Below are 72089 nucleotides of genomic sequence, written 5' to 3'. Positions count from 1 at the left end.
GTGTATGTGTGTGTTTTCATTCTGCGTTGTACAGACAGAAAGTACAAATGTGCGGCTCTACCTGGCAGTGTGGGCAAAGAACGGTATGCTCTCTGCCAGAGTTAATCACCAAACCGCAGCGAAACTGGGCAGCGAAACCGGTACATAACACCAGTATGACGATATGGAAGCCACAGGCTTTGGGTGCTCTCTGTGAATGTTTGGTCTCAACCTCGAGTAAAACCAATATTTGACTTGGCCTTGTTTTGGCCCTTCGCTCGCCACACTTAAGCTGGTGTTACAAAAGCAAGCTGTGGCGTGACTCATGAATGGAGGTAAGGAAGGATGAAAACACCACTGCTGCAGGGGAGCTCCTTCTTGACCTTGTGACCTCAAACATACTGATGCACTCGCACACGCCTCTACTTGCATGTCATGGTGTTTAGTACTCGGTGGTGAAACTTAGTGTCTCTTGGTGACTTAGCTGACAGTTTCCTTGTGTCTTCCCAGTAACATAGGTAAACCTAAGACTGATGAAAATCATGGAAATGAAAGAGATATAAAACCTGAGCTTGATTAAAATGATGCAAAGGATCTAAACTAAGTAGACAAGTTGATATAAAAGATTTAGGAACCTTTACATAATGAAGATGAAAATGGAAATCGCTTCCTCTGTTGGTTCATTTGTGACATTCAAGATGTTGGAGTTGGAAAAGAAGTCCTGTGAGTATTCACAGCTGATAAAAGGTTTAAAGCTAGAGCAACATTTTGCATTCTGTGATTGCCTATAGATTTCATTTTCATTGGCAAAATACGCCTTTATCCCACAGAATTTAAATTGTACCCAAACAAATGGAATTTGAAGGACTACATTTATGGTGCTTTTTAAGATTTGCCTCATATGGCCATTCACAGACACACTCACACAAATGGCAGCCAGGCCTAACCATTGGGAGCCACTTGGGTACAGTGTCTTGTTAAGGGACACTTCAACAGGAGGTGTCATCCAAATTTCTTTTCAGACAGTTGAACAGGAATTCTTGCTACCATCCTAGTGCTCCGGCCGGACCAAACTGCACCGACCACATTGTGAAAGTGAAACTTACCATTGGGAATTGAAACAGAACAACTCGGTCGATAACAAAGGTCTTCAACGTCGCCTTCTTGTATTTGTTTCGGTCATCAACCATGTGAACAGATTCACATGGTTGTTAGTAGCCTTCTGAACTTACCAGTACCGTAGTTGTAGCAGAGGCCCCTTCTTACCAATGTCTATGAGGCTGATAATGCCCATTCAATCTGCTGATAACATCCAAAGCCAGTGTCGGCTGGTCAATAGAGGGCCATGGGCCATGGGGCATGGCCCCACCATGAGCCACACAAAAAAAAATAAAAATTATAATAATCATAAATTATACAAATTGTCAATATTTGTGTTTTTGAACTGTGGAATGTACCCAGTAATGTGTGTAAAATATGATATCTGCGCAAAATATATGCTTTTCCTGCTCGTCCTCTCCGCCTGTGTGCTCTCTGCTCGTGCTCTCTGTCTGTGTGCTCTCTGCTCGTGCTCTCTGTCTGTGTGCTCTCTGCTCGTCCTCTCCGCCTGTGTGCTCGTCTGCTCATGCTCTCTGCTCGTGCTCTCTGCTCGTCCTCTCCGCCTGTGTGCTCGTCTGCTCGTGCTCTCTGCTCGTGCTCTCTGCTCGTCCTCTCCGCCTGTGTGCTCTCTGCTCGTGCTCTCTGCCTGTGTGCTCTCTGCTCGTGCTCTCTGGTCGTCCTCTCCGCCTGTGTGCTCTCTGCTCGTGCTCTCTGGTCGTCCTCTCCGCCTGTGTGCTCTCTGCTCGTGCTCTCTGCCTGTGTGCTCTCTGCTCGTGCTCTCTGCTCGTCCTCTCCGCCTGTGTGCTCTCTGCTCGTGCTCTCTGGTCGTCCTCTCCGCCTGTGTGCTCTCTGCTCGTGCTCTCTGCCTGTGTGCTCTCTGCTCGTGCTCTCTGCTCGTCCTCTCCGCCTGTGTGCTCTCTGCTCGTGCTCTCTGCCTGTGTGCTCTCTGCTCGTGCTCTCCGCCTGTGTGCTCTCTGCTCGTGCTCTCTGCCCGTGTGCTCGACACTCTGAGAACTCGCAGCTTGGGGGGCCTAAGCGTTTTGGCCCAAAAGAGACGGGTCTATGAAGCAGTTTAGCCAATTGCTGATTCAAGATATAAATGAGTGACATACAATTGAGCCAATCAGCGCCCTCAAATAGATTCAGCTTGGGGACAGAACGATCAGGCCCCCCTCGCTGCACGTTCTCGTCAGGAGAAGTCTCTACAGGCGAGCACTCCTCCTCCAAGACCCGTTTGAGAGGAGAACTTTGACGGAGATTCTGCAGCCAAAGAGCTGATATCAGATCAGCCTGACTTCACAATCAGACAGCAGACTCGCGGGAAAGGGAAGCAGTGCATGCGAAGCTTCACTAGCTGTACACCAGACAGGTTTGGCTAGCTGGATAACGTCATGCTAATCATTTATTTAGCTTTTTAAAACAACGGGGACGGATCCAGCACGGACAGTTACGGGAATGAGGGATGAGGAGGTAAGGAAACATGAGAACACCAGGGTAGGGAGTGAGGGATGAGGAGGTAAGGAAACATGAGAACACCGGGACACACATGAGAACTCTGTCAAGCTACATATTAGACAAAGTGAACATCTTTTCTTCTACATAGCTGTCCTCAGTCTCATCTGCTTAACTTGGTCATGGAGGCATCAACATGTAATAGAGATGTTAAATTAACAGTGAAAACTCATCGTAGCTTAATTTAACATCAGTATTCATAATTACACTTCATGTTTACTTCTCCTGATCTTTACCTCCTATAACAAGGTCCATCGGGGCATCTCAATAAATAAACATGTTATATTATATTATATAAGTGTTATTTACTGATTGTTTTCGTGTTGGAATACATGTTAAATATTTAACTGCCAAGTAATAATGCGTGTTTGATACTTACATTTTTTTGCATTAAATCATACTGGGATGTTTGCTGAAATTGATAGGATGGCCCTACCTAGAACATTTTCCACCAGCCGCCACTGGCCAAAGCAGTTGAGACCACCTTTTCAAGAAGGTCTGTGTTCACACCTGGCCAAATGAACCGCACCATGGTGGAAAATGCTCAAGTATTCAAATTAATCGAACTAAATGAGGCAGGTGTGAAAACACTATAAGACTTTAGTACCATGACTTTCAACCTCTTCTCAGGCTGAAAAAGATCATCTCTTCCTTGTCCGTCTATAGTTGCCAAGAAAAGATGCGGTGAGACCACTTGGGATTGTAAAGGCTGGGGTATGCTTGAAATGAAGGCGTTTGAAAGAGGCATCATACAAGGGCTTGTTGGTTTCGAAAAGATTCAAAGAAATGTCTGAGACAGCAGCAAAGTCCCGAAGTTGGAAAGGTGGGATTGGAGGGGGAGTCCAGATGTTGTTTTATGATCTGACAAGTGCTTGGCTTGAAGTATAATGATGCCTTAAAGATCCAAAGTTTTATCATTGGTCTGGAAATGTAGTCTTGTATTCTAAGCTGTAGGAGCCAGCCAGAGCTCATGATATATGGTAATATGTGGCTACCAAATGCCTCGGTACACAAGCACTTCTCGTGCATAGGAAGGTGACTATTGCACACACAACCTTTGTGTGATCAGCTTTTTTGTCCTCGTTGGTATTCCTCCGAATTCACAACTTTAACTGCTCGTCCAGGATAGGAAAACACTTTCATTACCTCGTGAAACTGACACAGAACCAGGCATCTGTCACCCGGGAAGCTGGTGGTCCGCCAGCTATTAGAGCGAACCGGCCCAGAGGGAACCTCCTGCTGCCCTAGACTGTCGGAGGGAGCAGCCGCCTGCTGACTCAGAGTGTGAGGGGGAAACCAGATGTATGACAGCAACACTCTTTCCACCCACCACACTCCTCCACTAAATTGAATTAAAGCTGTCAGAGGAGGTAATCTCTGCTGTTACACAACAGTTACATAAGGTTCAGTTTACAGGCAACAAGGGGCAGCATGGAGAAACTTAAGTTTTAAATTTAAACACAACTCTCATGATGACTATTAAAAAACATGTCTGGGTTAGTCATACTGCTATGCTAAACTCTACCTAATGTCCGCACTCACAAGTTAGAAAATGGTAATGAGCCAGGATGTAATGTTTACGGCACATATTTGATTGTCGATGATTACATTTTTGCTTTATTTTTTATTGTTTTTTTGTTGCTTCGGACAGAGACAGGCTAGCTGTTTCCCCCTTTTTCCAGCCTTGATGCTAATCTAGGTTAATTGTGTTTCCAGTTCACTATTTTAATGCTCAAACCAGTCGCTGGAAGAAATGTTGGCATTGTACATTTCTGCAAACCATGGGGTATGTTGAATGTTTTGACATTTCTGAACCAGAAATAGGTTTTGTAAATATTTCATATCAGCCTTGTATCAGGCTAGAAGAAACGCAAAATGCCATGTGGTTAACATTGGTTAGGTTTAGGCAACAAAACTAATTAGTTTATGTTCGAAAAATGACCATGTTTTTGGTTCAAATAATAATGTAACAACCGTAACAAGCATAGATAAATACAAAACATCGTAGCAGACTTTTATTCGTAACATTACGTAATATCAGCATAACAACGTAACTAGCGTAAAGTCAACATCTACTTTGGGTTTCACACGAGACGCAAACAGCAGTTACCTGGGTAAAAAACCTATGTTTGTTTGACCCATCAACCCTCAGTGGACTTTCTATCTTGTTATCTGTGTTATATTACCTTTAACCTTATATAACTTGCATACCATGTGAAGTTGAATACACTATATATATATATATATATATATATATATATATATATATATATATATATATATATATATAAATATATATAAAATGTAACAATTTCAGCCTTTCCTCATCTACTAAACCTCACTACCATGAAAACCCATACACACGACACTACACACCCTCTCATTGTGTCCGTAATATACAGAACTCCTCAGCAGCAGCTTCCCCAATTTAGGCAGTTCACTTCACTGGGGGGGTTGATGAGGCGACCTCCACTCAAGAGCAGCAGAGGTAAAATAATACCCAAGCCGCCGCCGAGCCCCTTGATCCTCCGGGCCAGTCGAACAGGAAGTGCTTTAATCAAGGCTTCCTGTATTGCCTTGTTTTGTCTGAGGGAGAAAGGGAGCGAGGGACGGTTAATGAGTCCAGCAGCTGTTGCAGGAGGCCCGGTGTCTTGGCTTAACAAGACAAGAGAGCTTCAGCAACTTAAGCGAGAGCGCATTCAATCACTACCTCAAGATTTGTCCGAATTGCAAAAATCTTTCCCGACAATTAAGAGGACAGACTACACAAACAAACGAGACGCAGAACTCAAGCAATAATTCAGAAAGTTTATATGATTCTCATCATCATTCTTCTTCAACAATATTTGTGTGCAGGAAACAGCATGAATAAGAGACTGTCCACAACTTTGCATTGTTTTCCCAATTTGTATAAATATTAGTGCTGGGCAACGATTAAAATATTTAATCGCGATTAATCGCATGGATTTTTTGCGATTAATCGCGATTAATCGCATTGTTATGGCAAAGTTCAATAATGAATTCAAAAGTAGTGTATTGCGCACTTTTATTTTAAAAGTGCTGCTATATGAACAAAAGGGAAATACCATTTGGTTCACGAGATGCAGGTAGCATGTTTCATACTTAATGTGAATATAATTCATACTTTGTTGGCATCTTATTCTGAAAACCGGATGTTCATCTGAAGAAACCGGATGTTGTCTCACGTTAATGTTTCCGCTAACTTTCAAAGTCCTTTGCTCGCTCCCGATCTGTGCCGTTTAAATGCGTTTACCGTGAATGTCAGCATATAGGTGCACTAACATGTAAGTGTCTGCTGAGTTGACCACGGAGATCTGAGTGTCTGCTGACTTTACCGCAGCGATGTCCAGTCGTCTCCAGGGAGAGCAGCGGAAGTCGCCTTTTCTCTACGTCTACGGCAACCCTGAAGGGACATCATATCTCTAATACAAAGCGATAAACATGAGACAGTCTGACTATAGGATGTTTGCTGACTTTTATCCCACTGTTCTTGTCATCCTCTTGTTGTTATGTATATGTATTGTCTCTTGTCTTTCAGTTAAAAAAAAAAAGTTGTATTTAAAAAATGTGCGATGTCGGCGTTAATTAATGAATGCGTTAACGCGAAATTAACTTCCCCAGCACTAATAAATATATATATTGTCGACAAACATCCCTCATGACCCTGCATGTGGGCTTTTAGCTTCCTTGTTTTGACTGTCGTGTCTGCCCTCTGGGTCCTCGTTGTTTTTTCATTCGGTTTGTCTGCAGCTTTGTCTTAAACCTCTTGCCACAGTTAAACAACAAGCACATTATCAGTAATACATATCTGAACTCGTGGCGAGACGAACCGGACAATGGACACATTGTTTAGTGAGACATGAGCTCACCAACAGGCACATTTATCTCTGTGTACCGCTTTTCTGACACATGACACTACAGTGGAATGTTACAGTGAGAGTTTAGGTATGCAGAGAGCCATTGCTTCTACAGCTCACAGACATAAAACAAATGACATCCCTCTCCTTTTAGAACCCACTGAGCTCCAGACACTTCTGCTCTCACACAGCCCACTCCTTTTCACAATGCAGAGCCCAGTTTTACACAAACAGTTAATAAATTATTAACATTTCAAACCATTCTAAACAGCTACATGTCAAAACTATTCACCAAATGCTTTATATTCGTTATAGACCCCAGAGTATGTACTCAAGGACTTCTGGTCAGCCTACATCTTTAAACCAAGTCCCACTTCATCATCATCTGACTGTAGACATTTGTCACCATTGAACATCTAATCAACACAAATGTAAGGAGCAGTTACAGTAACTGTTTAAGCCCCCTATTAAGTAGGCTTGCGGTGGCAAATGTGACACATGGGGGAGCTGAGAAAGAGCATTCTTAAAGTTACAATCTATAACTATCGAAAGTCATAATGAAGTTGTCTTGTTCGGCATTTACATGTTACATGTTTATATGCAATGGGACATTTTTAAAGAAGACATTTCCTGCTCATTTCAGGTTCTTAGTTGTATTTCGGGTTTCTACTTAAAGCGTTTATGTTCAAAACACAGATTATTCTTCTCATAATGTGTGTCTGAATCTACTTGTATTCACCCTCTGTCACAAAGGCTCTTTTTTTAGCGCCTGTCTCTTTAAGGCCCCCCTTCCCGAAACAACCCAGTCTGCTCCGGTTGGTCGGTGTTTGCGGTCTTCCTCCCTGCGCTGTATCTGTGTCTTCTCAATTATAGTCTGAGTAAGGAGACACTGAGGCTTCAAAGAGCCGTTGAGATGTGCAGGGGGCGTATTCATTATTCATTTGATTGACAGATATGGCTATGACACACACTTGTTGTATTCTTGTTAGAATACAACAAGGCTCCACTCTGTTGCCTTGAAATTCATGTTTATTTAAGTTTTAAAGCTCATGAACGAAGATTTGTCGATCTGTTTATCAGCCGAGAACTACTGTAACATTCATTTCTTGAAATTCTCATGTACCGATAAATATAATATCTTTCTTTTTTCAATTCTTATCACCAGTTACAGCAAAGCTTTACCTCTAGGACAAATGTGAGGTTGACATTTTAGTTGGACTGAAAATAAAGACATTCATGATGCACAAACTGACTTTTTAATGGTTAGCTTCAGCATTGTCCCCTACGTGAAATGCAGCACAGATCATCAGTTCAGAAGGAAGGACATTCTGATTGCAACGGACATTAGAGGACAGTTGGCTGGATTTGGGCCAGGCCTGTGACTGTTCTGTGTGAGGAGAATGAAACATGCCGAGAGGTGTTTATCTTATCTCGTGATATGAAGGTTGTGGCCTCTTTATGTCTCGTCCTCCCTCTCTGAGTGTCAGTCTTGTTTTGCTCTCGCTTTCTAAAATTTGAGCTCACGTTAACACGCACGTTAATGAGTGTAAATGACCTGGGATCAAGCATAATCAGGAATTTGTTGTTTATCATGTGTATTCCTTGATGCTGTGCCATCACTTCCCCACATTATGAAAGTTGGAACTCTTATTTGAAGGTATAATGCTGACAGTGTTACGTGGTAAAAGCAGGTCTTCAAAACTAAATATCACAGATTTTGTGTTAGTATAGCACCTGGATGACAATGGCACAGGTTTTGTCAGTATTCTGTTGCATATTGTGTTTGAAATGAAGGTGACAACATCACTTTGCATAAACATTTTTTATTTATTATTTATGCGATATTAGCTCGCTATCCTGCGATTCCATCAGCGGACACTTGGTTTCTTCTTCCCTGGTAATGCTCTTTTAGGCTTGTGTTGCTGCCATCCCCAATCCTTACAGATTTTTTTATAAAACTTGTTTTACTTCAGTTTGGTCTATAAATGGTGAAGACATGTTGAAGTGGATTTAAGTCCGGTGAATGACACAGGCAACCATAATATTTCAGAGTTTGATAAAAAAAAAAGTCCTGGTGGCCCTGTCTGTATTTTTAGGATCATTTTCTTAAAACCTATATTTATATTATGATAAAAAGGACTACAAATCAAATGTGCTGTCAGAGCTAAAATAACTAAAAAGGTGTCACTCTCCTTAACTTATGTTTCTCTTGTAGCTGCAGATGACGCACACCTTCGATTCATAGGTGAGAACTTTCCATTGGTCGGGACGGTGAAGAGTTAAAGTGTGTGATTTCGATGTTTATGTCCAAACAGCTGATGACCTCCTGGTTTCTGAAAAAAGTTCCCACGGCAAACGCTCACAGTTCCCAGAAATCAGCACAGTAAAAATATCAGACCACCAGGACTCTGTTGCCACATCACTGACTGTGCAGGTACCGTCTGGGCGTTGTCTGTCACTGCTTGTAAAGTGTCATCTGAAAAAGCACAAAATAGAAGTTGTATCATGAAAGCCATATGGAAGATGGGAAAATGTTTCTCTACACAAACAGTAATATGTCACAGGTGGTGTTGTTGTTTGTGCAGTCTGTGAATCTGTCTGGATATCAGAGGATATAGTTCTCTATCTGGTTGCAGGGCTGATTCATGTTTCAGACACTTCTGATGACCCGCATCTCGCACCTCCCAGCAAGTGTCACGTGAGCTGGAGAAACCCGAGTGCAGGAAGTAATTGATGCCACTCAGATAGTCGCAACACTTGTCACCATGGCTCAATCGACGGGTCTCAGGGAAGTTCGTGGAAAAGGCACTGTCTACCTCTATATCTTTTATTTTTCAGTTGGATTGTGGCTGAATTTAGGTCCTTAAATACAACAGTCTTTTTCCATCCAAGAGACCAGTAACGGTAGCAAGGGTGCTGCTTATTAGTGCAACAAGTTAAGCAACTAAATTAACTTCTGAAGAATCAAGTTTTGTGCAGCAGAGGACATGTTTTACTAACGAGGCCCATACACTGTGTGATTCAGCAGATGTTGTTAAATAAGCTGCATTAATGGAGCAAGTTGTCCATTTGAATGTCTTTTACTCTGTCCAACAAAATTGGTCAACTTAATTGCATATTCAGTTAGATTTTCGAGGTAAACGTATTTCTCTCGAATTACGGTTGCAGTTTTAAACGTGGTTAATGTTGTAAATCGAAACAAACCAAAAATGCATCAAAACTACTTGGTATGGTTTAGAACAGCATCATGGTTTGGCCTAAACTAAGTATGGAATGAACAGCAGTTTCCTGGGTGAAAGTCCAATGTTTGCTTTGAAACATATGACACATCAAAACAAACGTAATCCGGGAGAATTATGTTTTCCTTGCAGCCTAAATTTCACAGTTTCGATACAGTTTCATTGTATGGGAAGGAGGTTGCATTTATATTATTTAGTTTTTATTTGTAATACATTTCAGTTTTGTTTTCAAAGATGAATTTAAGTCTTGTTTTTGTCTCAGAAAAAGGATTGATGAATATTGATTGTCATAGTTTTTTGTTCAAGAAATTAAAGGACAATTTCTACATTTTGGGACATTAGCACTTTCCTGCTGACAACAACGATCCCACTCTCATTTCTGTACGGTAAATATAAAGCTACAGCCAGCAAACAGTTAGCCTAGCTTAGCATAAAGACTGGAAAGGAGAAAATGCTAGCCTGGCTCGGTTCAAAGGGAAAAAAAACAGCAACCAGCACTATTAAAGCTCATAAGTAACATGTTATGTCTTGTATCTCTCATGAATTACTTGCTTCCCGGATTCTCTGCTCGTAACTATTTCCAAAAATGTCAAACTATTCCTTTAACGATGCCCTTAGGTCGAATCGCAACTGTTCTCATCTTGTGTAAAAGAAGATACCGGGTAGGACTTACACAACACGGAGCGGTGATGAAGCTGAGCCGTAGACACCGTATCTCTGTAGGACTGGTTGGATCTGTGCCACAGCTGAGTCAGATATTGTCACAAGCTGTGCAGGATTGACACAATATCCAACCCCACCTTGCCATCAACATACGAGCAGTGATTCCTTATCAGCTCAACAATAGGCCTACATTCTTCTGACGGGTACGCCGGCAGCCGCTGCAGGGCTGAACCAACGACTGTGGCTCCCGTCGCTGTAGATAAAGCTGAAAGGCAAAGGGAGTTTTCCCATCGCTTTTCTCACGCCGGTCACATCCACACCACAGTGGATTAGTTTACAGACAACTACCACTGTGTGGATCAGCTGCACCGATCAATCATCACTTGATTGCTGGTAGTTAATTCAGAACAAAGGAGAGCACAGTGGCAACTTGTGAATGGAGAATGGAGGTTACAGGAATAAAGTGGAACAGCAGCTGAAGATCGAGAGTATGTGACAGTAAAACAATCTGACACCCAAACTGTGACTCAACCTTTCGCATCTTTTACAACTGAAAATGTGACCATCGATGTAAAATATCGCTGAAAGACAATGTTGAACTTGGACATTCCACAACCATAACATTTTAAAAAAGGCACAGATTTCACTGTCCATAGTGTTCTCAACGGACAACAATGCAATGAAACCTGCTATGAACATTCTCTTCTTCTCCTAACAAGCATTGTAACACAAATTTAAGAGACTTTAACATGAGCTTTTCACTTCTGCAGATGCATTTATTCATTGCGTTTATGCTTCAAAAATCATTAAAGTGAAGATTTGTGAAGATTATCGCATTGAACAAAACCTTAAGGTATCATAACCGTTTGTTTGCCATGAGTTTATATTCTGCAATATGTAACATTGGCTTTTTGTCGAGGGAACCAGTGCGATGCTAACATCCTGGTTGGCCTACAAACATGCGTCATCCCTGCAGCTCTCTATATGTTACAAGAAAGTTCTCTGGTACTTTGAAAGCATTCTGGGAAAGGTAGGAAAACTAGCTAGCTAAAGCAGAAGTACGGTTGAGAGAAATCATTTGCATCTTTTAGTGACTATTCGCGAAATTTCCGCAAAACAGAATGCGTTCCTGTAGCGCTAACTTATCGCTCTCTCAAGCTAATTAGCATCAGTTCATGCTCCTTCATCTTCGGCAAACAGCTGATTGGTAACCTCCGATCATATTCGCAGAGGAGCAGAGAGCAGCCATTATAACGTGACATGTCTCACTATGTCAACACCTCAAGATTTGCACATACTGAAACATATCATACAGGTGGATGCAAATGTACCAACACATTCTTGATGTTTTAAAGGGATTGCAGGTGGACTTCCCCTTTCAGTCTGTATTCAGCTCAATAAAACCACCAGGAATCTTCTGACTGCTGATTAAATCGCAAACTGATGATGTAAATCTGTAAGATTCTTCAGCAATGATGTGTCCTTTTTAAGAGGGGGACCCTTTTCATTTCTCCAACCCTCTCCCCAAAACCCAAATCACGGCAATTCTGCCAATTTCCTTCCCATGCTGCTGGAAAACGAGAGGAAATGAACAATGACTACCTTTTATAACATCCATCAGCCATGACTTCATCTAATGGCCATTTAATGAGAAACAACAGTGTGTATCTAAGCAATCTGCATGCACAAAAATGTTAACTTTCGCTGTTTACCTTTTCCAGTTTTATGAGCATCCTCCAGGCTCCTATGAAAACAGTCCCCCCCCCCCCCCCGCTGGACACTTTATTAATGAGCCCGTATTGTGTTTGGGTCCACGAGAGGTCACCGTCATCAGACTGATGAGGATCGCAGCGCGCTCGTTTTTTTTCTTCTTCTTCAATGTTTCCGTTTGAGTTTTGCCAAGTTGGCTCAGTTACATCAGATCTCCAGACTACCTGCATTGTGTTATGCAAGTAATCGCTTGTGACATTTTGGGCCAAGGGGATGGCTGTTGAGATGTAGAATGTGGAGTGTGCGTGCATGCCTTGTAAACACAGCAGGGATGCTGTTGTTAGAATTCCTCTACCAGGGCTGCAAAATAAATATACTGCAACTTGTTATTGTTTTCCCCATGTTTATTTATTTAGGCATGGAAACCAGAAAAAAAGTCATTAATATGTGTGTGTGTGTATATATATATATATATGTAATATTTCTTAGCAAATCATGGTGTACGGCCTTTTCACAGAAGAGGATAGATTCGTCCATCAAGGGAATATAGACATTTTTTACTGCCTTTTGTATTGGACTTACTGTGATTAAGACTACGACTGAGCTGAAGTTTTTGAAAAAGAGACCTTTAAGTTATTTAGCGATTGCATGGGGAGTTCAGAAAGAAAACTTGTGTCAGTATCATTATTTTTTGTTTTGGCATTATCAGTTGAGTGATATCAAGCTACAATATTGATGAAACATAGCTTTACACTCCCAAGTTCTAAGTTGTTGCATTACACCCATTCTCTATTCTCAGTGCTGTTTTTCAGTCAGGAAAGGGCCTCAAACTCCATTACGACAGCGCAGTGGTGGGCCGTGCATTTTATACCTGGGCCTTCACTGCTGTCCTGCAGCTGAAACACAGCTGTGGTTATTATTTGTTTCGTGTAAAACACCTATAAATACACTATTGAAGCCAACACCTATAGATACACTAACTGCCTGCATTTCTGACTACATTTATTCATGTATTTCTATGTATTATTTATAATCCATCCAGTTAAATTTGAAAAATGAGAATAATATTTGTTAAAATATAATTGGTGTACTTTCTTTATTTGATTTGACAGTTGTTGACTACACAGAGATGTTACTCCTACTAGACTTCTTGAATATAGATATACCCAAATTATACATATATATATATATATAAATTATATATATATATATATATATATATATATATATATATATATATATAAATTATATATATATATATAAATTATATATATATATAATTTGGGTCGTGGGTCCCGCTTGTCATTAAGGGGTGATGGTGGGTCCCGCAGCCAGACCAGTTGAGAACCACTGAGCTAGAAGGCTCTGACACGTCAAAGAATATGCCCAACATGTCAAACTAAAGATCTGATTGGTTGAAGACTATGACAATCAACAATATCGTCCCCATTCACTTGTACTTCTGCAGACCTCTGGCTCTGTTCTTACCTTGAGACACAGACATGAGATCTGATTGGATAAAAGCTCTACTTAAAACAAGCTGCACTGGAAGCAGAGCAACTGAGTACATCTGAGTACAACTGAGTACAGCTACTGAAGACAGTAGCTGTGCAATGAGAAAATAAGATAATGGGAAAAATATTTTTATCAATTATAATACATGTAGTCTGTTTAAGAAGAATTATTAAATTATAAAATAGCTATAACTTTGTGATTCTGTTTAGACCAGCAGAGAAGGCCTTGCAGGCCCACCACTGCAACAGCGTCAGTTTAACCCCACATGGACCACATGACGGATCCATAACAGAAGTTATTAAGTCTGGACTGAAAACAACATAATCAATCTTTGCCTCTAACAGACTTTGGAGCAATGTCTCTGATTAATTTACGTCATCTCGGACTCTATCAGCTGTCAATCATTTCTAAAACCTCAGCTATCACTGTCGGTACAGTATAGCAGTACAATAAAGGTTAAGTTACAGCCTGTAACGTGAGCATAGTGTTAAAATAACACCTATGTGACACCGGACTTCTGAGTTGTGTGGATTGTACTGATTAGGAAACATGTGCAGCACGAAAAAATAATTATAGAATTCTCAGCATGATTTATTTCACCACAGTCTGAGTGGATAATTGCATGAATCCATCCATTAACCATTCACTTCGTCTCTTTAAAGTCCTTTTTTCCCTCCTCCCTTTCAACCCTTCTGCTCTGCATGTTTGATCCATCTGTTGTACCGCGGGACGCCTCGCTTCTTTTCAAGCTAATCTCAGGCTTTTTCCACCTTCCTCCTGCCACTTACCTCATCACCCGCTCTGTCACTTCAGAGAGGCAGGAGGAATAGTTGAGCCTGCCGGGAGACAAAGGAGACATTGTTCGAACCTGTCCCAGAGACATCCAGGGACACAAAAAGAGGCTCGCAGGCTGACACCAAGAGAGACTCTTGGAGACCGGTGAGGTCACCTCACACACGCTTTGAACTTCTCTGTGATGTCAGCAAAGCACACTAAAAACTTTTTTAGTAAATTACCCACCCAGTGAACTCAAGGCATCAAAACCGCAGTCTACAAACCAATGCATGACTATGCCCACTTCTTATACAGTCTACAGAGCTGACATTGTTGTTAGTTTTGCAGGTATTTGGTCATAAAACAAAGTACTGGACAAAAGTCATACATCATATAGATACGTGACATTTAACATACAAGCATGTAATATAAAGTCGATTACCTACTTCCTGACAAAGTACAATCAACAGTGGAACAGGACCCATCCAACAGTTATTCACAAGTAACATTTAAAAGTTTGCATTTATGTCAAACAGTGCAACGTGCATCAAAGATAAGACTCCCATTCTATCTATATATTTGTATCAAACATTTGCAGTGCTTCTCAAAGCTAACTACTCACATTTTAAACGATGTTTTAATTTTAAATTTTTTCTGTGTCTATAAATTATTGGCCCTATGGTCACATTGTGTTTTTTATGCTGGTAATTTCTGCTCTGTTAAGCTCTTTGTGACTTTTGTATGTGAGAAGCGCTTTACAAATACATTTTACTTACATATGGTACAACCTAAAAGGTTAAAAGCGATTCAAAACGTGTGTAACTGTCACTGTTTTTACATGTTTCAGTCACTACTTTTGGTCCAGACTTGACAATTATTGGATGTATAGTCATGGCATGGAAATTTGCACCGACTTCTTCCAAGAGAATGCCAATGACTTTGGTGATCCCCCACCATCACGTCAAAAGTTCACTTTGTCTTTGGTTTATGACCAAAAACCAGCAAAACTAATGAGGTCCTCATTGGCCTTTACATTTAGTGCTAATTAGCCAATTTTACCATGCTAACAGACTAAACCAAGATGGTGAATATGGTCAACAATACTAAACACCAGCATGTTGGCCCCGTCATTGTGAGCATGATAGCATGCTAACGGTAGCCTTTAGCAACTTCGGCCTACACAGAGGTGCTAGCATGGTGAGTAACCACAATGAAATACGGATGTAGCAGGTTCTCTACTACCCGGTGGGTCTGGGGAGCACAATGACGCCAGCACACGGTGGAATGACGGTTTCAATGGTTCTTTATTGTTTTAAACCCTAACGGGCCTGGCCGGGTGCTCTCCTGCCTCGCCTCCGAGCACGCGCCGCAGGAGCTTTCCGTCCTGTCCGTTCCTCGCCTCAGTCTCTACTGTGGGATTAAATACAGCCGTGAGTGAGACAATCAGGATCCCTTCCAGCTGCGCCTAATTAAGTCCCTTACCGGCACCGTTCCCCGAACCACTCCCACACTCCGCCCCCTCCACAGCTGAGCCACCCACGCCCACCACCACAACGGACTAAGTCACTTTTGTGCTTGTCTCTCACTTTTTTCTTTCTCTCACTCATTTTATAATTTCCCTTGATGTAGATAGAGATCGAAAGATCGTGCATGAACCAAAATGCGCATCATCTGTGGACAGGCATGTTGACCTTGTGTTTTAACTGCCACTCAAGAGTGTGTACTTATGGGGCGTGCCATGTTTTCCTTTACATGGGTGTGTAATGGCCCTAAAGGCCTGTTCAGACTGTACACAAAGCCAACTTTCACCTTTATTTGCTTCTGGAACGGTTTAGCTGCACACGTTCAATCACCTTCATGTAGAATCCTGTACAGCAGGGGTAGCCAATGAGCACCTGGTCAATCGCAGGGAGCCAATGAGTCAGGAGTAGGCATGTTCTTAAATTAGCATGAGTCAGCGGTACAGTTGTGCGGTCTATTTTCTGAATTCTTTGCAATGGGAGCTCCAGCGGCGTGATTTTTTTCTTGCCACAGAGTTGATGAATGTTCAACTTTGGGGAAAACTTTGCTCTCGTCACTTTACCAGAAACGTAGCGGACTCCTTAAACCGCGCTCCGTCAAACATCAGCTCTCGAACTAACACACCGAAATGTTTTCCAGCTTACAAAATGTCATGAGCCCACATAGACCAGCCGGTCCGTTCTCTCTCCCAAAACGTACCTTCCCATCATCCAGAGCAAGTAGTCTACCTTGTGCCGTCATTTTTACGTACACCAATATATAGTAACATAGCAAGGAAAATAGTGAGGAAAATACCCACATGCCATATCTGGTTGCAGTAGCGACTGTTCAAATGGGGAAAAGGGACGGCATGTACAAAAACATCATTCTCGAGGGAACACAACAGTATGTCATTTAAATGCAGTCAAACCTGACTGGTGTTCAGACAGCCTTGGTTTCATAATCACGTCATATTTGTGTGAAAGCCTTTTAGGAATACGATATATTGGCTTGTGGCTGAGTATTTTTCATGTGGCATGGCTTATTGTTTTAGAAGTTACATAACTGTCTTGCTGGCGAATTAATGTTCAGGAAGTCCAGCTCTGTTTCTGCTCATCACTGCGGGCGAGAGGTGTGTTCCGTTTGCAGCGATCTGATTCTGCTGCTCCCGGGCCGCCTCCCACCAAAATGTTTTCGAGTGTGAAATGAAAGCGAGGGCGTTAAGGTGTGAGTAATCCGGCACCGGATGGTGAGTAATGGCTCGAATAATACACCGGTGTTCCCCGAGGTGGTGGAGGCAGTCCGGGTGGCTTGCAGGGAAGCTGGAGAAGGGGAGCCGGCGCTCAGGTGAGCTCGGACCGACAGAGTCAGCCGTGACCTCGCTGATGTCCAGGGTGGCCGCCAACCCACAACCCCAACGTGTTAAGACATGTTCACACCTTTAGAGCAGGTTATTCGAAAGCTGGAGCAATTTTACCTTCAGTCTGGTTCATTACTGCTGCTGCTCTAAATATATGGAAAACCCTCCACCATGAAAACTGTAGGGTGGTTCAGTTTTCTGTTCCTCATAAAATGGTCGTTTGGAGGCCATAGTCAGTGGCATAATTGTGTTGGACTGTAATATATCAAAAGGTAATTCTAATGTTTGTTACATCTCTAATGGTCAAATATAGACAAACATCTAAAAAAATAATTTAATTTTTGAATTCAATGCACACAAACTCAATACCAATGCTGGTAAGGGATTACAAAACATTGTATGAGTGTAAAGTGATAACTTAGTAAAATCTCAAGTAACTACAAGAAATTACCCTAAAATACAAGATGTCCAAATTCTTCTTTCGGGTATTTTGCTTAAAATTAGCTTGACAATTCAATGAAAACACTGCTGGTGTTCCATTTGTTGAAAATGTCTTTTAAAAAAAAGATTTACCAACTACCATAATCCATATGTAAATAATCTGTTTCCACCACAGTACTGACATTTTGCCAATCAACTTTAAAGATTTTGCCAATGCTGTGACCACATTCAAAATAAACAGTGTAGATGAATCAACTTCAGATATAAACTTAGCCCAAGTATGTGGGCAAGACCAGTTATAGTGAGTACTAGTCCTAGAACTAGTGCTAGCACTTGTAAGTCGCTTTGGATAAAAGCGTCTGCTAAATGACTGTAATGTAATGTCATGTAGTCCAAGTCGAGCTGGTGTGCAGGACAAGTGCAGGCCCAAATCCAAATGGGCTCGAGACCAAGTCAGGACAGAGAAACTGAGATTACCTAAAATGTCTGAAATGTGCATTTAGATCAAAGTCTAACTGCGCTTAAAATATCACATTACTTTGTTGTTTTTTGTGAGTACATTTTGGAATCAAATCGGTGACGAATGTGAGCAAACACATGAATGGGTCAAAAGTAAATGAGTCCACTCAGATCAATTAAAACACACTGTGGGTGTGACCGAGACTTCTCAACCACACGGCGAACTGCTGACCAACATGACTGATTTCTTTGTTGTGTTCCCACATGCACACACACACACACACACACACAAACAAACGTGACAGCAGCAGAAGAAGCAACCGCATGTTCCTATGAGGCCAGTCAGCCACGCTGGTTACGAAACATAATTACGACCAGTTTGCACTGTTCTTCGCTCCACACCAGTGAATTAAACCGAGTGGATGTGATTTGCTGGTTGCTCGGCTGACAGACTAAATCCTGACTGACTTTAAAGGTGGAGCTGCTCTGCGGAGGCGGGTTTGTGAGACAAAGTGTGAGCAGTCGTTTTCCGATCGGTGCTTTCGAGAGCGACTGGATGACAGCTGGTATTTTACATCTGCGTTTCAGGTATTTAGCCACAGCTCACAGCATGGTTCCCACACTCCTCGAGAGTGTGCGTTTGAGAAAAGCAATGTAAAGCGTTTGAGAGATTTTATAATTGCAAGTGTTTGAAGATTCAAATGTTTCCTTCAGCCGTCAGGGTGGCTCAGCTCTCTTGTCCTTAAGAGCTGTGTTTGGGCGGGGTCCAAATTGAACTAACTAATTGGGCCTTTTTTCAGGTCAACTTGTGCTCATCAGAGTCAGATATGTGTCTCACACGTCCCTTTTCAGATGTTCATTCATAAAAGAGGGCAGCATTTATCAACTTAACCAAAGGAAATAAAAAACATAATGGTAATGATCATATCTAAACCTAACACATTACCAACATGACATTTTAACATTGTTTCGCGTTTTCTCGTCCCAAAATTCTGTTAAAGCTGAAGTCTGGATGACCAAGGCAAGTTCAATACCATCAATCATATCCCAATATCCCAAGTAGAAGACAAAATCTAGTCTTATATCACAATATCAATACAGTCAATAACATTTTCCTGTACCTGCGTAGTCATTATATCCACATTACTTATCAAAAATGTCATTGTCCAAATTTATTTTAACATACAGCTAATCTGCTTTGGCAAATATGTGAAGGAGGAAAGGCGATGTTTTGCTTTTTTCAGGGTTTCCCCCTTGTGGTTTGCGTCTCCTCCCTCCTCACTGAAACTGCGAACACTATGCGAGTACTGGCTTCCCGTCTGACGCAAACTGTGCTACAGCTTAGGAGCTTGACCCCTCTGATATATCTCTGTCCTGACTTGAACTCCACTAAAGCCGGTTTTGGGCAACACGGCCTTGCCTGGAGGTCTCACATAACAAAGCTGAAACAGGAGGAGGAGAAGGACTCGTTCAGACAGAGAGTGAGGACACAGGAAGGATTAGCTTGGCCTGCTGTGGGGTCCTCACAGACATCATCGGGGAGGAGGGCGCATAGCTCCACCGTAAGGACACCAGCTCGCCTTGATGTCTCCCGGCACCTCATTTAACTCAGGATGGGAGGAAGAGGAGGGAGAAAGGGGGAGGCTGGTGGTGACAGTGAAGACCAGCGGTTTGATTACTCCTTTGTTTATTGTAAAGTTTGATTTATGAACATGTGTTAAGCATTTGTTCCCCCATTTAACTGAAATTTGGCACAAAAAAAGTTATTATTCATTCAATGTTTTCGCGCCGGGCCTTCATGTTACACTCTCAGGCTCTTAATCCTCGTCCACAGAGGAGCAAAAAGCCCGGCATGAGCCGACAGACTGTGGGTGGAGAGCAGAGCCACACGGGATTACAGCGCAACAATGTCCCCCTGGTTCACTGGCCCTTTGCTGTTTTGTCTAGAACAGGAACACTGTTATGTGCTGAGGAGGGGGACGGTGGCATGTGTGTGTGGTTTGGGGGGGTTGTCCAACACATTTTCCATATTTTTTTCCCCCCAGGCCTTTATTTGATCTCGGGGTTCTGTGGCTGCTGACAAGGATCTGTGCTGGTAATGGATGAGAATACGACTCCGCCAGAAGACTTTGTTAATTGGATAACTGACTAAAACAAAGTCAAGCCTGTAGTTGAATATTGGAGCCAAATTATTTTCAAAATAATTCAGAATATATAGAAAGCATGTGTCCTGGGTGTTTGTTTTGACTTGTGTACGTATTTGGTCAACATTGTAATTGGAAAATAAAAGAAAAGAAAATTGTATTCATGTTTTTGCAACAATAAAAGTTAGTCGTATCAAATGAATACCGAGGACACTGTGCTGGTTATCTGTTGGCATGAATTTTGCATTTGTACAGTCACTTTTTTCCAGGTATTTAAAGCTAAAGCTTGAATAAAAATAACTTTTGTCCTATTTGCTCAAACTGTCACTATATCCTGCCAGTGGTACATGAGACCAGTAGTCTGTGAAAAAAAGAGGTTCCTCTGCCTCCTCTTAGTGCTCCAAATGGCATTTACAAGATTCCACTGAGCCCAAAGAAAAACAACCAATCACAGCCGAGTAGTCTCTAACGCAGCTGTCAATCACTGCTGGTGAAGCTGTCAAACTAGGCAGCGCTGATTAAATATGAATCAACATTATTTTACTGTATTGCCTATCTTTCTCCTCCTCTTAAACATTTTCGGATCTGAAATATGAATTTGAGATCTGGCCGCCACGGCCGTCGTGACGTCGCCCATTGGTTTGTGGATTGGTTTGTGGTTTTGTTGTTTTGAAGCCTCAAGTTTGGCCGTCGCCATCTTGGTTTTTAGCAACCGGTTAACGGAAGTGACCATATTTGGACTGAGAAGTTCCAAAGTGCAGACGCCTTATAAGGCCCTGGTAACGACCTGTCAATCAGAAGGTAGCCCCGCCCTAAAGCATCCCCTGCTTTATGGTCTGTGTGACTCTAAATGGACCATAATGTACTAAATGAACATCATGCTGTATTGAAGAAGACTTGAAACTAGAGATTGAGACCATAAACTCATGTTTACAATGTTTACTGAGGTAATAAATCAAGAGAGAAGTAGAGTCATTTTCTCATAGACTTCTATACAACCAGAGGAGTCGCCCCCTGATGGACATTAGAGAGAATGCAAGTTTAAGACACTTCTGCATTGGCTTCACTTTTCAGATAATTATTATTAATTAGCTGGAGTGTCATTATAGTTAATATTTCCTTACACAAAAAATGTAAGTAAATTTTCAGTTCACATTACAGTACCTGTAAATTACATTTCTGAGCTTACACCTGCACGAGTCCCCTGCAGTTATGTGTATACCAGGAAGCATAGGAAAAGAAACCGGAGACGGTAAAGTCACAAAAACAACACAAAACCTCCAGGGCAGGATTTCAGTCAAGGCTATGCTCTGTCCTCTCTCCCTGATTCTAACACCAGTTTGGACAACTGGCAAACACGGGCGGGGGGGATATGTATCAGGCAGAGGGATCAGTGTTAAACTGAGCTCGTCATTATGATAATTAACCCCTGTTTTGGTTATAGATCTCAGACTGTTTTTTTGTGGGGGGGACCACATAGCTCAGAGGAAGTGCCTCTGGGGGTTACAATCTCACAGATTTCCTCCTGGGTTGAAGCGCTCACAAGCGGATCTGTGTGGTCTGGAGGCTCGGTATCTCGTACGCATCTGCGAGCTCAGCTCCAGGTTTTCCACTCATACCGCTCTATGTTTTGTCTGTGGAATTATATTATTAAGAAGAGTGACAGATGGTTCCTTTTAAACATCGCATTCCCTTCCCTCATGACTTCTTCAAGGTGGAATGAACTTTGTGTCTTTTTTTCTACTCTTACCCTTTTTATTCATGCCATAGGTCTTCACAGTCTTTGCTGTGGTTCTGTGCCACCCTCTCTAATATATTTCAATGCAACAATTTAAACTTATTACAAAGCATGTAATGACAGCTTGAAGCCGAACAATTGGAATGTAAATCTCACAAGTGCGTGTTATGTTTGGACTCTGCACAAAGGAATTGATGAAAGATTTACGAAGCGAGTACAATTTATCACAGTCATATATTACTGTAAACGTTAGGAAGAATGAGAGTGAGATTTCTATAAGATAAGAGCCTCTTGCCAAAACAATGTTTTAGCGCTAAGATGCCGTGTGTACAGATGGAGCCGTCACTCAAAACAGATGAATCACTGTCCAAATCCCTCTTTTATGAAGCTGTGTCCTCTTGGCCCTTATCTTATATGTACAAAGCTTGATCTAATATGAACGCACACACATGTTCTCAGAGGCCTTACATAATGTCTTCATGCTGATGTGAACAGTGTGTTCACACCTTCGTGAGAGGCAGCTCCTGCCAAGATGATGCAAACGGCAACCTGTAATTAGATTTGACGCCAAGTGTTTGACGCCTTGTGATTATGTAATACATTCATATCATGTCAAAAGAATAGATCAAGTGTAATGAGAATAAATTCTCGCATACGTGACGTTTGTACACAGATCAGTGATTGTACAATACAGTTTATTTTGCTTTTGAAAATCTAGGCTTGTCTCATCCAGCATTCGTAGCTATACCTACGAAAAATAACGTGCCGTAATCCGTGGGTATCCCACGAAATCAATATTATTCATGAACCAGGAAGTATAAACACCGCAAAATCCCACACAGGGTGGGCCAACAAAGAGCAATCTTTGAGCCAGGACACTGCTGTTCGTTTCCCCGTGTGAAATGATAAGTTTCCTGTGAAAACAGCTGCAGCTGTAGACCAGCAACTTCTTGCAAGATTTTTTGATTACATCTACTGTAGTAATTCACTGACTATGAAGAAGTTCCTCATACAACCACACTTCAAACAATCCAAACTATTCCTTGAAGATGTGGAGAATTTCAGTATTAAACACATTATAAGTAGGATTAAATAACCCCCCTAGTGATGAGTAGAAGTGTCACAATAATAATATGTTAGTCACAATATGTTTACAATATTCTTACTTATAGAAGATATTATGTGTTACAGTATATTAACTAATTGAATGTATTAAATCATAAAAGTATAGTCACTAAAGGTATTAAAACACTGTAAGAATAGTTTGAGGGTCAGACAGGGATTCTGAGTGAGACATGCTCCGAATGGAGGATGTGGTCAGTGGGGAGGACAAGCTGACCAGAGGTGGAGTCAAGACAGATGTTTTTCAATGAGCAAAGCTGTTTTGCTAAAGGATCGATCCAGGGAGGGGACAGAAGTCAAATGGAGCCAATCACTAATCGCCACGTAGGGTCATTCAGATGTTTTATGACTGTTTCGGACATTTCCAACTGTCGGGGCATATAAGAGACTGTTCTGGAGAGAATTCCTCAGACCACATCCGCTCTCGTTTTTCAGAACCTGAATTCAGACCTGTGAGTGAGATGCGTGCGTGTGGTCTCTGTTCTCGAGAACATTACTGTTGATGGTTGATTCAGTTTGTAAGTGAACTTTGTGTAGTACATTAAATATTGTTTAATTTTGAAACCGGATCCAGTTCCGTTTTTCTGATGCGCGTTCACAGTAGGAAGCTTGAAGCAGAAATCTCCCTGCAGCCTGTTGAAGCCTCGCATCCTTCTGTTTAAACCCTAACAAAGGGAAGGTCCAAGTCAATACAAGTCTGTCTGAATGCCGACCATTACCAAGGATAGTTCCAGTTTATTATGACTTGGTTCCTCTTTTTGTAGTTCTGGCCATCATCTCTAACGGTTATAATAACATTGTACTCACTAAAGTGATTGCTGAGATCTGGAAACATGGCTGTCACTTACATCACTACAATGGACTTTGACAGGACAAGAAACCCAAGCAGTCAAGCATTTAGATGGGCTGGAAACATGGCAACAGTGTAGTCAGATTATCTCAACCGGGGAAGTGGTGGAATGTAATTTAGTACATTTACTCAAGTACTGTACAAAACAATAAAAATGTAAAATTACAGCCAAAATGATTAGCCACTTAAGCGATTGACAGAAATGTAACAGGCAACTAACAGGCAACTGTCATATTTCTTTTCATGTTACAATGGCCTCAAATGTGAGGATTTTCTGATTTTCTTTTTAATTATTTTGTATTTATTTGTAATAATTTTGAGGTTTGGGCTTTTGTTGGAAAGAAAATTGTTACGGCATCCCTCGTTATTTTCAAAATTTTTACAAACCAAACAGTCAATCGATTAATGGAGGAAATAATCAGCAGATGAATCCATAATGACAGTAATCATAGTTAAATATAAGCTCCACCTCTAACTTCAACAGTAAAATCCTGTTTTTTACATTAATGCATGAGTTATAATAATCTATTGATATAGAGGGGACATTTTTCTACATTGAGTGCTCCAACTTTGAATACTTGGTCCTGATTATACTTACATGCTTCTTCTAAGTAACATTTGCTGATTAGCTCATTTGCGCTGAGCTATCATACGGCAGAGTTTCATAACCTTAACTATTACCTGGGAATGTTGCTGCTTTAATTCCCACTGGAGCCATGAAAATAATACTCATGGAAATCGTACTGACACGGGTCCTGAGCCAGGAAGTTGCCGGAGCGTCTCACATGGAAAATGAACTGTGGCTCCCGATGCAGAAATGGAAAACTGCAGGACCATTTATGGGTTGTGGTGCGGTCGAGAAATGGGCTCTCAGTGCAATCAGAGATAATCTGGGATCCTCGGGTTCCTCAGGGTTTTCAGCTAATCTCCTCTCGAAACATTTGGAGGCTTGGACAGAAGGGGGGGGGGATTTTAAAACATTCAGAGCATTCATACCTGACGGAGTGAGTCAGTCTGGTGAGACAAGCAAGGAGGATGCCAGGCCGGCTATTTTAGACTTCGCCTGATCTGTTTGTGAATGCGTGATATGCGGAGAGGATTCCTGTTTGATAGTCTGGTGACTGAGAGAAAAGCTACATCAAAGTGGAGGCATTCCTCCCCAAATGTGGCTCCCACTCAAAGTAATATGGAGAAATGCACCTCAAGGTGCCTGATAACCATCTTGTTTGTAAGTTATTATGTCAGTCCTGGCAGGTCATCATGTGCCCTCAAAAGCACTGCTGCTTTACCACTGAACTTTACCTCAGCCAAAGTCAGCATATAAAGTGATTACTCACTCCCACCGACCCGCAACATGAAAAACACATGAAAGTTTGGCATTACAGACATCCAAGCAAAACTCCCGTTAGCTCAGAGTGAGCGGTCGCCAGCTCATACCTCCAAAGCTCTGGGCCTCTCCAGGAGGAAATGAAAGCCTGACTTCTCTAGAACACAGAACTCCACTGTATATATCTTGAAGGATAGATACCATTTCACTGAATGTCACACACTTAACATTTATTGTATTCCTGCACCACTCTATTCTAGAAAATGTACAGTCCTGTGCCTTTTATTCTCAAAGAAGTTGCTTGTTGCTTATACAGGGAGGGAAATGAATACTAGTCTTACCTGTGAAACCTTACAGGCGTGATCTAATAGCATAAGCCTGCCCACCATATTAGCAGACACTTTACTGTACGTCACAGGACTGCAGTTTATGAGATAAAGACTTTGTGTTTTGAAACATACTCCTGTAGTAACAGACAGAACAAAATGCCACTTTCAGGCCTGCTTTTGTTTTGTGTAAAACATCCCTGAGGGGAATCATTTTCATCATGCTTCTTTTTTTTAAACACATGAATGTTTTAGTGAGCCATTAATTGCTGTCAAAGGCTTTTTTTCCTCTTTCCCACCATCACATGTCATATCCCGAGGCGAAAGGAAATCCACGAGACAAAGTGATGCGACTTGTCTGAGAGAGAAGCGCACCGAGCTGACAGCACCTTTCGGCAGCCTGTGAGCAGTGACTGAACAAGTTCTCGATCTGTCAGGAATGAGCAGGGCAGAGTGTATTTTGATATAAACATGGAGTCCTGGTTTTGATGGAGGGGGTGCTGTGAACCCGTTCGACCTTCGCTCGTCCACGGTTGCCCCCGAGCGCTATACTTTGCTGGTCAGATTTGGGTCTTGAGCTCATTGTGTTACTGGCCTTGGGTGTGGATTTGTTAAACCAATCTGAACGTTTCATACGCAGAGAGTTTCCAGTACTTTCCAGCATCAAACCCACCGGGGGGGGATAAAAGAGTCGTTGTTGCGTTTAAGTGATACAGAAGCATTAGAAGACACAGAGAAGCTACACAGCATGAAATCCTCCACGCTTCTGCATGCTAATCACATAGACAATCCCTCTGTTCTATTATCTCCAGCCTGTGTGGGGCTGTGTGGCCTTTTTACCATGCACAGGCCATGAGAAACTGAATTTGTCTCCCACATGGTTCCCCAGCATCGACAGAGGCTCCTCAGCAAGTGGCACAGCGTTGTTGTGCTCTATGAAACAGGCTGCAGAGGGTGTTTTTTCTCCAGCTGTTTTAATGACCTTTTTTTCAAAACAGTCCTTGCATGTCAAACCTCTTCGTCAGTAATATCCTTCGCTGGCAAGGCCGGCAACGTTCTGTCAGTTTAGACTGGCCTTTGTCCCAGCAACAGCAAACAGCAACATTTCCGTGTCAATGCAGCAAACTCGTGTTTCTTCCCAATCGTTGGTACTGGATAAAGCCGGATTATTTATATCATTGTTTGAGAAGTAGTCAACATTTTGGGGAATACGAATTTTGAGGCAATTCAGGACGAGTCTTTGGGTGGTGTCTACAATAATAACCAGTCTTTTACTTTAACAGCAGAGCTTTTTATTTCCTAAGCTTTGCTGTTTGACTTTCGTCACAGACCTTAGCAGCACCCATCTCACTGACTAATGTTGATGTTCAACTTCCATTAAAGTAAATTGGCAACTGTGCGGAGAGCATGAGCGAATGTTTGGAGAATGCTCTCAGTTTTCTGAGAGGCAGACGTGAGGCCATTACTTGGTGCTGCCAAGCAGACAAATGAAAAGGGAAGAAAGTCAGCCTCGCTCCAGCAAAGATGAAATGTTTCACAGTTAAAAAGCTCGGTGAAGGCTGAAATGAAGCCGTCTCTCTTTATTTTCTTTCAAGTTCTCCTTTTCATTACCATGCATCGCCCCTCTGTGGGCTAAAGCAGGGGTGTCAAACATACGGCCCGCGGGCCGGACCCGGCCCACCACGTCATTTTATGTGGCCCACGAATCCGCCAGCAAAAAAAAAAAAATAATATTTTTTTTTTTTTTTTTTTTTTACAAAAATTTAAAGTTAGATGTGAAAATAAAAATATCCCCATGGTCGAAATTATGAGATAGAAAGTCGAAGTGATGAGATGGCATGTTGTCTGTGTGCCGACATTAAAACTATCACAACAGGTGGACAGGAGATGCAACAGCCCATAAAGAGGATTTCCAACAAGTTTCTCAACATGCGTACTTCTCTGTACTGAAACGTCATCAGTCTCAGCCCAAGTACTGTTCCAATTCAAAGTTCACATCGAGCCAAGCACGGCCCTAATGCCCGGATGTGGCTCGCTCTGCCCATTTTACCCGGGATGCATCGGAGGTGACTTGTCTGTACTTGGGACAGCCAAATATCCCAGAATGCATTTTGCACCAGCAACAGGAAACAATGGCGGAGGAGAAATCACACAACTGGAAGTACGTGTTGTGGAAGTCACAGATATCCCGGGAAACTAAACTAACTATGTTAGGAGTACCGTAGTTACATTTACACCGTCTTACATTTACAACCGGCCCTTTGAGGGCGACCGTGATGCTGATGTGGCCCCAGAGTGAAAATGAGTTTGACACCCCTGGGCTAAAGCCTACAAACTGAGCAGCCCTTTCACTTTTAATTCCTTTCAACCCAATCTGTTCATTAAGACGTTTGAGAGGCTCTTGTGGACCATTTGTCAGGTCTTCCAAATGTGAATCACAGACCTGACAGAGTGAGGTTCTTCTTTCATTCAGGACTCCATCAACAAATAACATAGTTCAAACAGGGACCAGGCAGCGATGTCGCAGTTTAAAAAACCCAACAAATCCTAACTTATTCTTGCACCGCAAATGTTTCTCTTGGCACTTTCATGAAACTGAGTGTTTCGTTAAGAGTTAAGCATGCTCATAAATCAATAGGTATCTTCTTTTTTCTGCCTTCGTTTGGGAATCTCTTCCAATCAGTGTCATGTGAGTCATACGACATAGCCCAATGTGCAAGCTATTCTGTCTATTTTAAATTCTACTGAAAGAATAGTTTGACATTTTGAGAAACATATCTAATTGCTTTGTGGCTGAGAGATTGATAATAAGATCCAGCTGTCGCTTAACTCTTCAAATACCTACTCACTATGAAGCTACAGCAGCTTAGTTAAGCATGGACGCTGGGAGCTGGTTAGCTTAGTTAAGCATGGACACTGGGAGCTGGTTAGCTTAGTTAAGCATGAAAACTGGGAGCTGGTGAGCTTAGTTAAGCATGGACACTGGGAGCTGGTTAGCTTAGTTAAGCATGAAAACTGGGAGCTGGTGAGCTTAGTTAAGCATGGACACTGGGAGCTGGTGAGCTTAGTTAAGCATGGACACTGGGAGCTGGTTAGCTTAGTTAAGCATGGACACTGGGAGCTGGTGAGCTTAGTTAAGCATGGACACTGGGAGCTGGTTAGCTTAGTTAAGCATGAAAACTGTGAGCTGGTGAGCTTAGTTAAGCATGGACACTGGGAGCTGGTTAGCTTAGTTAAGCATGGACACTGGGAGCTGGTGAGCTTAGTTAAGCATGGACACTGGGAGCTGGTGAGCTTAGTTAAGCATGAAAACTGGGAGCTGGTGAGCTTAGTTAAGCATGGACACTGGGAGCTGGTTAGCTTAGTTAAGCATGGACACTGGGAGCTGGTGAGCTTAGTTAAGCATGGACACTGGGAGCTGGTTAGCTTAGTTAAGCATGAAAACTGGGAGCTGGTGAGCTTAGTTAAGCATGGACACTGGGAGCTGGTTAGCTTAGTTAAGCATGGACACTGGGAGCTGGTGAGCTTAGTTAAGCATGGACACTGGGAGCTGGTTAGCTTAGTTAAGCATGGACACTGGGAGCTGGTTAGCTTAGTTAAGCATGGACACTGGGAGCTGGTGAGCTTAGTTAAGCATGGACACTGGGAGCTGGTTAGCTTAGTTAAGCATGAAAACTGGGAGCTGGTGAGCTTAGTTAAGCATGGACACTGGGAGCTGGTTAGCTTAGTTAAGCACGGACACTGGGAGCTGGTGAGCTTAGTTAAGCATGGACACTGGGAGCTGGTTAGCTTAGTTAAGCACGGACACTGGGAGCTGGTGAGCTTAGTTAAGCATGGACACTGGGAGCTGGTTAGCTTAGTTAAGCACGGACACTGGGAGCTGGTGAGCTTAGTTAAGCATGGACACTGGGAGCTGGTTAGCTTAGTTAAGCACGGACACTGGGAGCTGGTTAGCTTAGTTAAGCATGGACACTGGGAGCTGGTTAGCTTAGTTAAGCATGGACACTGGGAGCTGGTTAGCTTAGTTAAGCATGGACACTGGGAGCTGGTGAGCTTAGTTAAGCATGGACACTGGGAGCTGGTGAGCTTAGTTAAGCACGGACACTGGGAGCTGGTTAGCTTAGTTAAGCATGGACACTGGGAGCTGGTTAGCTTAGTTAAGCACGGACACTGGGAGCTGGTGAGCTTAGTTAAGCATGGACACTGGGAGCTGGTTAGCTTAGTTAAGCACGGACACTGGGAGCTGGTGAGCTTAGTTAAGCATGGACACTGGGAGCTGGTTAGCTTAGTTAAGCACGGACACTGGGAGCTGGTTAGCTTAGTTAAGCATGGACACTGGGAGCTGGTTAGCTTAGTTAAGCATGGACACTGGGAGCTGGTTAGCTTAGTTAAGCACGGACACTGGGAGCTGGTTAGCTTAGTTAAGCATGGACACTGGGAGCTGGTTAGCTTCGTTAAGCACGGACACTGGGAGCAAGCAGACGTCATATAAAACATGAAACCAAAAGTCCAGTTACAAATCTTACAGATCTTTATTGTTCTTTAATTACATACAGTTCGTAGCAATCAAGTTGCTTTTCTTTTCTTCTCTTTTTCACACATACAGAAACCTTCTTTTTCATCTTCCTTCCCCTACGTACTTTTTCCTGTCCATTACACTCACTTGATTTATACCACCTATCATCTATACGCAAGATATCACATCAACTTATACAGGAAGTTAATGGAGTTAAACACATTGCGATGACAATCTATTTCAGTTCCAAAACATCTTTTTCCAGCTTTTTTCTTTTCCTTCCAGCCTTCCACCGACTTCTCTTATTTCCATCAACCAGTCTTTTATACGTTCATTGTCTTGTCCCCCAGGACAGGTAAATATGTCCTGCTGCCTCTACTGGTGCACGCAGTGTCCACAACTAAAGCTCCATGCAAGATGCTACACTGAAAGGTAATCCGTTTCATTTTGAAAAGTCAGCTTTTTAAAAACCAACATGGCTCAGTTCAAAATTTTGTTTCAAAACAAAACTCCTGCTCTCTTCTCTGATCAGATGATTTGCTACCACTACACCTCATAGTAATTTGTTTTCAAAAAGAGAGACTGAAGTCTCATTTGTCACTGGATTTAAATTAATGCCTGCAGTGAATAAAAAAAAAAGTGTCCAGGTCCTAACATCTGTCATTAAAGGAATGTATAAAAATAAGAAGCGTCTTCTGATTCATCAAAATTCAGACTTTTACAGAGAAATTTGTAGCTTTGTGTAGTACATCCCATCCTTTAGGGATTCTCCTCCTTTCCTGCCTGCTAAAAATGCTCAAAATGTCAAACAACTTCACCTAAAAGCTAAAACAGTGCTGCTTTATGATACCTAAACAAAATACTAAAATAAATCTTAGGATATAAAAATGTAAAACTTTCATTAGTCCATCAAAAAAGGTCTAAAATAATGCTGAAATATGAAATTAATAGTAAACAACAGTAAAGGATTGAATGCACCACCTCTATCTTCAAGAAATCCACACACTCGCAACACACAGATCCATGTGTGAAATGTGTGTTTGCTTCTCATTACGCTTCCCTTTTTAGACTGGTGGAAGCCGTGCACGTCTCTCCAGAATACTGTGTCTCTGTGCGGTGCACTTGGATGGAGGGGTAAGGTAAATAGCTGCCGAAGAGGACAGTAACACAGAACACTGTAATAATACGCACATAAATACAAGTCCCAACATCTATGTACAAAAATAAATCAAAGTGTCCAAACAGGAGTCCATTGTCTCCTTCCACCTCAGTTCACACCATAGTCTCTTTTCTCTTCCCTAAAGAACACGGAGACTTCTTCTCCTTTTTGGTTTTGTGCGATGTGGACAAGGACAGCGGCGACGAAGATGAAGTTGTCGTCGATATAGATGAGGAGGAGGAGCGGGAGGAAGGGGACGTCGTGGTGGGGCTGGGGGTCGTGCTGTTGCACGGTGAGCTGGGGGCGGACTGAGAGGCCGGCTGCAGGCAGTTCTCGTCCGCTTCCTCCATGTGGACGATGGCGGAGACGGAGGACGGGCGGCGCTTGGAACGGGCGTCGTTCGCCGACGGGGAGGGAGTGGAGGGCTCGCTGAGGGGCCGGTGGACGGAAATGGCGCTGCGGAGGCAGTTGAGCCACTGCTGCTTGTGGAAGACGTCGTTGACCTGCAGCGTGTGGGACTGTGCCTGGCTCGGGTCTTGGGAGCGCACACGGAAAATGTTCTTGGCTGTGGAAGGAAGTGGAGAAAAGTAGGATGAGCAAACTGCTATACTTGAGAGAAGACGATGTATATTCATACATCAACAGCTATAAACGTTTTGACTCTGGCACAACCCTCACCTTTGTCTGCGTTGCTGAAAGCGCCCCTGAAGGAGCCGCCCATTCTGACATCTCCATCCTGCAGGTCCTCCAACACAAGGTCATGCACTGGGATCGGCTGCCGGTAGACCTGGAAACACTGGCGCTCGTTCCTGGTGACGGGGCGGGTCAGGACTAGCAGCTCGGTGAACAAGAACACGTGCAGCTTCTGGAGGGAAACAACAAAAACAACCACAACAATTAAAACCACACATTTGACATAACCACCAATAAAGTTAGCAAAGTGCATACTGGCATGTTTAAATCATTGGCTCGTTGGAAGCCGGCGAAGCAGGTTATAAGCCTAATTGCCTTATATGGGATGTGAAGCTTGTGGTGATTTACTGGAAGAGGCAGCCAAAGGAGCAATGTGTGCGCATTGTGCTCACCGTGCCGCTCTTGTTTCGGAGCTCTCCGTGACACAGCAGGCTCTTGCACTGCTCAACGAGAGGGTCTCTCTGCCTGTCGTCCAGATACTCCAGCTTGTCGATGTAGTACCGGCACTCAGACTCTCCCTTCTTCATGTTGATGTCAGACAGCACACCCTGCATGATGGTGATCTGAAGAACACAAGGAATGAGAAAATGAACCTCAGCCACGTTTGTAGATCCACGTCCTACGTTTGAACAGATCTGGGCCCTCGACTCACTGCTTCCTCCAGACTGGCGGCGTCCGGGTGCTCTGGTGGAGTGTGTCTCAGTATCTCTTTGAGCAGCAGTGGGTACTTGACCAGGCGGGAGCGCGGGATGTCCAGGAAGCTCCACAGGTCCAGCTTCCTGCTGAAGGGCGACTCAAGGCAGCGCTGCAGGAAGTCCTGCACCCTCCGGTCCTGCTTCTTCTGGTCCAGCAGTGCCTTGGCTGCCAGCTGGTTGCTGCAGTAGTTATTGTAGGCGTTAAGCCGAGGCAGCTGCAGGGGAGACGAGACACTTACTTATGCTGCCTTTCTTACTGGAAACCCAGCTGAACGTCAACAGAATGAAAAGAGGTCGAAGCACTTGGTGACGGGACACTTACCCAGTTTACTACAATCTGTCCGATCTGGCCTACGGTCCCATCTGGCCCCGTGGCTTTGGCAAGCTGCACCAGGAGGTCCTTGTGCAGAGGGATGTAGGTATCCAGGTTGCCGAAGATGTGAGTGAGCTCCTCCTCTGACATAATGGAGAGCTTCAACATCGGGTCATGGTACGCCTGTGTACAAGAGGAGAGCCAAAACGTCAAATGACAACATCCCATCAGGCAGAGGGGGGGGGGGGGGGGGGGGGGTGCTAAGAATAGCTTGTGAAGAGCCGTGAGGGTACAAGAGAAAGACAGAGGAGTAACTCTTTTTATAGCTCCTGGCTTGGCTGTGTGGAAGGCCTGCCAGACTTTGATTTAATCTGTTTGCTTAATAAGTACTCCATGTTAAAAGTACAAACCTTGCGTGCGAGCTGGAGGTCCTCAATCAGGTCCTGCTCTCCGCGAGACAGCTCAAATATGGCCTGAGGAGGGGGAGGCACAAATAGATACTTTTCTTTAGCAAAACACACGAATCAGAATGTCATTACATTATCGCAACTGATGGCAATTAGACTAAATGGTAAAACTGTCCTGGTGCAAACAACAGAGGCCAACTTTGAAATCTGTCTGGCTGCTCTGTGTTGATGGCTTCTGAGAGTTGGCTTAGATGTCTGGCATATGCACCACAAGTTGGGATGTCGGGCCGGAGAGCGCCGGTTTGTTAGCTTGTCAGGTCTATGTGAGCTCACACAGATGGGGAAATAAGCCCGGGATGGCTTTTAGACCTACTTAGACTATCCGACACGAATACTACAGGGATGTGTGAAACCTGTATGTAGACAGGTAGAACTAACCACTGTCTGGATTTCTAACTTGGCTCACTCATGTATCCACAGCTACACTTCGCCCCTTGGCGTCCCAACCATGCTCTACAATGCACTTGCTGTTCCTACTGTATGTTCATGTGCTGATTCTCACCTCCTGCCGCTTGATCTCTTTGGTGGAGAAAGTTCCCTTCTGGTGGACGTCTAATGTCTCCGACCACAGCATGCTGTTCCTTCTTTTGGGTGGCGTGGGGGCTGCTGCCTTGCTGCAAGGCTTCTGGGGCGCGCCCGGTGACTTGCCATCGCCCCGGAAGGAGGCCTGGAGATGGAAAAGAGGAAGGGAGTCAGACAAGTGGAAACAGAGTTGTTTGGTGCAACAAGCAGAGCAGCAAAGAGGTGCGCGTTGAGTTCCCCTTCAGTGGGATGTCAGGGGAGCTTACCTGGATGGTTTGGCCGAAGCGCCGGACGGCCCCATTCTTCACCGGAGAGATGAGGTTGGCTAGCGACGTCACCCTGCCGAGAGGACGGACACGCTTTGTGCTGGGTTCCTGAAGGAGGAGGAGAAAAAACGGAAGGAGAGATTAGTCAGGCAATTTCATCGTAGTCAAAGAAAAGTCCGAACTTTTCATTCAGCTCGCAGCAAAGCAGAGCGAATCGATCGGCAATGCCAACTGCCAGATTTCCACAGACCTCAGCTGTTAAGTGCAGATGCTCCCATGTGACTCCCTTGTGATAAACCGCATCAAGTCCGGTCATAAATCCTCATTATTGACTGAAACCGGAGTAGCCGGAGCCGAGGTTGAGCCACAGACAGACAGACTGGCGGACAGACAGAGATACTGAGGAGGAGGAAGCAGCTCCAGCAGCTGTTGGCTCCATTATGTGAAGAGTCCCAGAGCCAGCCCACTGAGCACAAAGACCCTTTCTGGCCACTGATCTGGAAGGGGGTCTGGAGGAATGCCAGGAATGCACGAGACCCTGCTCTCAGCTGTTCAACACCCCTCCCTGCGCACACTCTGCTACTATCTGGCCTGACATCCGCTACAGCCCCACTTCTTGGGAGCGGATCTGGTCCATCACTCAAACAGCGTGAGATAAACGCTTCGTGATCGCTGCAACTCATTACCTGCCTTCCCAGGGACACCTTTCCCAGTGTGGCACTGTGTCAGGACTGTGGGGTCATTCGGGGAAAAGGAGCAGCAGCGGTCGTGTCCCCTCTCTCGTGTGCGCATAGTGCGAGTCGAGACAGGCTCTCCAACAGGCCTTGCGTGAGAGCAGAGCTACACCTGGGCCAGGTGAAACTTCCCCTCACTCAGCCCTGAGGCTGGGAGAAAGGAGATAGCTGCTTGGCCTCGTGCCAACAACAACAGGCCACAAATCAAAGAGCTGGAGATCTGAGGTAATGATTTCAGCCCACAGAGCCTCTTCAGGAGATGAGACCGTCATAATTAGCATCTCTGAACATTTGCACTCCCCGCAAAACATTTTAGCATTTTGAGAAATTCACACTAATGAGGACTTGCTCTCTGGAATCGAGCAGAGCCGTGTGTGTGTGTTTCTCCTGACTCAGGCCAAACGGGATTTTGCCTTGGCTCAGCGAATCTGGGAAACAGAGCAGGCACTGAGGCTGGGCGCTCTGCAGACACAGCTGTGTAACAGATCCTCTCCGTCTGCTGCGGTCGACTCACGGTCTGCTCTGGGTCTCCACATTGGACCAGAGAATCCAGACAGCCTTGAGAACTTAGCGAGCCCTCTAGTGGCAGCGGCCAGCAAAGAGAGGGTGACTGCTTTGACTGTGCTCTACATGCAAAGGGGGCCAGACGTCTATAGAATCTAATATGTGACCTTTTAATAACAGCAGACATCGTAATAAAGTGGGTGGGGGTCTCCAAAGTCAATATTGGAAATGCGTGTTGGCCATTCTGCACTTCCTGTCTTTTGGGAACCAGCCCCAGAACAACAATGGGCCACACTCTTTGTTCATCAGCTGTGAAGTGAAAAAGTGCAGACGGACGGGGAAAGTTGCTATTTCTGGCAGTTTGATCTGTTCTCACTTCAGGAAACCAGACGGACCCGGAGTTAGTGCTGCAATGTTGGATAGACATACATGTGCTCCTTAAACTCCGAACCTAAGATTACAACCTCATAAACATCAGGAGATTTTTTCCCAGGGATCCCAAAAGAGCTTCCTGTGCTCTCGCTTTGATGTAACCTCGTGTGTGCTGTGAGCTCATACCCCAGATGTGTCCCTGGGTTTTACAGCACTGCATGAGTTGAACAGTCAGAATGAAAGGAGTCGAGCACGGTGCGTTTAAGCTAAAAGGACTGTCTGGAGTTTGCAGTTCTGCGGGAACAGAATGAACTTCTGCTTCATCAGGTGGTTTACTGTCAATGAAACCACATCTTCCCTGAAATCCCTGCCGAACGAGAACCGTGCAACCCTTTAACAGGGGAAGGAAGGGGCTGAAGCGCTGACTTTTTACAAGTACAGAGAGCACACCTGGGTTTCAACCGCCTTTAACTGCTGCATCAAAGATAACCTGGTTACAGTTCAAAAGTAGCTCGGGAGGTTGTTGAATGAGGGCCCCCCCCCCCCCACTGTCCCGATCTCTCCCCATATCCTGACTAAGGCTGAGCTGCCTGCTGTGGCGGGATGCATATTTAAGGGGGAATACACAACACTGAGGGGGGTCTGTTCGCGATTAACAACTTCCTAGGTGCAGTGTGATCCAATGATTAACATTTCCAGGTTTAGCAGTATCTCAAACATTCAAAGTCCAAAGTCTCATCTTAAAAGGCACAATGTGATTAAAAGCACACACAAACACGGTGCGCCCATGCGAGATAAAAACAGGGTTAGGCACTGATTCATTCACAATCTCACACAAAAGGCTCGACTTCATCTCAAGGAGCCGACAAACATTCAGCGAAACCCTCAGGAAACAGTAGAAAGACTGCATCTCACCTCAGAGTCTTTGTTGGCTTGGTTCTGGCAGTCTATCACTTGCAGAGTCCGTTTGATAGGCACCAAGCTACCCAGTTCATCGTAAGCCACCATAGCTTTCAATGAAAACACAATATCCGTTTTTTGTTTTTTAATCCTGCCGAGTCAGCTCCAAGTAATCCACATCAGAGAAAAAGTTGAGTAAAATCGAGGGCTGTGTGGGGAAAAAGAAAACCCTTCAATAAATACATACACCTCCCCATATAAGCTCTGAAGGCTTCCCTCACACACTCTTTCTAAACTTTGGTCTGAAGCACACTGAGGGAGGGAGGGCTTTATACCAGCAGGACAGACAGGGAGGAGCAGCCTCTGCTCAGCTCTCATGGCTGCAGATGAGGCGGGACCGGCTTTACTTGGAAGTGAGGAGAAGCTGCACGCAGGCTCTGTTGACACTCACAAGTGAAAACAGTAGTGAGAAGTTTGTAAGATCACAGGTTAAGCTTACTGCAAAACGGAGTTTACGCAAACAACTCCGATGAGGGCAGGTGAACGTTGGAAAAAGACTGAAGCTTATCTAACAGTCTCAGGGAACTGGGCTAAGGTCTGCAGTGAAGCACGTAGAAAGATCACTCTTTTATTTATTTTTATTTTGTGCAAATGTACTTCTGTGCCGGTGAAAAAAGCTTCAGCTGTGAGAACTTTATTTGCCGTTGAAATAAACACACGGCAGAAACATTGTCGGTAATGATTCCACACATTTGGTGAGAAGAGAGATGTAAATAAATGAAACGACTGATGCTGCAGCTGAACAGCTTTAGCCTCAAAGACATGCAATATACAGTATATAACAAAAATCTGGAAACAGGCGTGCCAACTCATCAGGGGTGAAAAAAGGTGACAGACGCAAACCTGGGAATGCACTGGCAGCTTTGCTGAACAACAACACACAGTAGGAAGAGTGGACCGACCCTTTCCCAAAAGGCAACAGGCAACAATGGGCAATAAACATTTATTTTTGCTCTGAAATTGAAAATACCAAAAACACAAAAGAGGCATTATTTTGTCTCGCCTTCTACCAGATTCTAGTATCAGGTACTACAACCACTGAAGCTAAACGCGTAGTTCTGTTTAACAGACTAATTAACGAACTACAAAGTCATTGTTACTTGTTAGCTAATTATCAAAGCAGGTCTGCTTTTTAAACAGAGCTGTTGTCAGTCTGATCAGCTGACCCGAGGGAGGTGTCAATTAGAATATCAATGGCGGGTGTGGGGGGGGGGGGGGGGGGGGGACCTGTTTAATGAATACCACTGGGGGGGAAGGGTTGTGTGCAACTGCCACCCATATGTTGATTGGTCTAAGAGTGGGGGAAAAGGGCAGCATGTTGATCAGTTTCAGTAAAGACAAGAGTTGTGAGGCCAAAATGAAACTCGTGGCTTTTGTTCGTGCATTTGTGCACACACCCTCGGGGGGATTCACCCGGACAGGCGGATGCACACATGCTTGAAGGACGACCACACCTGTAGCCATTACTCTACACGTCCCCTCCACCCCTATACAGCTCGTGCACAAATGCACGGCAAAAAGTGGAGGTGTTAGATCTGACGGAGCGGCTAATGTGGAGGTGCTGCAAGGCAGAGCGTCACAATGTGTGTGTGTGTGTGTGTGTGTGTGTTTTAGGGCAAATGGACAAGCCTGTTCGCGGCTCTGCTTCATCCCCCTGGGTCAATACACAGGTGTGAACCAGGACAGGGGCTTCATGCTGTGTGTACATGTGTGTGTGTGACAGAACACAGATGCTGATGGAGGCGTCTGGATATTGACGCCTTGCTCTTTGTTGACGGAGCGGTCAGGAGGGGCTCATCACCAACAGGATGGAGAGTCTGGGTTACATGACCCGCTTGCACCACCAAAACAAAGTGGAGTGAGATCACAAGTCAAGTGACTTCAGCATCAGAAAAAAATACATGTCGGGCTCAAGTGAGAGATAAGACAGCAGAGCTGAAAACTATGCAGACTGAGGAGTCAGAGAGGCTCTAATAAAAAAAGTGAATCTGTGTAGTGTGCGTGCCTTCAGCAGACAGACGACGCGTGAAGCCCAGCTGTTACTCACTGCTGCACGGGGAGACCTCGGGCTGAATCAGCTGTGCGTCTGGTCCCCTCGCTATAAACACTGAACAACGTGGCTCAGCCTGCCCGGCCCTCGTAGGCCCCCCCGTCACTCCGAGCTGCAGCTGCAGTGCAGCCGGGATTTACGCTACACAACACACATACACACGGCAGTCTGAGTAATGCAGTTTCACCGCCGTCTAACATATGCCGTGCCAGGGACGGACAGGGCCCCGAGGCCTGAGGGGCCGAGCTCAGCTAAACCTTCACATCAGCAGCACAGGGCCGAAATTACAGCTTCGGTGCAGAGAAACACTGGCGAGTGCCGACTGACTTAAAGCAACAAGAGGATGGGTGGACGTGCTGCTGCCCTCTGCTGCTGCAGGTCAGCAACGGAAACATTTTCCTGCAACAGCTGACCGCAGATCTGCCACTTCATTGATGTCACTCTCCTCTATTGCAGACTGAAAATGAGTTTGGAAATGAATGAATGAATTTTATTTATATAGCGCTTTTCACAGACAGTACTATCACAAAGTGCTTAACAGAGCAGACATTTAAAAGCATAAAAAACACAATGTGACCCTAGGGTCAATAAATTATCTACACATGTCAGTCAGTGTGTGCGGTGACTTCTATTCAGACAACACATTGTGTTGCACGGTGTTTTTCCTGTCCTGGTGTTGTTGAAGGCAGAGGAGTGTTTACTGCTCCCTCACAGGCTGCATCACCGAAGAGTTGAACTCCTATTTTGAAGTCTTAAAGCTATAGGTAATATAGGACAATTGTCATGGCCAGGTGTGGCCTGTTCTGTCACTATTTCATGACCAATGATGCCGACAATAGGATTCTAAATCTTATATTTGCAGTTGGTAGCTGGTCCATGGAACTCTCAGCATGCGGACCAAAGCGGTTTCAATGCAAGTGAAGGAAGCCATTATTAGGTTAAAAAAAACTTAACAAACCTATCATTCAGACAGCAGAAACATTAGGATTGACCAAATAAACAGTGAAAATGGCTGTAATTCCCAAACAGTTATTGTGATATTTTTGTTATATCTATTGAATTAAAGCTGAAAGTCTACACTTCAACCACATATTGACTACTTCAATTCAAATCCATTGGAGTCGTGTAAAGAGGCAAAATTAGAAAAATGGTGTCAAAGTCCAAATACATATGGCCTCGACTGTATATTAGAAACCTTTTTTGTTATATTTGTTGAAACTCTCATTGCACAGCAATCAATAAATCAAATGCAATGACAAAGAAAAAGAAAAAATTCCATCGTCTGTGGCTGCTGCATGACTTTAAAAAGCCCGTCCAATCATATCATTGGGCTCCAATGTGATGATTGGACAGGCTAACTGTCTATCTACCTGATCACATTCTGCAAAGCAACAGCTGTGAGTACTAACAACAGCCATGTTGTTTGTTTACGTTCATAATAATAATAGTTTTGCAGACTTTCTCGCAGCTTTTGAAGCTGCTTTCATTGGAAAAGAGTTGGCAGCGCTGGGCTGAGGTTTTAGGTTGGATACTTTTTTTAAATCTAGCGCACTCTTGCTAGTTGCCGACCCCAGCTTCAATGAAGCGCGTGGGACACTCGCTTTGGATCACAGTACCTTAAGTCGTATTCTCAGATAGCAATATTATATTATACGTTTCATAATATCTGACATCTGACTGAGGTTGAAACAGTTTAAAGCTACGACTACAGTATTGAAAACCACAAATGTGTTAACTGTTAGTTTACATCGGATATTATTATGCTGTTTGTTTTGGTAGTAGTTTAACATGCTACAGTGCTGCCAACATGTAATCTAACATACTTCAGTTATAACATTTTATAGTTACACATTATTTAAAAAGATATCAGGTATATAATAATAGTGTAATACTGAAATTGTGATTTTGTCTGAGATGATTATGGTCAATCTCCTTATTTGCTCACATGCTTTATGAAAAGCATTTTGCTGAACATTCATTTATTTATCCACGCAGTGGATTAATGTTTCAAATATATGAAGAGAGACCGCTTGTTTGATTACAATATGTTGCACAATCGTTTATCAGCACTACAAGAGCATTTTTTTTCTTATAATGGAAGCATTTGTATTTGTTATGTTTCTCTAAGTTGAATTTTAAAAGAACAAGTATTGAGGGTGAAGAAGAAGGAATCCATAACAACGTACCCTCTGCTTGTAAAGTTCAGAGCCACCACCCCGGAGGGTTCAGGAGTACGCTTGGGTCTAAATCTAGCCCCCAGTTAGGGCGGGACTGAGACTTCTTAACTCCTATTAATGCAAGAAGTCTCTGTTCTGAGGGCAAAGAACTATAAATACCTCCGCCCCTCTGTGGCTACAATTAAACAAAGATGAAGTGACGGAAGATGTAGACAGTGATCTCATCACACAAGGGCCTGTAGAAACAATAAAAACCAGACTGACATGCTACGGTTACTCAACACACTGGGTCCTTATGTCAGTGTTCACACACCCAGAGGAGCGCTGGTTGCTACCAAACACAGGCTGGTAACCAAGACTCTCAGTGAAACCGCCGACGCTTTAAGATACCGGCAGAGCCTCGGCTGCCGGACGTAAACAAGTCACCGGCACAGACACATATGAACACAGGGCTGTTCTGTAGTCAGGGCACAGGTATATTCATAGATCATATGCATATCTTTTTTCCCACTAAAAAACATCGTTCAGTCGAAACATGCAGCGTTTACCGTAAAATTAAAGTGGAAATAACTTTGGTTATCCAGCGGCAACCTTTTGAGGAAATTCTTTCATTTACTGGGAAATTCTTATCATAGACGGTATAGAGTGGTCTCACCTACATCACGATCTCCTTAGTTACGAGGTCTGTCCGCCATGTTGGAGTACATACAGATCCTACATGGCGGCGAGTAAACAAGGAAGTGCGGTGAAAATACCATACTTTGAATCACTGGATAGTGCATCAAAGGTTCGCTACCTGGCCAAATTGAAGGTTATTGGTAACTTGGATCCCTATACGATGAGTGCAGATCGTTTCAGTGCCGATCCTACTTATCTTCCATCGGTAAACTACGCCAACATCTACACGTATCTCGTGAACACCCCCAGTCCTCACACAAAAGACGAGTTGGAGTGCTACAAAGGGCTCGACGCTTATAATCAGTTTGTCAGTGGATGGGTCCGAGACGTCAAAGCAACGGTCGTCGAGAATTCTCATCTCGTCATTGGGAGGGTAAATATATACAGATCTGGTCCGATATTTAGCAATATTCAATGTTTACTCAGTGCAAACAGACACGTGTGTTTGTTTACATTGTACATGCATGTCATTGTGTGCGTGTGTGTGTGTAGGAATTAACTTTCAACTAACCCCTAACTTCATCCCCCCCCCACACACATACATATATATATATATATATATATATATATGATCTGACGTTAAACTCATATCAAGCAATGCTGAGGCTGCATCTCTGTGTTTCGCCTGTTGTACACGCTCGACACGTCTCTGGTACCGACTGCTGTCACGGGCCGATGAAGCTTCGGTAACCTTCTCATGTCCAAGTTTAATTTATATTTCCTTTATTAAATACTGTTCACAAACGAATTTGTAAATAAAATCACTGACCACTTATAAAGTGATCCGCACATACTCTAGTGTACGCCAAATTCCATTCCTTTATATCTCGAGAGATGCGTGACAGCCATTTCTGGCGACGTCTCTTGGATAGCTCCTTCGTGTCATTTCCTTGATGTGTAATGACCGCTGGCAAACCAAAGAATGATTTCTTGTCTCTATCAGCTCTGCTGCCACAACCAAAGACAGCACAAAAGTTCACCACCGATAGGTTATGCGACTCAGCCGTGCATGCCAGTGGCTTTGTGTGTCCTCCAACATGGCCGACAGCTAAACTGTGACGTCACACGAGACCACTCCATTGTTTGCTTTAAAAGCCCCCCCCCACACACGCACTCTACAGTTCCACTGTAGAGTGTGATATGTTGATGAGGAGTTGATGCAAATTTCTGCCATCTACTAACGTCTTCTTGTTTTGGATTGTTAGGCTCTGAAAAATTAAGATAAAAAACAATAAATCTGCATCCTACTTAACAATGAAAATGATTGCTTCTTGCAGCTGTAATCATAGCAGATCTTACTCAACACTACACAACAAAACTGAGACAGTGCTTTCTGAGACCATTCCTTGCAACTCTGACGTTTACTTAACAACTCCATTTGGAGTAGGAGCCAAAGAGCAGCAGTACACCAGCGGGGATCTCTGCTATAACGGCCTCGGTGTGGAGGGAGTTCACTGTGCTGCAAGCGGCTCAATTGGAAAAGAAAAGAGTCAGAGCAGAACACTGATATGAATCAAGGAGTGGCCCCCGGGAGTCTCCACAACACTGTCAGAGCTTTGTTTAGTTAAGTCAGAGCAACTCATCCAACTGGTTCCAGAAGTCCAGACTCTGCTAATCCCGCTCACGTGGGCGCAGGACAAAAACAGCCTGCGTGATGTTTGGTCCATTGGTGCAGCACATTAGCATGATAGGAGGTTTAAACACAAATGGGTCAAAGAAGAAAGAGAGAGAACTCAGATTTGAAATGAAGCCGGGACACTTTGAGACACTTTTGTACCCTCATGGCTGGTAGAACAGGTTGAATGCGCCTGAAGCTAAACGGTGTTCAGTTGTGACAGGATCATCCTCAGTTGGTAAAGCCCGGGCTGATCGTTGTGCTCATTTTTACACCCACACACCAAACAAGGTGTGTTTTCTAACCCAGTCGGTCCCGCCTTTCAGTTTCACCAAAGCAGGTTCCAGATGTGGCGGCAGACCTCATCGGGCTCCTCACCAAACAACGTGGGCTTTATCTAGAAGTCTCCGTGATAAAGACTAGTCCTTTTGACGATACGCTCTGAATAAACAGAAGAGGCGCATACTTCAGATATGGCCAGAGATCAGATATGGCAGCCAGGTTTTTCAGCGTTTCTGTTGACATCACAAGTGTCTTAACAACGCAATAAACGAGAGCAACGTGAGACAGTGGAATTTATATTTCACGCCTAAAACCCTGTCGGAGAACATTCTGGAGCAACTTCCAGTCACCACATCTCTTCTTCTTCGTCCTCTTTAAGTCAGAAAACACGATGTATTACCGTTAATAATTGAATGCAGGAAAAGCTGACCCTGGATCTGCCATGAATGATCCCATCTCTTCTCTGCTGAGATCTTGATAGACCGCCTCTTGTAAGCTCTTTGTGACAGTGTTTTCAAGTGTCAAACTGGTTCGTTACCCTTAAAAAGGTTCTCAATACGGAATTCAGATCACATCTGTTTCCAACATACGGCTCTTAACCTGGTGATGGCTGAGCCGATGGCTAACGCTAACGGCGCTAACAGCGCAAACAATGGCAACGGTGCTGGCAGAGCTGACAGTGTTTACCTGAGGGGTAACCGGAGGGCGGGCGCTACGCTTCTGCAAAGACACTGTCGGACGGGACAGCGTTATCAGTAGTTTAGCTTAGCTGTAACCAGTGAGGCACACTCACATGCACCAACATGCCGAACCACCCCGCTATGTAAGCAAAGCACAGAGACATTCAGATGACAAGACTACAACACACACAGCGGGAGAGGGACTCCATTCTCTGCTCAGGTAGACACTATCACTATATCTTTACACAGCAAACCGTTGTTTGCTGCTACATTAATGCTCTGAATGCTGTATATTGCAACTTTTGTTTGGTTTATGGCACACAACGCGTTTGCTTGCACAGTAAAATGCATATGATGCTATGTAGCCTGCAGAAAGACTAACAAAGCCACTGGCCTGTAGTTGGAGCCCATTGCAGTGGATCTGTGAGTTGAGTGTTAGCTTATTCAGTGCTTCCCACAAGTGGGGCTCCATGCTGAGTGGATTGTGAGAGTATCGCAAGTGTGTCGAAGAACTTTGTAAAAGAATAAATAACTAATATAAACCTCAATGTGAAGTGTAGCAAATATATACGGCTCTTTTTTTCTAAACCATTGTAAGAAGCCAGGCCTGCTTGATAACGTCCCGCCTCTCTTTATAGTCTCCCCTTTCACCAAAGCAACGGTTTTACTGGCATTACCTGTATGATATTAAAATGTTATTATAGTTTCTGACAGATGGCTTTATCGGATGGAGTTTTAAGCCTCAATTGGACATTGATTATTCTTGACTTCTTATTTGTCATTCAATGACTGGTTTATGAGTGAATCTATGAATGGACTGTGACTAAATAACAAAAGAAATAAGTAAAAACCCATTCACTGATTCAGAAAGTGGGCTTTATAGACATCCATGGGTCTTTGAAGCAGCACTAAGGTCTTCCAGCAAAACCAGAAAATGTGCATGGTTTCATCTTCCACAATGGATTTTCTTATGACCTAGAAAACAGATAAACAACTTTCTATCAAAATGGGTTTTCCTGAAACTAAATCTTACCACCAGGTGTTCTCTAAAATGCAATTTAGTTCTCTTTAAATAGCGCGGTAAGCCCTGGTGTTTTCTAAGCTCACCGAGTGTCTGGCGACGTGCGTTTACCTTAAAGTCGAAGCTGCAGAGGCTAACTGCGTCGCCGTCATCCTTCTCCCTGCGTTTCCGCTTCTGTGGAGAGATAAACAGGCAGGATGTTGGCTGGAATAGTCAACATGAATCACTGGAACTTCTTGATGTGTGTATTAAACATTCTTATGATGCAGAGGGTGAGGATTCCTGACGAACGCGGACACTTAAACAAGTCTGGAACAAACACTCAATACCACTTTTTTTCCTTTTTTAATTTTACCCTCCTCCTTTCTTATTTCAGTTAGGAGTTCATTCTGGATTTTTAGTACGACAGAAACATGTTTCCTAACTGCATTCAGGAATAAATACAATTGAAAGGCTAATCAATCAGTTTGATTGGTGCTTTAAATGTCAATACAATAAATAAATGACAAATCACAATTAAAAGTGGGGTTTGTCGATTGAAGAATCACATTTAAAGTTAGGATTTCTTAAATTAAGTAAGGTAGGAGGTCCAAGACTGGATAGGACACAGCCATGACTTTAAGAATCATTTCTGTAATAGGAAGATCTTTGAAACTTAAGTTAAGAAAGGCCAAGCAGTTCGGACATTCTTCTGTAATGAGGACCCTGTTCTATAATTGCACTAAAGATTGTTGAGCTCTCTTACAAAATATGTACAAAATGATCTCAGATTGGGATTATGGGCTCTCACATTCTTGGAGTGCCACATAGTAACACACGTTTTCTCTGCTTTGTGCTGTAGTACACATCCTTGTCAATATGAGATGAACAAGTAAAGCACTTTACAGCCACCCCATTCCCCGCTCTTACTTCAGGCCAATTATGCTCATTGCCCGAGTAGCTCTATTGTAAAGCCACAACAGACACGGCTGGAGGTCCTTCTAGGAACAGGAAGGGGTTAATTAAACTGTGGGATGCTTTAACACCTGCATGTGGACTGTCAGTCAGGGAGAGTCAGTTAGCAGGTGAGAACAGCAGACTGGCCTGGTGGCCTTTGGGACCCCTGGGGCTCTGTTACTGTTGCTCCATTAACCACGAAGGGCCAGACTGCTTCTGTCTGGACACGCAGGACGTCAAGACCTGATTGACCAGCGAGGCGAGGAGGGACAAAATGGACACGTAGTGGTCAGGGGCGGCTGGCGATGAATAATGTGTTTGTTTGTGTAGGGCATTTCCTCTGTGGCGGGCCAACCTGTTTGCTTTCCCACATACGTAACAATTTAAGAGCCGTGTGCTCTACAACTGCGTTAGCCTTAATGGCACGTAACAAAAGATGCTGTAGTTCACTTCACAGCAAACCTGGTTTTTATATATATATATATATATATATATATATATATATATATATATATATATGGCTTTATGTACACATCAAATGTAATAATATAATATAAAGTTAAAATGTCTTTGAATTAAGGCTCACTCCCCATTCTAAAGGCTACAAAGACTTTTTAAAACACATTTATTCTCCAACAAAAGGGACGGGATTAGACCATCAATTTTATAACTTTAAGTAATTCTGTCAACATTAACCATTAAGGGTGGGTGTTATGGATGACATGATCACCACATATGTACATGGTTATCTCCAGGTGAACCCAATCAGGCGGATCCTGACAGATCATTATCAAAGTAAATACTAGATGGTGATGATGCAATATCACTTATTAAATGTGGGTTCAATGTAAGCCTAATGAAGCTCATGTTACATTCTATGAAAATGTAATGAATCCAACAGCAACGGCACTGTTTATTTCAGGTGAGGCGCCTCCACTATTAAACATTGCGGGAAACACATCAATATCAGGATGTTCGGGATGTCACGATAAGTGATACTTTGGCACCAAGACAATGGCAAAACAACAGAGAGAGATAGTGAACATTAGCAGCACAGTCATGGTAATGATAATTGACTTGCATTTGTATAGCACCATTCACACTCACTCACACAGCATCCGGGAGCAACTTGGGGTTTAGTGTCGTGCTGATCTTCTGATTGATTTATTCGACAATAACAAAGCAAACCGCTGAGGTTAACAAAGGTTCCATTGAGTTACATTATGATGCGTTCAGTACTATTCAGTCAAAATGAGTATTGGGCCAAGTTAAACTGGAACGTTATCATGATGTGTTCAAATCTTGTAAAATGTCGTTTTTGGTGAGACACTTGAATAAATCCAGTTGTTTAAAGGAGATGTTTTCACAGCATTATATAATAGAGACGAGAGAGAGAATTATGACCGGTTTTACTTCCTAACACTAACCACTAGCTCTAAGCAGCTTACAATACATCCTTCATACTAATGTCAGTTTGTTTAATCAAGCAAATATTTAAATAGAAAGACAATCATTTATTTTCTAATCATCTGAATTGTGTGTTTTATGCAAATAACTATACATGACTATAACAAAGTTTTGATGGTTTTCACTGCCATTGCAAGGGTTGAAATCATTACTGTTGTACTGAATTGTGTATTGATAATTATGGGGTATTGGTATCAATTTCTACATTTCTTGTATCGTGACATCCTTAAACAGTTGAAAAATTGTTAATGGATGAAAGAACAGACAGGAATGTCTGTTTTTGGTTCATCCAGCGAAGGTAATATCTTATATTTATTAAAGTACTTCATCTAATTGATCTGAAAATCACCAGTGTTTCCTAAACTTTAGATCTGGGGACCCACTCTTTAAAAGCAGCACAGGCCTCATCCGGAAATAGTAAGAAGAGTGAAATTACGCATTCCTGACCAGTTTTACTGCCATCACCTTCTATTATCTTGAATAGGTAAACCAGACATTTAAGCGTGTTCTTTTGTAGCAGCTCTTTGCTCAACATACATCTCCCAGACATTGCTGATTGGTCAGTAATCTTCTGCGTGTGTGTGTGTGTGTGTGTGTGTGTGTGTGTGTGTGTGTGCAGAAGTTGTACATGTGAGAAGAATCCCGCTCGTACTAGCTCAGGTAAAGGTCCACTGAGACTGAGCCTGAATGGCGGGTCAGTCTGCAGCCTGCTGTCCCTGAAGTGTGCATGCTAAGTATGAACGCTCCCATCCAAGTTAAATATTGCCTTAAGCTCAGGTCTTACACATGGAGATAAAAAAACGACCTGAGAGTAATCTCTGTGCGAAAAACGGACGCGGCGGGACAAAAGGAGAAGAAAACGAGCCGTCCTGCTCCTCCACCTTTGGAAATCCCTCCGTCAGCAGCTCGCAGATGGAAGAACACGCTCCGAGCAGAGACTCGTTCAAATGCTGGGCCGAGTTCAACGTAAACACTCTGACTCAACAAACACAACCCCCCCTCGTATCTGCTCATTACGCGCGCACACACACACACACACACACACGGCTGCTTTGTTACTCATCTGGGGAGACACTGACAGATTTGTGCCTTACATAAAAGCTCGATGATGTACACAGACAACATAAACACGGCAGCCATAATGAGCTAATACCACAAACACCTTTCAGCGCTTTTCAGACAGACAATGAGTGGGTTTTGCTTCTGCTGTGTTTAGATACCGGCCGGCTGAAAGAGTCCAGCAGGCAGAGGAACAAGCCTCTAACAATACAGCCGTTTCATATGACATCATGCACTTCAGAGAAAAAGCCATCCTTTGACCTGATGAACGGCTCATTCCAACCCAGCGAGCTGAGAAACATTAACCTCGTACAGTTTGGTGAAAAGGAAGATCGATAGTTGCTGTGCGGTCAGGAAAAGGTGGAGGGAGGTAAAGAAAGAAACACTAAAACAAAGACGGAGAGACTGGTTTGAATATAAATTCAAATTTCAACATTCAAAGGCTTTGGCAGCGTCGGTTGTGTAACAGTTCTGCCAACACAAGTGCAGTAAGTTCAACCGTAAGAGAGTGAAGGATGTAGGCACGCCATTGTTTGGCTCCATCTCAGTCACGTGTAGATGACAGTTAAAGCATGAGTAACTTATGAGTCCAGAAAAAAGTTCAACCTTTCCATTTACACTTGCCCCGATACAAATTGTCCAATTTATTAGCAGTTATCGACAAACAACAAAGACCTAAACTAATTGTCATGTTTATTCTTTCTTTAAGTAAATGAATATTGAGTTTTGCAAACATCTTTTTACACCAACCAACTAAACTCCTGTCTCCAGGATAGTTGAAATGCTCGCTTTGCGCTTCAGCTCATGAATACCAGCTCCAGAAACAAAAAACAGTGTGATTAATTCTGTTTGACCACTTGCCCGATCCAACAACTTAGTTGGCTCACTAGCCCGACGGGGCATTTTACTTGCCCTGCCTGTCAAAAGCCTGGATCACATCACAAAGAGCCAATAAAAAAAAAATCATGTTACTAAACACGTGTTATCAACTACTAAGAGGCGCGGAGCAGCTGCAGTGCAAACATCAAAGTGCTGCTGATGATACAGCTGCACCGGGATCTCTCATTGAAATGGATGAGCGGCACGTTGGATGCATTACGTGTTATCAAGGGTTCCTGCAAAATGCTGAGGAATCACCAGACAGTCAGTGGTTGAAGAAGTCGGCCTTGGTTTAGACACAAATTGCTGTGGAGATGGGCCTTCCCACCATCATTATCAATGTTTTCCGTGAAAAGTCCGACGCGACAGCCACATTAAAATCACATCATGCGATTAAAAGCTGGAATGCTGCTCATCAGACGGGCCACTCTCTCGAGGCTGACATCTCTGGCCGCCTGAACTTGTTGCTTGAGGAGACAAAAAAAGAAAAAGAAAAAGCCCAGAATCAGACTCTCGCTATGTCTGTTAATTACCTTCACATTCCACCAAACGCCAGTCTCGTTTGATCTGCTCCACCTTGGCATCAGGTTGGAAACCTGACTCACATTCTCGCCCGTGACAGAAAAGCCCCTCGAGGCCTCATACCCTATGTAGTCTGAGCGAACGCACCAAGCGCCCAGGGAATGCTTGCCTCGCCCGCTTCCAAGGTTCGCCTGAATGCACCCCCCCCCCAACCACTTCAAAGCCCAACGACGTGGCTAAACTTTATACAAAGCCTTGGCTAAAGCTTCCACCTTAAAGTGGCAGTGGGTTGAGATAAGAAGGGCAACGAGACCAAAGACACTTCCAGGATTCTTTTATTGCAAGCTGTTCGGTAGATTTATAGACGACAGATAGAACCGGGGGGGATTGAAAGGGTGAGCTAACGAGGTCCACATGCTTTTTTTAAGCGTGCCACGTTTGCGAATCAAAAGCAGCAGGCTGGCACAAGATAAAGAGCCGTCGGCCTTCTCGCTCTCCAAAACCTCGCTTTCAGACCGCCGATGGATTATGTTTCAGGCAAAAGAAAAACTGGAAGGCCTCGCCACTCGGTCACGCTGCTCGCCGTGTAATCGGCTCGCTCTTTTTCTGCTCCTAATCAGCGCGTCTCATTTAGGGCCGACTGTAAAACCGCAAGCGGGCTGGTCTATCAGAGGTGGCGGTTTGTAGGCCATTATGCTTTCATGGCACGGGGCTGGATAAGAAATCGGAGCAGGCTGGATTTCCTTTATCCAACATTTGGTCTCTGGCTAACATGAGCAGGCCCTGTTCAGCCATGAGGGAGCCTCAGAAGAACAGTCATCACGGTCGATGGCGATATACTCAGGGACAGTTGTCCTGGAATGTGGAGCCAACTTTGTAGATTCACTGATGGCATTTGAAAAACCAGAGGATCAAGGCTGGCGATTGCTGTGAAGGTTAAGTATAAAGGCCATTACAGTGAAACAAGGCTTTTGGATGGATAGTGCTCTCCAACTACAGCTGCACTTGCAACAATGCGGTTATAGATCACAATAACGGGAAACGTCCACACGGACAGACCATGTGCCAAGAAGTCTGAATCTCAAAGAGGACATGGAGACTATAGAGAGCTGCAGGGAGGATGCATGTTTGTAGGCCAACCAGGAAGTTGTCATCGCACTGGTTCCCTCGACAAAAAGCCGATGGGAATCTTGGCTTTTGGATTAATGCAGAAAATAAGCTCCTGTAGTAAACAAACTTTTATAGAAACGTACATGTTTTGTCCAGCAAGATAATCTTCACAACTGATCACAACTGAACACCACTTTAATCCTTCTTGAAGCGTGAATGCAATCAGCAGAAGTAAAGAGTTCATGCTCGGCTATAAACAGACTACAACATGGTTACATGAGAGTGGGTACACACTACAAGGCTGGAAAGGCATTTTGTAGTAAGAACCGCTTTTTTAAAGACACGTAGAACAAAACATAAAAAGCTTGTTTTAACCACAGGCATCGAACCAAAAACATTCAAATAACCAGTTGACTTGGAGAATATAGAGATATATATATATATATATATATAAGGGGTGTAACGGTTCACAAAATTCACGGTTGGGTTCGGTACGATACAGTGGAGCCACGGTTCGGTACATTTCGGTACAGTAGAAAACTGAAGAGTCAGAAGTCGGCTGAATTTAGAAGACCACAGCGGTTATTTCAATATGTCAGATACATGTTTAATTTGGGAAATTGAAGTACCAGAGCAAACTCATATTGGCAGATACCTGATATTCAAGGAGTATGATTGGGATGATTGGGATCAGGACCAGAAGAAACTTGATCCTTATTCATAACAGGACATATTGACGACTGAATAAGTAGCACTAAAACTTCAATTCTGTATTCCCTACCTATTAGGCGTTCAAGGCGACGCACCCCAGACCTTGTGTGGAGCGCAATGCTCAACATGCTCAGTGTGAGGACGTTCTAATAAATAAGACATTTGTCCTCCAGTCTGGATGGCCGCCGGCCAACAGGGAGCTGCCGTCCAATCGGCGTGACAATGAACAGCGCTGCCATTTCCGAGACCTTGTTGAAAAACTCAGAGGCGAGATTTAAAGCCAAAACACGTCGTCACGACGGGAAGCGGTGCCCCCATGACAGGACAGAAGTCAGCCCAAAGCCAGCTTGCAGGAATGTGCAGGCGGTAAATATGCATGAAAAGTGCGTACATCATGCAAGTACTGTATATTGAATATGAAGTAAATAAAGCCTGGAGGTAATTGTCTTGGCTTTGGACCACCTGGCACATTTTTTCCTCCCCTTTCTGTCAGGTAGAGCTGACAGTCGCCACTCTGCTAATAGATAAACAATAAACCGAATGTCTTGAATACGATCTGCAACAAAATGAACACGAGGCCCGTACTCACCAGACCGAAGTCCCATTGTCGTCCTGGGGTGAGGAAGGTGAAGGAACTTCCTCTTTGCAGTGACCTGAACAACAACCAGAGGGGGAGGAGGGGGGGGGAGAAAAGAAGTTCAATGCATCCTCAGCTACAAAACCATCTACAGGGCCTGCATGGTGCATCGGTGGAGCCTAAGCGTCATCACCAAAAGGTAATCCATCAAAACCCACCACCACTGTGAAGAACCATGACTCAGATGGATCTAAACCCCCCAGTGGAGTCCACTCTGACCTGAAGTCACAGCCGAAGAGTGAGTAAAGCCGACTGACTGAGGTGATAAGAGGGGAACTGTGACTCATGGAGCAGTGAGAAAGACATCATCCACCTCCCCCAGTTACCTACCACAGCCTCAGCATGGTGTCGCCTCAGCGCTTGTCCTCCAACTCAGATAAGGATCCTCCAAAGTCAGAGTAGGAAGGGGAACAGGACCCCCGGTCCACTTCCTTAATAAAAAAAGGCCTCATCAACTGCTGTCCCCATGTGTTTGAAGGAGTCCTTCTTTATCCACATACCTTCCTCCCAACGATGTGGACATCGGCCAAATGGCTCTTTTTGCTGGGAAAGGGGACAGCCTTGCCTTTTTTTGGGAATCTCCACAGTAGGATTTTCCGGATAACCCCCCCCCCCCCCCCGCTATGCATACTGTAAATCCTTCTCATGTCAAACAATGTATCGTCAACCTGTGCGATTATTAAGAGTGTTATTAAAGGCCACCCTGAGGACAATCACACAACACATCACGCTCAGCGAGTGGATGAACACGGCAAGAAGACAAACTCTGTCTCATACCTACCATCACTTTGATTTGTATTGAAGCACTATTTCACTCTGATGAAACATGAGGACCGTGTCTCACGACTGCCGTACAAGGTTAAGTGAGTGTGCAGCTTATGAAACTCAGTGAGCCTCGACATAGACTGCAGAGAGAGGACACTGTCCCGGTAGAGAGGCTTGGTCATTATGGTTTGTTTTTGTATTATGCTGAATGTATTCTTTATTTTGCAATAATTACAAATGCATATAGTTTGCCTTTTAACATTTATTTATTTTTGGGTGTACTAGAATTTTTTTTAACCCAATGACTGATGGAGTCAATAGAACTAAATACCTGATCTATTAAACCAAACTGCTGAACCTGATCAAATAAAAAGAAGGAAAAGGGAGAAAGCTGTCTGGCCATTGAGAAGGAATCCAGTGAAAAATGCATAAATATCTTTCAAGAGGCAAAGCTGCACATGTTGTAAAAACACAACTTGACAGTGAAAAGGAGGCTAACTCGCCGGTTAGATTTCTGAATATTCTGTTTAAAGTGGATTCTTGCCATTTCTTTCTTGAATTAAATTTATTCATATTTTATCATAACAGTTTTTTTTTTTAAATTTTGCCTCTAAACTGCAGTTTGTCTTGACATTTTGACATTGTGTTTTTTGTTTATAAAACGTTTGGATTCTGGGAGGCAGAATTTTCATGCAGCGTGTTTTCTTTTAAAAAGTTGAAGAAAAGCTACATTTCTAAGAAATGAACTCTTGTGCAAGAAAATGCAAGCAGAAGATGAAATGTTAAGACAACGTGGAGTGTGTTTAAGGGAACTATCACGCAAGGACGGTGCATCACACTCAGCAGACATGACATGCTCGTAAGGCTGAGTCATTCCAGTTACACTGCCGCGCCACGAGCTACTACTGTTGCTCCAGTTGGCATCAATCTGTGGACACAGCCGACTGTCCATCTATAGTCAGCACTACGGGCAGCTGCAGCCTCTCTGCTCGAACACCTCCTAACAGTGGGCTGGGGAAACAAGTAGTAAACTCATTTATTAAGCGGATTGATCAGGCAGCCATTGTGATGACTGATTAATAGTTTAAGACATTTTTCTATCACAAATGTCAAACATTTTCTGGTTCCAGCCTCTCAAATGCCAGCACTTTCTGCTTATCTTTGTTATATATCTTTATAAACTGGATCTCTTTTGGTCTTAGACTGTTGGTCAGATAAAACAAGACGTTTGAATTTGATTGCACCAAGTTGACAGAAAGGTCGGCCATTATTTACATATAATACGGTTATAATCTTTTGTATCATCCAGGTAACAATATGTGATATTTTCATGCCAATATATGTTGATTTTTACTGATTAATAGAGCGACGAATCAACTATTTTGACAATCAATTAATAATTTCAGTGAAAACATTCTCTGGTTCCAGCCAAATGCAAGGATTTGCTACATTTCTTGGAATGATATAGTTGAAAACGAACTATCTTTTGGCGTTGGACTGCTGGTCAGATAAAACAAGACATTTGAAGAGGTCGCGCTGGGTAATTGGATTTTTTGGTTTTTACATTTACAGGCACTAAATCGGGAAAATAACGGTCAGGTTAACTGACAATGAAAACAATTGTTTGTCCCAGTTTTAGTCGAGGCGCCACAATCATTTACGGTCTTTTTCTGTAATGCAGTATTTGTACATCAGACCCATTGAACGTCATTGACCAATCCATTTTTGCAGTTGCTATTGAAAAGAACCCCAGGCTGCACTACAGTTTGTGTGAGACTAATAGAACAGAACTGGGAAGCTGAAGTCCACCGTTGCCAAATCAGCCACCACGAGCAACTCTCAGTGGTTAACAAAGGATCCCTACAAAACCACAGTAACAAAGCTCACATACGACCACAAACCAGAAGTGTTTCACGCCACTGTAGCCCAGTAAACTAAACTACATCACAGACAGGTTTGACTGTAGAGACAATAAAATGAAAAGGGGAGGGAGGCAGACGTGTCCTGTGGAGCTCAGTGGGCTGAACAGAGCACCGACTCGCACTAATGAACTAAGTGAGGTTTGCTGTTGGGACCACCCATGCTGGGTGCACCGATGCTACTGTAAGGTGTTCAGGATAAACAGCATGTGTTTGCAGAACGACAAGAGAGAAGGAAAATGAGAAGCTCCCTGGGTGTCCCGGAGGCAAGTCAGGGGTCAGAGGTCGCTGCAGGTGTTGTTCAGACTTATAACCGTCAGAGTGCTGCATTAACTTGACGCTCCCGCACAAGAAGCGTCCTCAACCTCCAATTTTGGACGCTCAACATGTCAGTCTTTAAACTTCCGGAGGAGGCGATGGACTGCTCGTCTTCGGTGGTGAACAGATGTCAGATCTATTTACCAAAATCAGATTCAAATGGAGGGTGATCAGCGGATTGTTGCTCGGATGTGCACCAAAGAAATATGTTTTCTTAAGTCTTAAGTCTGTAGAACAATGACATTTTTGTATTTTGACACACATTTTGCCTTTTACTAATATAGCGCTGTACTGCGATTTGAAAACTGCAGTATGCCTTCTTGCAATTTCAATAAAAAAGTGAGATTTATTGTGCAGTCCTACTTTAATGCTCTACGTTCGCTTGCACATTTGACGACCTAGGAACCGACATTCACTCTGCTGATGCACACCCCTGGTCTCCATAGATACAAGCGTTACATGACCAACTGAAATATTGTAAATTGTGAAATAGTGGCTGACATATTGACCTGGCTAATGTATCAGTGTAGCTCGGGCTGGGCAATACATCGACATCATATACACATTTACGTATATACATATATCGTAAGTAATTGTGAAACATTTGTTTATCTCCCTTTTTCTCATGTTGCTTAACATGCAGACATGAGCCTACTTTTTACTTTTTAAGGGCTTTAATAGAAACAGAAACTGGCACTGCTTATTTAAATAATAAGCCTTCTTTTAAGAATGTATTTTATCATGTTGGAGTTGCCAGTTTAAAGCAACGGTTTTGCACGAAGTGAACCGTTGCTTACATTTTGTATTGTGCTGCAGTATGGACTGACTTGCAGCTTGTTAGATCAATATTAAGTTGAATGAATTGGTCAATTCGATTTTTTTTCGGAAAGTAAATCATTGAGATGAATCAGTAAAACAGTCAATAAATGAATGGATAGAAAACTAGTGGTTAGTGGCAGCCGTGCGGGAACACATCCTCACGTTCTCTAGATCTCATGTAGAATCTATGGAAGTCAAAGAAGTTAAGATATGAAATAATTCCCATACAATCACAGTGAGTGATGGTGTAAGGGCATCATGTACTGTAGCTGTTAAAGCTTTGTTGAAACATAGTTAAGACAGAAGCGGGGCTGCTAACTGGCTGACGGTAAAGGCTTGTGTCCAATGGGCAGAACTTCCAAAGGAGTGAGGCTGGGCCACACGCACTATATGACGATTGTCGTATCATAGGGCTTTCTGCCATGGCCGATTTCTCACACTGGCGTAGAAAGGCATGCTGGGAATCCCTCTGGGAGACTAAAGACTGCAGCAATTAAACATGACCGCTCTTCCGCTCATTGACTTAATGTCTCACTGCTGAATCCTAACAACTGTTAGATGTTTGTCATGAAAGAGTCCGAGGAAATAAGCTCATCGCCTACAGGTCGGCAGTATGAAAATTAATAAATAATAAATAACTGAAGGCTGCATTAAGGTGGGCATCTTGCCAAGGCGATGAAATGTGATCTAGAAAGTCCAGAAATGTAATGCTTATTAGATGTCAAAACAACACCTGGTGTTACAAGTCTAGAATGCTTATTATTGCTATGATGCTATGAAGCAGTTGTGAAATGAATTGTATTAGCTTACTGGCACAATGACTGAGACAGTCATTCTTTTATTGTTATCAGAATGTTCTGGCGGCAGACAGCGTCACCTTTTTTGGGATCCACGGTGCGATTGTCCGGACTGCACACACCCCAAACCAGCCATGAGTACTGTTAATCCTCCTCATGTCAAACAACTTCTCTTCAGCCTGTGTAATCAGTAACCAATTTTAGTTTTAAACATTAAAAGAATGAACTAACTTCATCAGTAGACTGTGATGATGGTAGTGTATCGTGTTGCAGAGACATCTGCTGAAATGAGCATGCTAACCAGCTAGCCTCCTGTCCTGTAATACCACTTGCACCTCGAGAGGCGATAGTGAGTCGCAGTAGCGGCCAGTCTGTCCTCAGTCCAACATGAGAGGACCAAGAAGTAGAATGTTGAAGGTTGAGGTTCCGTGTACATTTTCATAGTTTGTTTATTGGATTAAATCCAAAGTGGCAGAAACGAGAAAACGACTCGTGTTTTCGCTTGGTCCTCCCCCGCTGCCGGGAGACAGACCTAACCTAGATTGTATGGACCCAGTAGTAAAGGTGAAATGCTGCCCCCTATTCCTTTGGAGCATGTTACCAGACCTTTACACATTCCCCCTTTCAAGTGGAACAACAAGGACGGGCCGGACGAGGCCACCCTGAGGACAATCACACAACACGTCACGCTCAGCGAGTGGACGAATGCGGCAAGAAGACCAACATCAAAGCAGTGCTTAGCCTCCGTCTCATACCTACCATCACTTTGATTTGTATTGAAGCACTATTTCACTCTGATGAAACATGAGGACCGTGTCTCACGACTGCCGTACAAGGCTAAGTGAGTGTGCAGCTTATGAAACTCAGTGAGCCTCGACACAGACTGCAGAGAGAGGACACTGTCCCGGTAGAGAGGCTTGGTCATTATGGTTTGTGAAAAATAGACACCACTTGTATGCAGAATTTTTATGACGCCAGTTTGAAAAAAAGATGAAGGAAAAACTACATTTCCAATAATTGTAGACACCATATCTGTCATCATTAATAGATAACAGATTTCATATTGTAATTTCCTCTTATACTACAGTAGAAATTTTGTATATTAAATACAAATTCAACATGTAAAAGCTGACAAGATAAACCATGTGACAAACTAGTTTTATCTTTATTTTAACTTTAGGCCCACACTGCTTTCAGGGAGTTTATGGCTGATTTTGAATGATGTTGAAGGTGTGCAGGGCTCTATCTGATCTCTGCCGTCTATAGATTGCTATCTAACTAGAAAGAAAGGAATCTCTGTCTGTATGTGTGTCCTTTACACATCTCGAGAAGTCATCTGATTGAATGAACACTTAGCAGTTGTACTGCTTGGTACCCAAGGACATGCAGTGTTCACTCTGGACACAAGACGCGTTCAATATTGACATAAACCTTATACAAACAAGCGACCAGCGCTCTGTGCAGCAGCGGGGCGGCGCTTCATGGCGCTCGCAGCGGGCCTTTAAAACACACGGCTCATTGGCTGCAGTTCACTAACGCTGATACTAAACTCTTCTTCACTTCCGCTTCAAAGGGGCATGCACAACAAAAGGGCCTAGTAGCTGTTGGTGAGATCTTCCCATGGATCCTTTATATCTTTTCAAAGAGAGAGACACCAAACCCTCTGCTTACTCTGTCCGTAACATGTAGACCAGGGGTCACCAACCTTTGTGAAACTGAGAGCTACTTCAAGGGTAGAGTAGTACGAAGGGCTACTTGTTTGATACAAACTTCCTGAATATCAAAGTTGCACAGATCACTTTTTAATAATAATAATAATAATAATATGTGAAGTGACTGTCTGATCACATGTCAATGTTAATCATTCCTCACAATAATTATTAACCAATTGTGTATTTTGTTCAAAATCACACCTGCTTTTTTTGTACAAATTATCACTTTTAACATTTTTTAGGAAATCATTAACTGGCATATCGTCACATCATGTCTCGTTTGTACTAACCACTACCTTTGTAACATGTTCGAACAAATCATGAACTCTGTCCCATGTTTATATAAATGATCAGTTATGTAAGATTGATATCGGAGGGATATCCGGCCAATCCAAAGACGAGGATTGTAACCACTTAAACGTATACGGTGACTGGGTCCGCCCACTTAGTGTCAAAAAGAAAAACTACTCGCGAGCAAGCAGGTGAAAGTTTTGCGAGCAGAAGAGCAGGGCTGTTGTCGCGCGGAGTGATGTGAAAGCACTCGTCAAAATAATATATGCGCGCTGCTGTTTCATTTGCACGTGTGGGACCTCTACACATGCGTGCGTGGATCTTTTTTGCGCTCTCGGATTTTGACAGCGATTTGCGTTCATACTCGTGCTATTTTTTGAACATGCCTTGCGGGCGACCAGGTGCCCGCGGTCACCGTGTTGGCTACCTCTGATGTAGACGGACCAGGTGACAACCTTCGGTTTTGACGTAGTGAAGTGAAGCCAAAGTGTCTTAAAACTTACATTCTCCCTACTGACCAGCAGGGGGCGACTCCTCTGGTTGTAAAAAGAAGTCCAATTCTATAGAAGTCTATGAGAAAATGACGAATTCACACTTGATTTATTCCCTCAGTAAACATTGTAAACATGAGATTATACGTTTATATACAATCTATGGGACGGATGAGCAACAACTTTACATCTGAAACATAAAATTCTTCAAAAAAAAGAATCAGAGCTGCTACTTACGGGCAAGGATATTTGGTTGGTTTAATTATTACCCTTTTAGTTTGCATTGCACTTCTACTGAAGCCATCTTAGCAAACTATCAGGTCATAGAAACATATTTCTCTCTTCGTAAAATCGGATCCAGTGTCATGTTTCCTATAAGATGAGCAATTCTGAAAGCCTTTTCATGAATGCGTGATTGATATCTCCACATAGTCCTCAGAGTCACCAGCCAGGGGACAAAGGTCTTCTCTACCCCCGTACCTGCTCTTACGTGTTGAAGTAAGTGTGGCCCATGAGTCAGTGGATTTGCATCCCAGTTAGCCCTGCCCTTGTTTGTTAAAGTTGACTCTGAAACTGAAGCACACCAGCGCTGACCCCCGTCCGTCCTCCTGTGTCTTCTCTACCGATACTACAGAAGGCATGCACAGGAGCGCTCAGACATGCCGTTTTCATGGCGATAGTATCATACCACAGGGAGCATACTACTGTTGTATTGATTGTTACATGAAGTGAACTACATTGCATTAGAACGTTCCCAGTTTTGAGGCACAAACCCCACCGAAAGAAAGTATAACTCTGTCTCCGCCCATTCAATGTGCCGATTTAACTAAAGTGCTTTACATGGACAGAAAACTTTAGTTTATTTCTGTCCAGTCTAGTATTTAATGCCAGTCTTGGGAAATCAAAACTTATTTTCTCCAACCCCCCCCCCCCATAAAGCTTGTTATGGAGGTCAAATATCGTGTGATGGTTTTCCATGTTTGTCTGCAGAGCCGGCTGGGCACTGGGCAGGACCACTTTGGCACACAACATGGAAACCTTTGAAGAGTCCAGTATAAACTCTCGCAGGGGTTTGTAATCCCAAAAACATTCTGATTGCTGTTATTGTTATTGTACCTGAAGGGACAATGATAAGTGTTTGTGTGACAGCATCTCTAACCACAGAGATAGGGCTGCAGAAACACTGCAGAGACACTATGGCTTACTATTTTGGAGACTGCCTCTGGAAAGTTCACGCTCATAACGAACTGGTTTTGCTGTTAGTTAGTTTTAGGGATTTTACTCAAAGAATAGGTTCAAAGTCTGTCTTAAAACAACACGCACGGCGATGTGTATGTTCAAAGATGTATTGTTTTTATATTTATTTGTACATTCTATGTATGTACGTTGAGAGCAACGTGAAAACCGGAGTCACATTCCTTGTGTGCGTATGCGTACATGGCCAATAAAGCTGATTCTGGTATTGGTCGCTGTAATCCAATAAATATTTTTGATGATCCCATTTTAGCAAAACCACATGATGGGGGACAGAAATGCAACCTAAATTATTTTTGTAAATAATGATTTCTTGAATCAAACAGGTTTTTTACTTGCAGTGAAGGGACAGTGACATACACTAACTGTTCATATGCACATATGGAGGTTATGTGAGGGTTGTTTTAAGATTGCCATTTTCAAACATGTGAAACTATCCTTCAATAAAACTTTTTAATAAATGATTCACGATGTGGTTTTTGGATCTGAACCCGTTGTGTTTGTCAAGACTTAATTAAAAAATAATTCATAAATGTCAGTGCATCTGAATAAATATTAATAATAACACAGATCCAAACCCGCTGAGCCATAAGAAAAAAGATAATAATAATGCTCCAGAGTAAAACCAGAATCTCCCCCAAAACTATAAATAATATATATAGATGTCACATTTCTAACAGACGCATATAAAAGCAGACGAAGCAACAGGAACTCAAATACAACAGCAAAGAACAGGGATCAACCAGTGGAGGCCAAGGCCCGCAGTGGCTCTTTGCTGACATCTAGTGGCGATTTGACGCAACCGGAAACAGCTACACGCAGTTCTAAAAACATGTAACACAGCCACAGTATTTGGAAGTGTAATTTATAAACTTGTTAGAAATGACTACTCATACTCCCATGACTATTTCTGAGGTTCAAACCCTTCGTTTAAAGACAATAGTTCGCTAAGTAACGTTAATGTACCGCTAATTGCAGAAATAAAAGCATGCCAGCGACCTTTACTAGCTCAAATGTGAATGTTATCCGGGACTAGTTAGCAAACACTGCTTGACACTGACGGGTGTATGTGTTTTTTCCCTTTAGTTTGGTTAACGCTACTGCAGCTGGAGTGAGTTTCATTCAGAGTCTGAACAGAAAAGACGGACTCACCGTCTCAGACTTCTGCTGTGGTTCTGGAGGAGAGACTCTTCCTCGTCAGCTGAAACCTTCCTCTTCAGGCTCCCGGAGCTCGGCTGTCTTTTTGGTTTCTCTGAAGTCGAAACGTGAGCTCGGGCTTCACCGGTTTCACCCATTTGAAATGTCACAGAACAGGGCAACTAGTTAGACAGAATAATAACTATACATCTATTCTACCACAACAGCAGAGGCTCGTCACTGATTTTTGAATATGGCGGAAATCGACCAATGAGAGGAGAACAGATGAGCTCGTTGACAGGATATTACCCTTAAATGGGCGGGGCCAGAGTAGTTCAACTTCAGGGCAGATAACGCAATACAACCGTGTCATTTTTGAGTGATTATAATGCAATTTAAAAGAGTCACAGTATTACCCCACGAAACATTAATTGAATCAGCAAGTCAAAGGAGATATACTTAATCACCAGTGCCGATGGGTTTTTGTGATTAAATTATTTCTATTCCTCTTCCCATATATCCATAGAAAAGATAAGAAAAGAAAACACGTTACTTATCAGGCCATGAGCCAAAGTAACACAGTGGACTTTTGACTTTGGCTTGGCATTGAACACGTGAAGCTGTAGCAGAGGTCTTCAACAGGGGGTCCGCGGAGGTACTGCAGGGGGTCTGCGACATTTTTGGTTGATTAGACAATTAAAAATAAATAAAAAATAATATTTATATTTTGTTCTCTAAACATGAATCTGTCCACTCTTTTTAATAGTTCAGTATTGTATGCACGATAACAGGTATGTTGATGCATGGCAGTGGCACTAATGGGCCATCACTCATTTTCGTTTCCACATTTGTGTTTAAAATGAAAACATCAGTTTGAATAGCTTGTATGATGATTATCATGCAATTGACAGACAATGTTGATATTGGCATTGGTATCAGTTGACAAGGTGTGTTTATAAATGGCAGTGGCACGGCCTCCCTACTCACTGTACCTTGCACATGTTTAAAATAACAACATGAATATATGAACCTGTGTATCATTTGAACAGCTAAGTATTGAATGCACAATAAAGAGGTATGTTTATTCATGGCACTAGGCCCATTTAATATAAAACACAATTTTATACAATATATATAGTCAGGGGTCCCTGCTCCATCTCTCTATCAGTTTGGGGGTCCTTGGCCTGAAAAACGTTGAAGACCCCTGCTGTAGCGGGTTCGAGTCCCCAGATACCATTTTACAGCTGGCCAGACAGACAGTGGTTGTCCTTTAACTCGAACAGTTATCCCCAAATATGTGGATGTACCACTGGTAATACTAAAAGACCTCAAAACTGCACTCTATGTGGCAAAACAGACTCCCTGTTATTTTCATACTGTAGAACTTCACTTGTAGGAATATTCGTAAAAACGAATTATTTGTTCACTAAATTCATTGAGCTTGCTGACTCTGAATTAGCTTGTGGCTGGTCCCAACGTTTCTGCCAACACAGCAATACACCCTTCAGTATCTAATCTCCTGACTTTGGGCACTTCTGCACTGCTTATGACTGTATTATTGTGGTCATATAGTCACAGTAAACAACGTCCCCTTTAGATAATCATCATAGCAATTCATAGATCAACAACATAGAAAGAACCATGAACAGATAACTCCTCCCCCTGACCTGCAGTCTCTTCCCTCGGACATTTATTCTCATGAAAAGCCTTGTGGTCATGTTCATTTTCTCCTCTCTTTCTAATATCTCTACTGTGACTCCGTCATCTGCTTCAATGTAAAACACTTCATGAGTTACAGGAAATAAAAACACATCAAAGCATTGTCAGGGGAAATGTGCTTTAGTGTACATTTTAAAAAGGCCTTTTCTTTTACATGGACCAGCTCAATAACCATAAAGGTGCATTCTGTGACTTCTATCAGCCTCTAGTGGTGGTCCGCGGGAACTGCAGTAACATCGACTTGTTGCTGGCAGTGTAAATGACACAGGTCATGAACTCCCATCATTTATTAAAATAATAGAAGACACAAGTAATATTTATTAGAGCTGAGATCACGTTGTTATCCATGATTGGTAGAAGTTAGAAACAACATCGGTGAGTGGCCTTCAAACTCCTGATGGATCACTTCCAGCTTGAGTCCAGGAACACAAAGGCCGTAGTTACTTTCTCCTGCTCGTCCTGCGCTTTGCTGAAGACTCACAGATGCATTGATCCACAGTTTCATAACCGATTTCAAATGGTGCTAGAAGGTTGCAGCGGGCTCTATGCACCAGAAGAAATCAGTTATCTTTTAGAGGAGAAAGAGGAGGAGGAGGATGATGAGGATGATGAGGAGGAGGAGGAGGATGAGGAGGAAGGACAGTCCTGCGCTTGTCCTCCTGAGGCTCACTCACTGCCGGAGCTGTCCTCCTGTCCTCAAGAACACTGATTTCAAATGGTGCTAGACAATGGGAACACACATCTAAACCACCATGTGAAACCAGCTTCTGGGGGAAGACGTTTTTGTGGTGCCACAGCTGCAGCGGTGAGATGAGTTCGTCACTAGTTCCATCTATGTATTTTTAATATATTGTATTAGCTCCTTAAGGAGAATAAGGGGCTAATACGGGTCTGTTACCTTATTGGCGATGGCATGCAGTTGAATCCTCACTCAACTGTAACAAAGTATACATTGTTTGACAGAAGATAGCTTCATTGTTCTATCTGTGTAAACCATCGTCCCAATATCACAGTGATGACAGGAGCGAATACAGAACAAAGCAAAGCATTAAAAGAAAAGTAGGGATTAAAAAACAGTTGTTTTTTTGTTTTGTTTTTACCATTTTTGCGCCACTTTGAATAAATATATGGACGAATTAATCCATCACAGATCATGACAGTAATCCAAAGGGTTCAAGAGCATTAACAGTTTCATTTCAAGAATGTTATATTGGATACAACTAAAGGAAGGGATTAATCAGGAAAGGAGAGTTGATGGAAAAATAAATAAGTAAATAGTGAATAAGTAAGTCGACAAACAAATAAATACTTTGTAAATTACCTCAAAGTAAGGTAATTGACAAAACAAATCATTAATCAATGTCCACTTACTATAGTTTGACCGGAGCTTTCGCTCGCGTGTCATTTGCCGATGAAGACAGTGAGATGCAGTTGAAAGCCTCGACTAAGACGATCTTAAATGAAGATGCATTTAAAGGGACAGTGTGTAGTGAATTTAGTGGTGCGGTTGCAAATTGCAACCTACTGAATACCCCCTCCGCTGACTCCTCCCTTTCAAAGACTGCGTAAATGTGAGTTTAGAACTGCAGAATCGCCGTTCACCTCCCTCAAAGACCATCCATACAATGAAAACACTACTTTAGGAACAACGTAAGTCAGACAGCAGCCGGCAGTACCATGGCTTTGCTCTCGTTACAGCAGTTTCCTAAACATGTCAGAGATCTACAAACATCAAAATGTGAAAGGCTCTCTCTAGAGCCAGTGTTTGGTTTGTCAGTTCTGGGCTACTTTAGAAATGTGGCGGTGCAACATAGTGGACTCTTTGAAAGAGACAGCTAACTGAACTAGCAGTACACACACTGCTGCGTACCTCTCGGCCGCCGCTCTTCTGCTCACTCTTAGTGTTTTGGACGGTATGTTTGGCTAATCGCTAACAGCTAACGGAACTACCAGCACACACACTGCTGTACCTCGCCACAACTCAGCCGCTGCAAAGCGCGAAGAGAGCTTGGTGAGTTTAATTTTGTTTGTATCACGTGCCTTATACAACGACTTCTATCCGATTGCTTGCATACATCGATGCTTGTTTTTGAATTTCAATGAAGTGCCTTTTACGACGCCTTGAAGCCTATTGGTGTCTAGACGAGGGTTTAGCCAATTGAGGGTTGTATTCAGAGATCTGCCCTCTACCGAGTGCATCTTTCTAGGTATTAATAATGCTACATAATAATATTAATGATAGCCAGATACTGTGCATATTAAGGCCTATTCTTTGTCTAAAGTACAAATCTTACACGATAATATTAAAAAATTCAACCACAACAACAGGGACACTAAGAAAAGCTATGCTTCAAAAACCCACACATCATTGGTCGTCACCCTTTACTTTCAGACCGACATCCTCCCTGCAGTACGTCCTCTGTCAGCACATGAGCCGTCTTATTCAGAGGAAATTTGTCTCAAACATGAATGTGGTTGCTATGGCAGCACGGCGGCATGGACAGCTGGCACGTGAAAATTCGCCTCCAGCAGCACGGAGGAATTCAAACGGAACATACATCACAGCAAACAAGGCTGACAGCGTACGACAGCTCAGAGCTGGTCTTGTCAGCGACATACTGAAGCGCGGCCTCATTTTAGACTTCACAAACATATGTATTTATATAATGACGTGAGTGCAGAATGACATGTGTGAGGACCAAAGATAGATGGGCGGGGGGGGGGGGGACACTTTTGCAAAACCAATCATAATTTTCATGGCCGGCGCCAATCAGCAACGAAGCCTTTGCGAAATAATAACAATGGACCCCTCTGTCTGATTTATCTCATGGCTGCTGTCAGAGGATGCAGCTTCATATTTTGTTTCTCACCTTTGTCAATATTGTGTCCAAATAATCTTTATGGGAATAAAGTATAAAAATATATCAATTAATAACGAGGGGTTTCATGCTTACGTTGGTCTGCATAAAAGCCGCTGGCTCTGGCAGAAAGGCAGATTAAAACTGCGACTGTTGTGCGAGTTCATGCAATGTAGTAGATTAAGAAGATCGCAGTCTGTCCAGTTTAAGAAAATCAGTGAGATCACTTTTTTAAGTGAAAAAATTGTTAAAAAATGTCAGATTTATCCGGTATAATTAGTAACTTGTTGAGTCTATTTGCATTGTGCCACCCAGCTGGCGATTCCTCCCCACTGGCTTGAAGAAAATAATCGGATCTCAGACGTCAACGCTGGCTCACGTGGCTTGTCACACAGCTCCGTGTCCTCCGTGACATACGAGCAGAGGACCACATCCAGCTGGAGGAATGTGCAAACAGTAGCAGGGTGTGTGTGAGTGTGAGTGTGGTGTCTTGTGTCACAGCACAAAGACCTACGTGCGCCATCCATCTGTGGAAACCGGCACCCGGCACTTATGTAACCGGCCGTCGTCATGGCAACAAGGCTACGGTAAATGCCGCTTTGTCCCAGCGGCTCTTACAGGTGTTTGAAGGGTGTAAGATGACCCATAACGGCTGATCAGGGAGAGGGTGGGGGCAGCTGCTAAGGTTGGACAATCTGTATTCGGGGGTTCAGTGACAGTGGACGAGGAAGAGGCTGGACAGCGTCTCACAGCTGACCTAACCAAACAGATACAACCCCCCCACACCGACATCCACTTAAATCCACCACACAATATTTTGCCATGCTGTCACATGTGGTTGAACACTGCCTCAATCCTGTGATTCTGCTCACTGGCACAAGAGGGCGACATTACATCTAGAAGCTCCCGTGCAACCCTATGATTAATGGTTACTATGGTGATGTGGCTGTCTGTGGAGGGGGGGGGGGGGCCTCTCGTCTGCCCTTAGTTTAGGGAGGTCAAAGGTCAGGGTCAGCTGTAATCGTCCTTGCAATCCAACACATAGAGTCAAGACTCAACATCACATGTGACATTCACAAATGTTCCTGTTATATTTATGATTATAAGCTGTGAATATTTCTGGGTGGAATTTCAAAAATAACAGTGATATGTAAGTAAAGCCCCCCCCCCCCCCACACACACACGTAATTAAAGGCCTTTCAGTGTAAGGCAACGTGTTTTTGTGTATAAAATATGAGCAAATATGAGGAAAAATATTCTAAATACTGTTATCAGAGACTCAACGTTGCATTGCAGTTGCATGCAATGATGAACCAGAGAATTATATTGAATTATGACGAGGTTAGGTTTCAGTTTCACCTCGCTCCCTCTGTCCAAATACATGCTGCCTCTCGCTTGATCACCCAAACTTGCACACTTTCATCTGTCTTTCTACTCCTTCCCCTCTTTCTCTCTCTTTTTAAGTGCACACAAACACACACACATTTTTGCTCTGTGGGGAGAAATTCCTGAATCCTCAAACCGGCCTTTGAAGGTCGGTCCCAAAGTAAGGTCCCCACTTTCCAAAAATGTCCTCACTCTCAGGGTTTTTAAACTCAAGTTGGTCCTCACAAAGATAGCTGTACAAGTACTAACACACGCACGCACACACACACACACACACACACACTCCTTTTTGCTGTGAGGGGAGAAAGGCTCCCTTGTGGAGGTGAGGCGAGCGCTTGTTGTCGGTTCTCACTCCGACTTCCTGTTCTATTCTCTCCCAGGAAGTGACAAACAGAGACAGAGGCACTCACACTCTCACACACACACACACACACACACACACACACACACACACACACACACCCACACACCCCTGGCATGAATTGCAGGCCCTCCGCTCCCACGGGTGACAGTGATGTCATCCTCCCCGCCGCTCCATCCGTCCACGCTCCCCCTGTGCCTGGAAGGAGAGAGGTAGAAATTACGTTACATGATGACAATTGCAAGTTTATGTAAGATTTATTTTTTTGGACCCTTGGTTCCAGTTTCACTGAGTCATGGTGCAATAGTTCACTGCGCTGATAATCGGCCCCTTTCATATCAAATGTATTTTTTTGTTGGGGTCTTTTCTGAATCGTCGTTTTACCGTGGACTACAGCTTTCAAGCGCACTGCAGTAGACCAGGATGGGAGAAAGTGGAAGGGTGAATGGGTAAACAGATGGAGGGAGGGGAAGGTGATTGTGGGAGAGGGAGCCGCAGCATGAATCAAATAGATGCTCAGGATGTTCACGCCATTTTGCAACAAGCATTAGTCACACTGTCTGTGACGAGCTTCACTGCTTGGTCAATTCAGTGTTTGAAGCCTCATCACCTCGCGATTATGGCGATTATGAAAAGATTGCAGCAAGACTCTCTCTAACCTCTTTGAGGTGACACACTTGGTGTTAACTTGGAGCGTAATATTTGTCACATAATGACTTCAGCGTCATACCGAGTTGCGTCACAACTTTTTCTCTGGTACTATACAGAGTTCAAACCACTGGTGTATGGAAGTTACGGAGGGACCGTAGTGCACACCAGTATGAAGCGTGCACACCTCATCGTATTGTCAAACATCAGCATACGTGTGACCCAGAAATAATCATTGCATATCTGTGTACGATGTAAGAAAATAAGAAATTATTCATTTACTTTAATATTATCATAGTTTACTGATAGTTTTTGTAGTTGTGTATAATAGGCATAAATACTTCTGACTATTTAACAAAAAAGAAAACCATTATCGAGATGGTTTCGCATTTTCGAGGGAATATCTGTCAAATTGAAAATATAAAATTTGACTGAAAAATTTTCTTGGAACAAGTGGTTTATCGCACAAGTCCCTTTTAAGGACCCATTCAATGTCCAACAATGCTCATTAAATACATTTTAACCTCTGGAAATAATGGTGCACGCTAGGAAGTGATTCATAACTCAATTAAGCTGTGACAACACTAGTTACAGAGCCCTTCAACCTGCAGTTCACCACACAGACCGGGGATGAAGTGTAACGTCCTTAAACAAACACCATTTCCCACAAGGGAAGGTTTTTTACAGATCAACACACAAGACATCTGGGACCATGAAGCACACTTTGTTAAGATTGTGTCCCAAGGAAATCCACCCGAGGAGTTTTTTGTCAATTAATGTTGATAATTCGATTTTGGGGGAAATTACAGAGACAGTGGCTCCTGTAATCTCATGTCGTTACTTTGGCTCTGATTCCTTGTGAGTAAAATGAGCGAGGAGTTAATCTATTTCTCATAAAGTGGAGGTCCCTGGACCCCAGTTTAGGCTCTAATGTCTTGAGTAACTATCATCTTTGCTTGCAATAAATATCACTTAACATTCATTTCCTAAAGGAGGCATGCACTGTGGAATGAAACCACCCAGCTGTTCCTATAAGAGAGAGGACAGACTTGGTTGCACGTGCAGTATGAAAAACCATTAATCCTCCTTTGCTTTCGTGACTCCCGATGGACCGCTCCTTCAGCAGGCAGATCCGGCACCTCAGGGCCACAGACCTGATACTGATCCTCCCTTCCCGTCGAACCCCCCCTTCCCCACATGAGCCATCTTGTTCATATGTAGCTGTTCCAGGAAAAGTAGAGAAGCTCAACACCATGTCTGCTTGATGCGTTAATCACAGAGCCGTCACCTCTGTTTAATTAATTAATTGTTTAAACCAAAAATACCATCCTCTAGAAATTCCCAGAATGTTGGTGTTCTACCAACATTCTGTGGTCTGGGATGTTTGGGTGTCCTGTGATCGGAGAGTGAAAGTTGGCTCAAACCCAACCATTCATCATTGGGAAACCAGCTACGTTATACAGGTGTCTGCAATATGGGGGAGAATGTGTGTCAACACGTGTGTGTGTGTGTGTGTGTGTAAAGTGCACAAACTCAAATTGTTATCCAACCATGCAAATGACTGTTCTGCTCTTTGAGTCAATGAGGTCTTTCACGAAATGATAAAGTCCCCCAAGAGCGATGCAGGCCTCCTATGGGCCAATTAGGCCGCGTTATAACAGTAGCCGACAACGCTGCCATTTGTATTCAACCAGATATGTGCTGGTTTTTGCAACAATGACTCGGTTCAGTCCAACATTAGCACAATATTTTAAAAGAACACAGCATCCTTCATCCTTTTAATTAGGCGACTGCGTTGCTGTTCGGGTCCTGACAATCTGACGATGACTATTTCTAGGGTTCCGGAGTAGCCAGCTGATATCCGGGTCAATACCTCCTCTTCCGTGCGTTGCATTGTTGACAGTCTGATTAGCAACTTTTGAGACGTAAGAATGTAGTCTACGATGGGATTGTTTTTCAAGTAGCTAAAATCGCCGTCAGACGATAGCCGGTGGGTTCAGAAATTGCATTTCGGCGAAAGCGTACCATCACTTTAATTTTTGCAGACGGACTGTTTACCTGCGTGCAACCAAAGCCCACTCCATCGCAATTGGTCAATACTACTCTTCGTCTGCAAACGGACTACAAACGTAACCCATAGCGCTTCAGATACCTGCAGCCTACGTTCACTGGCAGAATCTGTTTATAAAGATTAGGGTCCTGACGCAGACGGCTTTGGCAAAAAAAAGCTACACGCCAAGTCACCTCACCATTAGTCAATCACAGGTACAATAACAACAACAGGTGACATTATTGTAGGTATTACACTGTTAAATAACTTTCATTTTCTGTCAGAAAAGGCAATGAAAGCAAACACAGTCTGCACCAATTTTCACTGGGATTGGTTAAAGCTGCACGAACCAAACTTTCTCTAAATGAATAATGGGTCATATGACTGCGGGTTATGGAAGGGATCGCTCGAAGTGACAAATCCACAGAGAATAAACAGACAACTCTGCTGGTCCCCACAGCTCCATGGGGCTTCATAGTATCCATCCACTCATTGTTTGTTGCTAGCCCACAACTTTACTGGTTTGGTTCACTTTCAACACTCTCAATCTCATCAATCCCATTCCAAGCCACAGCAGACAGATGTTTTCAGCACCAAAGCTCTGATGAACCCACTGCACACTAACCTGCTAAGCACCAAACAGCCGACAGACACCGTTAGCAACTAGCTGGTGAACACAGTGGAACATTTAGGTGCTAAAGAGACAGATATTTCCTCTGGAATTGGTGGAGAACAAAAAAGAGACAAAAAAGAGGATAAATAAATCAATGCTAATGTCGTTGCCTTTACAACTTCATCAGGTGTTATGTCATTGTTGTGCTAACTGCTTCAATCAATACATGCTTCCTCAAGCGTTCAGAATCATTTCAAAGAAATAACAATCAAAGACAAAATCAACTCAAAG

The 72089-nt window shown here is 43.3% G+C and overlaps 1 protein-coding gene across 3 annotated transcripts; it reads right to left on the bottom strand.

Moving 5' to 3' along the window:
* Positions 1-30181: 30181 nt before the first annotated feature.
* net1 (neuroepithelial cell transforming 1) lies at positions 30182-45514 on the bottom strand. Of its 3 annotated transcripts, none has more exons than XR_013773028.1 (10): positions 36792-37060; positions 34267-34374; positions 33981-34145; positions 33422-33484; positions 33021-33194; positions 32656-32913; positions 32396-32566; positions 31989-32175; positions 31002-31875; positions 30182-30969 (listed from the first exon to the last, which is right to left on the bottom strand). XR_013773028.1 is itself a non-coding variant. In XM_079294763.1 (10 exons), the coding sequence occupies exons 2-10, from the start codon at positions 36882-36884 to the stop codon at positions 31424-31426; spliced, it is 1671 nt and encodes a 556-aa protein (XP_079150889.1). In that variant the 5' UTR covers positions 36885-36984; positions 45451-45514; the 3' UTR covers positions 30182-31423. The 3 variants fall into 3 exon arrangements, 2 of the variants coding, with proteins under 2 accessions (XP_079150889.1, XP_079150888.1); XM_079294763.1 differs by adding an exon at positions 45451-45514 and having other exon boundaries at positions 30182-31875; positions 36792-36984; XM_079294762.1 differs by having other exon boundaries at positions 30182-31875.
* Between the last annotated feature and the right edge of the window lie 26575 nt (positions 45515-72089).

This window comes from Melanostigma gelatinosum (assembly GCF_949748355.1).
Source record: "Melanostigma gelatinosum genome assembly, chromosome: 22".
In the NCBI taxonomy this organism is placed as follows: Eukaryota; Metazoa; Chordata; class Actinopteri; order Perciformes; family Zoarcidae; genus Melanostigma; species Melanostigma gelatinosum.
The sequence above is the reverse complement of the archived record's forward strand: the minus strand, read 5'-3'. Positions and strand labels throughout refer to the sequence as shown.

Excerpts from the sequence above, each read along its gene's own strand:
- net1 (XM_079294763.1), bottom strand. The coding sequence starts at position 36,884 with ATGGTGGCTTACGATGAACTGGGTAGCTTGGTGCCTATCAAACGGACT. Across the intron at positions 32,567-32,655 it reads CCGCCAGTCTGGAGGAAGCA|ATCACCATCATGCAGGGTGT; the intron begins GTGAGTCGAGGG and ends TGTGTTCTTCAG. Across the intron at positions 31,876-31,988 it reads TTTCAGCAACGCAGACAAAG|CCAAGAACATTTTCCGTGTG; the intron begins GTGAGGGTTGTG and ends TTCCTTCCACAG.